At 41.3% G+C, this 72089-nt stretch overlaps 2 protein-coding genes across 2 annotated transcripts in view; both read left to right on the top strand.

Moving 5' to 3' along the window:
- Positions 1 to 34308: 34308 nt before the first annotated feature.
- Positions 34309 to 55427, top strand: LOC133077218 (short-chain dehydrogenase/reductase family 16C member 6-like). Its single transcript, XM_061171939.1, has 6 exons — positions 34309 to 34629; positions 39135 to 39266; positions 46267 to 46366; positions 46928 to 47074; positions 53316 to 53439; positions 55358 to 55427. Exons 1-6 carry the CDS (start codon positions 34309 to 34311, stop codon positions 55425 to 55427), a joined length of 894 nt encoding a protein of 297 aa, XP_061027922.1.
- A 15169-nt stretch (positions 55428 to 70596) lies between these two features.
- The window catches only part of LOC133076774 (epidermal retinol dehydrogenase 2-like), a 13429-nt gene continuing 11936 nt past the window's right edge, over positions 70597 to 72089 (top strand). Inside the window, exon 1 of the mRNA XM_061171335.1 lies at positions 70597 to 70708. The gene's annotated coding sequence lies outside the window, so the exon portion shown is untranslated. The remainder of the gene's footprint in view (positions 70709 to 72089) is intronic.

Raw genomic sequence — 72089 nt, 5'->3', positions numbered from 1 at the left:
GTCTCTTGAAAAAGCTTTGGAATTTAACTTTCTCAAAACTCTAGAAATCACATAATTGTGTTCTACATGATGTTACTCCAAGTAGGAAACAAGTCTAAATGTCTCCTGATGGAGGTATCCTTTGTACAGTGAAGCACAAAAAAAAGTGGAAGCATTTGAGGGTTGGAAAATATCACATGGAAACTCCCTTGTGCACAAATAATCTCACAAAATAATCTGCCAACAACTAATCCATGCATTCAATTATTGACCCAATCATCTTTCCAAACTGTAACACGGTCTAGTGATGGCTGCCATAGCAAACAGAATGCACAAAACCTTTGAACAGAATAAAAATAGGACCATAAAAATAGTAGCCGTAAAAACAGGACTAGGCAGAAATGGTTTGATATGGTCAAGGATCTTGAAGTTGAAAGCTGTAATCCTCCTTGAAGCAGCACAGGAAGATTTGTGTAGTCGAGCATCTTCTACACCTGAAAGTCTTCAAAGAAACAAAAACTAAATTTTATATGACTGACTCCTTGCTGTATAGGGTCTTAGAAGATATTCCACCAAGGGAAAAAATCTTCGTAGTATTTGATCAAAATTGAAAAGCCACTAAAACAAACAAACAAACAAACAAATATATACATATCAGTATATATATATACTGATGAGTCCATGCTGTCATCTAAACTCATAATGAAGATATGTAAAATGTTTTCATTTAAATACATAATTATGCTCAGAAAATGATGAGCCTATGTGCAGCCTAGCACCAGATGAGAGAGATGCTGCACTAAGCAGGAGTTGAAATGGGGGCTCCTGGGCTCTGAGTCTGGAGTCTGTGGGAGGCAGCCTCCTCTTTATTTCATGACAACTGGGACCAGATGGCAAGAATGAGAGCCAGGTCCATAGCCAAGGACCTGAGATATGGGCAGGTCTTGCCCATCAATTGAAGAAGGCTGAAAAAAAGTCAAGATCGTCAACTAGGACTGCCGGTTACTTAGGGTGGGAGGAGTAAGTAGATACAGCTGAAGGAGCAGAATGTGGGCAAAGCCACCCCCTGGCTTAGCCACTTAGATTTGCAATATGACTGACTTCATTCTGGGGAAGTGGCCCCAAACCTCCAATGTGAATTCCATTTCTGAGACAAAACTGTGAAAACAAGTAAGAATGAGGAAAGAGAGAGAGAAACAAATACTTTGGTTTGACATGAGCAGCACTAGAAAATTCTATAATATATAAGGAAGATGATGTTAAGAAAGCCAACAAATGCAACAATAATGACTTCATTTGTGATGAAATGCAAATATTAAGCCCAACTGAAAAGGAAGTTTAAAATAAGCATTCCAAGATTTTCAAATAGATAAAGGCAGGAAGGCCATTCATAAAAAAGGGAGCAAGAAATGATGAAATTAAAATAAACAAGGTATATAGTTATTAGGAAAAAACACTAATTAAACAGGATAGATTCTAGACCAGACACAGTTAAAGACTGCTTTATATAATAGGAAGTTAATAATGAGGAATTCATCCACAACAAACAAAGAAATTTTTTTTAAAAAAATTGAAATCGAAGTTAACTGACAAGAATAGATTGAATGGCTTCTGTAAATACCTTTTAGAAGTTCCAAAAGATGAGACTGCAAAGAATGACAGAGAAGAAAATAGTAGCCCTTCACACCCACTGGAATGGCTATAACAAAAAAAAATATGGCCAATAACAAGTATTCTCCAGGATATGGAAAAGTTGGAACCCTCAAATATTTATGGAAAATAATTTGGCAACTCCTCAAAAAGTTAAATATATAGTTACCACATGACCCAGCATTTCCATTCCTAGGTACATGCACAAGAGAATGGAAAACATGTGACTGCACAAAAACTTGTACACAAATGTTTATACCAACATTATTCATAATAGCCAAAAAGTGGAAACAATCCAAACATCCATCAGCTAATGAATGGATTAATAAAATGTGATCTAACCTAGAGGGGTGGGATAGGGAGGGTGGGAGGGAGGGAGACACAAGAGGGAAGAGATACGGGGATATATGTATATGTATTACTGATTCACTTTGTTATAAAGCAGAAACTAACACACCATTGTAAAGCAATTATACTCCAATAAAGATGTTAAATAAAAAATAAAATAAAATGTGGTCTATCTATGCAATGGAATATTATTCAGCCATAAAAGTGAATGAAACACAGATGCATGCTGCAACATGGATGAACCTTGGAAACATTAGGTTAAGTGACAGAAGCAAGACACCAAAAGGTCACATATTGTATAATTCCATTTATATTGAATATCCAGAATAGATTAGTCCATAGAAACAGGAAGCAGATTAGTGTTTGCCAAGGGCTGGGGTGAGAGGGGAGTGAATGGGGAGTGACTGCTAATAGTTCTGAGGTTTCTTTTCCATGTGATAAAAGTGTCCCAGAATTAAATAGTGGTGATGGCTGCATAACTTGGTGACATACGAAAAATGACTGAATTATATCTCAATAAAGATGTTATTTAAAATTGTCCAGCTCTGGTGAAAACTATAAACCCATAGGTTCACTGAATGCAGCAAATTCCAATCACAAAAAAAGAAGACAAATACATCAAAGTCAAATTAAAAGCATTGTACTTAAAAATACAGTGGCTGCAAATTTCACGGGATTGAAGAAAGATTTTAATCCAAAGATAGAAAACATGAAGGGGGTGCCAATGAGGTTACATAAAAGTAAATCCATATCTAGCTACACCATTAGTGAAATTTGAAACATCATCAGTAAAAAGAAATCGTAAAAAACTACCAGAGATAAAATAAAATTATCTACAAAGGAATAACAGACAGATTGAAGGTTCTATATCAGGCATAGTATATGCTAGAAGACATTGGAAAATATCTTTTAAAAACTAGCCAGAGAGTGTCGGAGGAGGATTGAAGAAAGTCAAGTCAAAATCTTACATTTAATTAAACTAGTATTAAGAGTGTAAAACTGAGACATTTTGAATAATACAAGTATTAATAAATATTATAACAGCTTTATTGGTGTGTAATTGATAACAATAAACTGCATGTATTTGAGGCATTTTAAAGATATTGCTTTACAGTGTTCAGGACTACATGCTTCTCACAGCAAGTATGCTGTCACCCTCATCTTTCTTTTTCTTAATTTTTATTTTATATTGGAGTATACTTGATTAACAATGTTGTGTTAGTTTCAGGTGTACAGCAAAGTGATTCAGTTATACATATACATGTATCTATTCTTTTTCAATTTCTTTTCCCATTTAGGTTATTACAGAATATTTAGAAGAGTTCCCTGTGCTATACAGTAGGTCCTTGTTGGTTCTCTATTTTATATATAGTAGTGTGTGTATGTCAATCTCAAACTCCCAATTTATCCCTCCCCGCTCCCCCCCTTCCCCTTTGGTAACCATAAGTTTGTTTTCAAAGACTGTGAGTCTGTTTCTGTTTTGTAAGTAAGTTTGTTTTTATTTTTTCATCTTTCTTCTTCTGTATATAAGATGTCTTTTTTTTCCTTTGGCTGCTTTTAATTTGACTTTGATGTATTTTGTTGTATTTTTCTCCTTTTATGTGATTGGAATTTGTTGCATTCAATGAACCTATGGGTTTATAGTTTTCACCAGAGCTGGACAATTTGGGGTCAATATATCTTCTAATATTTTATTATGACTCCCCTGTTCTTTTGGAAACTCCAAATATACATACATTTGTCTCCTTGACGATGTCCCACAGTTCATTGATGCTCTGTTCATTTTTTTTCAGGATTTTGTCTCTATTAAGCACTTTACCTATATTATCTCACTTTCTCTCACAACAAACATACAAGTTAGGCAATTTTATCACCTCATTTACAGCACTAAATGGTAGGTAACTTGCCAAGATTACATAGAGTTAGTCATTGGAAGGCCAGCATTCTAACCTAAGCAGTCTGCTTCCAAGGCTTGTAATTACTTTTATCCACAGCAAAAGAGAATGCAGATCACGTCTAGGATAACTGTGGAAACCAACTATCCCCTCCTTCTCTTGTTTGCCTTGGGAACTTGTCACTTGACATACCCCAGAAGTGAAATCTGACCATAATGCAGAAGCATATTTTCTAAGGCTCTGTACTGTTCTTTCTGAAACATTCAAGGTGTCTAATGCTAAATGGCATCAACCACGAGCTCCAAGCCTTCCCTGGTACCATCTTCAGGCATCATCCCAGGCCCTGGGAAGAGCTGAAAGGACAGCAGGAGCTCAGCTCAGCCCATGAACCAATCCACCAAGTCAACCCTAGACCTTTCATCGAGTTCATGACAACTAATGAACTAAATCCAGTATCAGAAGATGTGAGGATTATATGTTACAATCCATATCCACCTCTTCATTTCTTAAGACATGTTTTGACATTTGTCCCACTTTCAAAGTTCAGAGAGGAGCTTCTGTCCAGAACAAGAAAGTAATAAGTATAAAAATGGTCTCAAAATGTATAGAAAAGAGTTCAATATAAGCCACAGCATCTTCCATATAAAGACATTAACGTAATAACTACGCTGAAACTATGCTTCCAATAGTGGGAATCTGGGGGAGGAGGGAAAAAATTCTTAAAAGAATAGGAAAAATGAGCTGTACCCAGCACCAGTCCCCCCCATCAGGAAACTTGCACAAGCCTCTTAGATAGCCTCATCCACCAGAGGGCAGACAGCAGAAGCAAGAAGAACTACAATCCTGCAGCCTGTGGAATAAAAACCACATTCACAGAAAGATTGACAAGGTAAAAAATGCAGAGGCCTATGTACCAGATGAAGGAACAAGATGAAACTCCAGAAAAATAACTAAATGAAGTGGAAATAGGCAACTTTCCAGAAAAATCATTCAGAAAAATGATAGTGAAGATGATCCAGGACCTCGAAAAAAGAATGGCGGCAAAGATCGAGAAGATGCAAGAAATGTTTAACAAAGACCTAGAAGAATTAAAGAACAAACACCTATGAGAACTAAAGAATGAACAAACAGAGATGAACAATACAATAACTGAAATGAAAAATACACTAGAAGAAATCAGTAGCAGAATAACGGAGGCAGAAGAACGGATAAGTGACTTGAAAGACAGAATGGTGGAATTCACTGCCACAGAACAGAATAAAGAAAAAAGAATGAAAAGAAATGAAGACAGCCTAAGAGACCTCTGAGACAACATTAAACACAACAACATTCACATTATAGGGGTCCCAGCAGGAGAAGAGAGAGAGAAAGGACCCGAGAAAATATTTGAACAGATTATAGTCGAAAACTTCCCTAGCATGGGAAAGGAAATAGCCACCCAAGTCCAGGAAGTGCAGAGAGTCCCAGGCAGGATAGACCCAAGGAGAAACATGCCAAGACACATAGTAATCAAATTGACAAAAATTAAAGACAAAGAAAAATTATTGAAAGCAACCAGGGAAAAATGACAAATAACATACAAGGGAACTCCCATAAGGTTAAGAGCTGATTTCTCAGCAGAAACTCTACAAGCCAGAAGGGAGTGGCATGATATACTTAAAGTGATGAAAGGGAAGAACCTACAACCAAGATTACTCTACCCGGCAGGGATCTCATTCAGATTCGATGGAGAACAAAAGCTTTACAGACAAGCAAAAGCTGAGAGAATTCAGCGCCACCAAACCAGCTCTACGACAAATGCTAAAGGAACTTCTCTAACTGGGAAACACAAGAGAAGAAAAGAACCTACAAAAACAAACCCAAAACAATTAAGAAAATGGTCATAGGAACCTACATATTGATAATTACCTTAAACGTGAATGGATTAAATGCTCCAACCAAAAGACACAGGCTCGCTGAATGGATACAAAAACAGGACCCATATATATGCTGTCTACAAGAGATCCACTTCAGACCTAGGGACACATACAGACTGAAAGTGAGGGGATGGAAAAAGATATTCCTTGCAAATGGAAATCAAAAGAAAGCTGGAGTAGCAATACTCATATCAGATAAAATAGACTTTAAAGTAAAGAATGTTACAAGAGACAAGGAAGAACACTACATAATGACCAAGGGATCAATCCAAGAAGAAGATATAACAATTATAAATATATATGCACCCAACATAGGAACACCTTAATACATAAGGCAGCTGCTAACAGCTATAAAAGAGGAAATCGACAGTAACACAATAATCGTGGGGGACTTTAACACCTCACTTACACCAATGGACAGATCATCCAAACAGAAAGTTAATAAGGAAACACAAGCTTTAAATGACACAATAGACCAGATAGATTTAATTGATATTTATAGGACATTCCATCCAAAAACAGCAGATTACACTTTCTTCTCAAGTGCACACGGAACATTCTCCAGGATAGATCACATCTTGGGTCACAAATCAAGCCTCAGTAAATTTAAGAAAATTGAAATCATATCAAGCATCTTTTCTGACCACAACGCTATGAGACTACAAATCAATTACAGGGAAAAAAACGTAAAAAACACAAACACGTGGAAGGTAAACAATACGTTACTAAATAACCAAGAGATCACTGAAGAAATCAAAGAGGAAATCAAAAAATACCTAGAGACAAATTACAATGAAAACACGATGATCCCAAACATATGGGATGCAGCAAATGCAGTTCTAAGAGGGAAGTTTATAGCAATACAACCCTACCTCAAGAAACAAGAAAAATCTCAAATAAACAATCTAACCTTACACCTAAAGGAACTAGAGAAAGAAGAGCAAACAAAACCCAAAGTTAGTAGAAGGAAAGAAATCATAAAGATCAGAGCAGAAATACATGAAATAGAAACAAAGAAAACAATAGCAAAGATCAATAAAACTAAAAGCTGGTTCTTTGAGAAGATAAACAAAATTGATAAACCATTAGCCAGACTCATCAAGAAAAAGAGGGAGAGGACTCAAATCAATAAAATTAGAAATGAAAAAGAAGAAGTTACAACAGACACCGCAGAAATACAAAGCATCCTAAGAGACTACTACAAGCAACTCTATGCCAATAAAATGGACAACCTGGAAGAAATGGACAAATTCTTAGAAAGGTATAACCTTCCAAGACTGAACCAGGAAGAAATAGAAAATATGAACAGAACAATCACAAGTAATGAAATTGAAACTGTGACTAAAAATCTTCCAACAAACAAAAGTCACAGACCAGATGGCTTCACAGGTGAATTCTATCAAACATTTAGAGAAGGGCTAACACCCATCCTTCTCAAACTCTTCCAAAAAATTGCAGAGGAAGGAACACTCTCAAGCTCATTCTATGAGGCCACCATCGCCCTGATACCAAAACCAGACAAAGATACTACAAAAAAAGAAAATTACAGACCAATATCACTGATGAATATACATGCAAAAATCTTCAACAAAATACTAGCAAACAGAATCCAACAACACATTAAAAGGATCATACACCATGATCAATTGGGATTTATCCCAGGGATGCAAGGATTCTTCAATATACGCAAATCAATCAATGTGATACACCATATTAACAAATTGAAGGATAAAAACCATATGATCATCTCAATAGGTGCAGAAAAAGCTTTTGACAAAATTCAACACCCATTTATGATAAAAACTCTCCAGAAAGTGGGCATAGAGGGAACCTACCTTAACATAATAAAGGCCATATATGACAAACCCACAGAAAACATCATTCTCAATGGTGAAAAACTGACAGCATTTCCTCTAAGATCAGGAAGAAGACAAGGATGTCCACTCTCACCACTATTGTTCAACATAGTTTTGGAAGTCCTAGCCACGGCAATCAGGGAAGAAAAAGAAATAAAAGGAATACACATTGGAAAAGAAGAAGTAAAACTGTCACTGTTTGCAGATGACATGATACTATACATAGAGAATCCTAAAGATGCCACCAGAAAACTACTAGAGCTAATCAATGAATTTGGTAAAGTTTCAGGATACAAAATTAATGCACGGAAATCTCTTGCATTCCTATACACTAATGATGAAAATATCTGAAAGAGAAATCAAGGAAACGCTCCCATTTACCATTGCAACAAAAAAAATAAAATACCTAGGAAAAAACATAGCTAGGGAGACAAAAGACCTGTATGCAGAAAACTATAAGACACTGATGAAAGAAATTAAAGATGATACAAACAGATGGAGAGATATACCATGTTCTTGGACAGGAAGAATCAATATTGTGAAAATGACTATACTACCCAAAGCAATCTACAGAGCGAGTGCAATCCCTATCAAATTACCAATGGCATTTTTTACAGAACTAGAACAAAAAATATTAAAATTTGTATGGAGACACAAAAGACCCCAAATAGCCTAAGCAGTCTTGAGGGAAAATAACGGAGCTGGAGGAATCAGACTCCCTGACTTCAGACTATACTACAAAGCTACAGTCATCAAGACAATATGGTACTGGCACAAAAACAGAAATGTAGATCAATGGAACAGGATAGAAAGCCCAGAGATAAACCCATGCACCTATGGTCAACTAATCTATGACAAAGGAGGCAAGGACATACAATGGAGAAAAGACAGCCTCTTCAATATGTGGTGCTGGGAAAACTGGACAGCTACATGTAAAAGAATGAAATTAGAACACTTCCTAACACCATACACAAAAATAAACTCAGAATGGATTAGAGATCTAAATGTAGGACTGGACACTATAAAACTCTTAGAGGAAAACAGGAAGAACACTCTTTGACATAAATCACAGCAAGATCTTTTTTGACCCACCTCCTAGAGTAATGGAAATAAAAACAAAAATAAACAAATGGGACCTAATGAAACTTAAAAGCTTTTGCACAGCAAAGAAAACTACAAGCAAAACAAAAAGACAACCCTCAGAATGGGAGAAAATATTTGCAAACGAATCAATGGACAAAGGATTAATCTCCAAAATATATAAACAGCTCCTGCAGCTCAATATCAAAAAAAAACAACCCAATCAAAAAATGGGCAGAAGACCTAAATAGACATTTCTCCAAAGAAGACATACAGATGGCCAAGAAGCACATGAAAAGCTGCTCAACATCACTAATTATTAGAGAAATGCAAATCAAAACTACAAGGAGGTATCACCTCACACCAGTTAGAATGGGCATCATCAGAAAATCTACAAACAACAAATGCTGGAGAGGGTGTGGAGAAAAGGGAACCCTCTTGCACTGTTGGTGGGAATGTAAATTGATACAGCCACTATGGCGAACAGTATGGAGGTTCCTTAAAAACTAAAAATAGAACTACCATATGACCCAGCAATCCCACTACTGGGCATATACCCAGAGAAAACCATAATTCAAAAAGATACATGCACCCCAATGTTCATTGCAGCACAATTTACAATAGCCAGGTCATGGAAGCAACCTAAATGCCCATCGACAGATGAATGGATAAAGAAGATGTGGTACATATATACAGTGGACTATCACTCAGCCATAAAAAGGAACGAAATTGAGTCATTTGTAGCGTTTGTGCTATTTCCCACTTTCCCCTCCACATTCTCCACTTTGTTCTGTGACCCCAGGAGGCTACCTGAATGGATTCCTTCACTGGGAGACATTGCTCCCTGGCTTCCTGCTGGGGTTCACCTGGCAGAAGCACCTGGAGATCAGAGTAAGAGGTGGATGATTTACACATCTGGCTTCCTCCCTGCAGGGTTGCCTCGGGCTCAATAGGTCCCTGGACTAAAGGTCTCAGAGCACAGCCCTCTCCATGCCTTCTGTCCTGGTGATGCTTGCTCCTTTGCTCCTTTAGACCTAGAGGTGGCAAAGTGCCTGCTGTTTCCAGCCACTGTACTCTGCACTCTCCCATATGGTTTTCTCAAGCCCTGCCCACACCTCTGTAAAAAGTCTCTTTATTCAACTCCCCTTGAATTATCCTAATTTTGAGCGTTTCTTGCTGGGGCCTTAACTGTACAGATGCTGGTACCCAGGACGCCATGATGTGAAAATAGAAAGCCCTGAAACGCAAAAATAAATAAATGAAATAAAAGAAAAGTGAGGTAATATGTTTTAAAAAAAGGAAGGAAGGAAGGAAGGAAGGGAGAAGGGAGGGAGGGAGGGAAGGAGGGGAGGGGAAGAAGGAAGAAATCCTGAGACTGGGGAAGAAAAGACAGCAGAGAAGCAGTACCCATGATGGGGCTGGCACCTGCTGTCAGAACAAATTACTCTGTACGGTTCTGTATGGTTCGCCATTTCCATAGCCATGCTAATCAGGAACCTAGGAAAACGTGACATTGAGATCACTGTGAGGTCAGAGGAGATTTGAAATTCCTCAGATGCCCAGAATTATGACCATTTCAAAATAGTCTGTGATTAGAGTGAACAAGGCCACTCAGGAACCCACTCTGGGTCAATTCTCCGGTTCTTAGAGGGCATCTCAATATAACAACGGGGAGGAATGCTCAACTCCAGGAAAGAGATCATATTTTCTGAATAAAAACACACATGCAGTAATTGTAGTGGATAATTGTAACGGAACATAACTCTCGGATGCCCTTAAGCCCTTGGAATTTACCGGATCTGAATTGCTATAGAATGCTATATTCCACAACCCTGCTTCTCTTAAATGGATTTTGTTCTATAAGAGTTGTTTTCACCTATAGGTATGTTTTCGATTTTATAGATATTTAACCGTGTACATTTTTCAGATGTGCTTTAGTGGAAAGAGTACTAGGCTGTGAATGAGTGGACTGGTCCAGCTTTGGGTCACCTGTCTGACCCATACATCATCTCCCCAAGCTCCAGGCTCCTTATTAGTCAATTAGGGACGGATGGTAGCAATCAACCTCATTTTGAGCATTCTTACAATGATGTCTTCATTCTAGTTCCACAATCTCCTCGTGTTCTGCATAAAATAGGATACTGTGTAAATGCAAAACCTAGTATTCTCATAAGGGAGAATTCCTTAGTAAATTTTATTAAAGTGGGTCAGATCTACATTTCTATTGTCAGCTAAAAATGCTTCTTGAAAATGAATTTTATTTAATTGTCTGCTACACTGTCAGTTTAGTTTAACTAATTCGAGCAAAATACATTTGTTACAATTAACCTTGTACTTATTACGTTGTAAGAATTTCAAAAAAAGACTTGGGCAATTATGAAAATTTCACAGCAGCCCCAAATATTGAGTGTTCTGTCAAGATTTCTATGCCACCATATTAGCAAATGCTGTTTCATCGTGTTTGGCTTTATCTATCAAACTTTAACCTGATCTGTCAAACTTATGGCAAAAGATCAAATAACTTCAAAAGATCAATCACTGTCCTATAATTCCATTTCAGAATCATGGGACATATTTCAGTAAATTCCAGAAGGCAAAAGGAAACCACACGTCTACACATACTAAACTTTTAAGTATAAGAAACTCTCAAAGTGTTTATCTTTAAATCTACTGTCATTTTTTTCTCTATTTGTCAATAAGAATTAGGCTTTACATGCTTTATGGATGACATAAATCCTGATCTGCTCATTAATCAATTAATAAATAGCTGTTATATACTATCATGTGAGAGGTGCTGCAGGGTAACAGAGTACATAAATATTACTAGGGAAGGTCTATTTTACATTCTCTGAATACCCTGCTTCTTTCCTCTGTCACATATAATTAAATATTTTTGATCAATTCGTATTGTTTTCTATTTGACTTCCACTCAACTTCTGAGAAAAAATAATCCTTGGTGCTTTGTCATAGCTGTATCCTGGGAGCCTAGCACACAGGTCTCAACAAAACAGGTGTCTGAAAAATATTTGTTGAATAAATGAATGGCTTACAAATTAGCTGGGAGGACAATGCACAGAGTTAATTATCAAAACAAGGGGGGAAATGATGGGCTCAGGCAACAATTCAGAAAAAGAGGTGTCACTGTGTGCTGTATGGAAGAGATGAACTTGAGCTGTGATTGGAGAGAGGACCTGCCCTTCCCGGAACGTGCTGTGGGGAGCATGGAGTGGGTGCTAGGGAAGGAATCTGGCCTGGGTCTCACATAAGTAAGTCTTACATATATTCAGTCATAGCGGTCCACCCAAGAAGATTATGCTTATGACGGATTAGACACATCACCTCAACAGCACCAAGGATTAGCATTTTTTAATAAGTTTGGTAGTTGTGTCCTTATCAAAATTATACTTCAGTGTGTCTTTTGGGTTAAAAATATGACCCATTAAGTGAAACTTTGAAGCCACAGCTTGGGTATGGGATGGCACAGAGACTTCACCCCAGGTGTCAAGTGTGATTCATATCTATAAGAGTTGAAAAGATTGAGGACATATCAGCGTTCAGCAAATACTGGGTAGCAACACCTCACAAGTGTGGGATGGCAGAACGGCTTTGAGGGATCACTAATTTAGATCAGAGGCAAGTTTCACAGGTGAGGACTGTTGGCAAAGCATCCAACCGAATGGGAAAGTACAGAGGGCAGGAACAAGGCAAGAATGCCCACTGTTACCACCACTATTTAACATTGTCCTGGAGGCATCAGTCAATGCATTTGACAAGAGAAGTCACAAGTGTAAGGATTGAAAAGGAAGAGATAAAACTATGCCCATCTGCAAATGCAAGAATATCAACTGAAAAGCGACAGTCAAAAAAGTCACCACGAAAATAGTCTATGAAGTTAACATAGAGAAATTAATACCATAATATACAACTTGTCAGAAGATATAACTAAGAGAATACAGGCCTCACACAGGAAAACTGGACATCTAGCCCTCCCACAGGTAGGCAAGGCCATGGGACTAATTCCAGTGCGAGGTCAACTGTGAGGTGACCTTACTGATGGTGGCACCACAGCAAGGAATCGGCCTGGACCGCTGAGTCGACTGACCCACCTAGGTCTTTGCATGAGTGACAGACAAGTCTTGACTGTATTTTGTGACTAAGCTGTAGGGCTTTATTTTTTTCATAGCACAGCCTTTTTTACGCTAGTGGTAAAGAGAGGTTAAAATGTGAGCCGTCTGAGTTAGGAAACTTTCAAATATTGTTGAGAGACGCAAACTTAGACCTGAACATCAAGAAAGAGATTCCAGGTTTCTGGATAAGAAGGTCTGAAGATGTCAGTCCTTCCTTAGTGAATGTATCCATTTCATCCCAAGAAAAATACCAACAGTTTTTCTTTCTGGAACTAAACACGTTGACTCTAAATTTCATAAGGAACAAATAAATAAGGAAACAGTGGAGGAGAGGCACGCCCAGCCTGGCGTGGGGCAGGGTAGGCGTTGAGAGGTGGATTCTGCTGCTGTGTGTTCCGGGCACATCCGGAGGCTTCAGCACAGGCTGCGGGGGCCAAGCCAGCGCCAAGGCTGCATGGCTGGGAGATGCCAGAGCAGATACTGCCACAGCACTGACTGTGGCACCAGCAGGAGGGCAGGGGCTGTGAGTGCCTCAGGGAACCCCACCTGGTCTGTGCCCTGCTCCCCAGCCTCTGAGGGCTCCCTCCCCACAGCCTGCAGCCTGACAGCTCTGTTTCCTGGCTCAGCGCGTTATCCTCCCCGTAAAAAAGAGAGAGAAGGAGAACCAAGTACAGCATGGAAGCTTTTCGCCAATTTCGCAACCATGGCAAGGTTTTAGTCTGCTGCCTTGAAGAATATGTACATATAGAGCTGATTCACTTTGTTATAAAACAGAAACTAACACACCATTGTAAAGCAATTATACTCCTATAAAGATGTTTAGAAAAAAAAAAAAAAGAATCCCTGAAAACCACCCTTGTGAGGCTCAAGAAAGGAATGAAATACTGGTTTATACAACCCACTGTTGCATGTAGCCTGAAAATAACACGTTTCATTAAAAAAAGAAAAATCAAGAAGAGCTTTAAAACTCTCTCTGCTCCAGGGAGCTCAGATTTACCTGCCAAAAATAAAAAGTAAACTCAGGAGAAAAAAAAAAAAAAACAGTGGAAAAGAAGAGCAAATACTGGGGAGTGGCCCTACCAGATAGTAAAACAAAGATAGAAAGCATCAATATTGCAAACAGTATGGCCCATGAGCAAATGAACAAACCAAGAAACATAGCAGAGAGTTAGAAACACACAAATATATGAGAATTTAGAATATGGTAGGCATAATTTCAACTGGGTGCATTAAAACGGACTCTGGAAAGAAATGCTGTGGGTATGACCGGTAATCATTTAAAAAGGTAAAACTGAACCCACACTTCACATCACGAACATAAATTGGAGATTGTTGAGCCAAAGGGGAAGTGCATACCTAGCGCGGTTAGATACTGCTGAGTTCTGTGCCAGAGGGGTCCTATCACTTGATCTGAATAATCAAAGACCTAAAAGTAAACAAAACTATACACCATCAGAAGAAAACATGTGTGAATTCCTTTACATTTAAAGTTGGACTGTGGTAGTAGACCTTTCTAGCTGTGACTCAATATTCAGAAACCATAAAAGAAAACATTGATAAATTCAACTACTTTTTAAAAATTATGCATGGACAAAAATCATACACAAAGGACAGAAGGCAAACTGAGAAAAAAATATTTCGTACCCTCGTCACAGTTAAAGGGTGAATCTGACTAGTATATATATAAGTGCTAGTAAAAACCAGGAAGAAAAACCAATATCCTACAGAAAAATAGGCGAAGAGCATAAATAACAAGTCACAAACAAAGAATTATAAGTGGCGCTTGAACAAATGAAATAATACCCAACTGATAATTAGAGAAAGGAAAATTAAAACTACTCCTGGACCCTGGTTTTCATTCATCAGATTTTTTAAAATCCCAAAAGTTAACAACGCAGACTCTTGCCCACCCCGGGTAGCAGCACTTTCACACATGGGAACAGAAGAAAAACAAACCTAGAGGCAGGAGTTTGGCAATATCGGACATTATCCAGTGCATTTACCCTTTGACCCATTAAGCCCACATCTAGTAATCTATCCTTCAGGTATGCCTGCAAAAGTATAAGCTGAAATTTAGTCAAAGCTATTAGTTTCAGCATTGTTTGAAATAGCAAAAGATTGGAAACGATCCACACCATGGAATACTATGCAGAGTAAAAAACAAACAAACAAAAAGAGCAAGGTCTCTGTGCTAATATGAAAGTATCACTGGGATACGCTTCTAAGGGAAAAAAATCAAAGCACCAAACGTTATATACAGTGCTATTTCTGTGTGCAGAGCAAGTGAGAGCTAAGAATATGAATATATAAATACACACGTGCAAACACTAGTATTAGTATTTGTAAAAGTAAGCACAAAAAGAGAAACAAGCAAATACTACAAAATTCTATGTATAGGGACTTCCCTGGTGGCGCAGTGGTTAGGAGTCCGCCTGCCAATGCAGGGGACACAGGTTCAATCCCTGGTCTGGGAAGATCCCACATGCCGCGGAAGAGCTAAGCCCATGAGCCACAACTACTGAGCCCACAAGCTACGACTACTGAAGCCCACGTGCCTAGAGCCCGTGCTCCGCAACAAGAGAAGCCACCGCAGGGAGAAGCTCGCGCACCACAACGAAGAGTAGCCCCCGCTCGCGGCAACTAGAGAAAGCCTGCGTGCAACAACGAAGACCCAGTGCAGCCAAAAATAAATTAATTAAATTAATAAATATTTTAAAATTCTATGTATAGGTACATATATGTGTGTGTGTGTGTGTGTGTAAAAAGAGAGAAAGCAGAAAAAACAGGGTAGGAGTAGGCATAGCTTCATTGGAGGCAGGACTTTTCTGTGTAATTTTGTCTTTTGAATAATGAAGACAAACCACCTATTCCAAAAAAATAGATAAAACCATATTTTTTCAAAATGATTTTACTTTTAAGCAAGCTGAAACAAATGAACCTATCTGTATATCAAACTGATAACCCAAACCACACGGGAAAAGACTGATCCCAGTTGACTTTAGCACATAGTGCCTTATACAGACATAGCAGAATATTTGCTGCAGATGCGAAGAAACTCAAATTTTAAATTTCCTGGCTCTCCTGCCTCCCCTTCCACATTGAAAGACCCTTGTGATAAAACTGGGCCCACCCAACTAATGCAGAATATCTCTCTGTTTTAAGGACAGCTGATTAGCACCATTAATTCCCCTTTACCATATAACACAGAGGTTCTAGGGAAGCCTGTGGGCACCTTCTGGGGCCATTATTCCGCCTACCAGAGTCGCCTTCTGTATTCGTTTCCTAGGGATGTCATAACCAATTATCACAAACTGGGTGGCTTAACACAGAGAAATACATTCTCTCTGTTGGAGGACAGAAGGAATGAAAAATGCCCACTGAGCTGAGAAGACATCTTGAGACCAAAATCCAAGGCAGGCAGCTCCATAAAATCAATGAATCAGTTTCTTGTAGGGTAACTTACTCGCAGGGTGGGATCTGGCGGACAACTACCCAGGAGCTTTCGCAGCTGCCCTCCACGCCGCTAAGGGGCCACTGGGACAACTTGATAGTTAACCTAGGGTATGAGGGTAGGTGCCTAGCAACAAGACGTGCATCCCTAATCAAGCATTGTGAATGGGTAGCTAGTCCCGTGGGCACTGGGAATATGTCAGGGAAGGTCTTCATCACTGTTTGGGGACTAACAGAGCATAGAGGCCATCTGGTCCTAATGATAATTAAACAATATCTATTCATTACAAAGCCCTAGACGCAGAGAAGTGATTCACTGCACAGGACAGTCCTGGGTCGGGTCAGCGGAAGGACAGCAGAAACTAAGGGCCCAAGTTGGTGTCAGGAACGCTAACAGCCGTACACTCCGGCTCGACATTCTGAGAGGCCGTACAGTCGGTCCCCTACGTACAAACGAGTTCCGTTCCAAGAGCACATTCGTGAGTCCAATTTGTTCATAAGTCCAACAAAGTCAGCCTAGGTACCCAACTAACACAAGCAGCTATAGAGTACTATCCTGTAGGAGGTTTATAATACTTATCACACAAATCATACAGGAAAAAACAAACACCAAAAATAAAGAAAACATTTTTAATCTTACAGTACAGTACCTTGGAAAGTACCGTGGTACAGTACAACAGCTGGCATCCAGGGGCTGGCATCGAGTGAGCAGGCAGGAAGAGTTACTGACTGGAGGAGGGAGAGGAGGTGGGAGGTGGTAGAGCTGAAGGGTCGTCAGCAATAGCAGACGGAGGGCAAGCTGCAATTTCACTCACGCCTGACGCTGATGCACAGGTTCTGGGTCCTTGCTGGATTCAGTTCTATCTACCCTCTTGAAAAAACGGTCCAGTGATGTCTGGGTAGTAGCTCTTTTTTTCTCGTCAGAGATGACCCAGTAGCACTGGATTGCATTCTGAACGGCTGCTGCAACCTTCATGTACCGTTCTACTTTCAGGTCCTGTGCCTCAAAAACTAACAGTGCCTCCTCAAATAAAGAAAATCCCCTTGCCATTTCCTGCGTCATGAATCTCTTTGGTTCTTCAGTTACTTCTTATTCCTCTTGTTTCTCTTCATCCTTTCTCCGGGCCTCCAACTCCTGGCACTTCTTAGCAGTACCAGCTACATCACTGCTGCTTTTACACTTGCTTCCAGACATCCTGGGGTTGAAATAAAGATACTGTACTACTGTACTCTATACAGTACTGTACAGTAAAGTACACAAAAGCACAACCACTTGTCGAGGATGCACACATGTGACAATGTACACCAGACATGTGAACTAACTTACGTTATTGGACATGCGAACACACGTTAGCATCTTTGAAAGTTCACAACTTGAAGGTTTGTACGTAGGGGACTTCCCGTATAAGCTTATCCGTCAGTGCAATCTTATCTGTCATTCTTCTAGGTAGACCGGAGGGCCAGATATCGGGAGGTGGCTTGCGTCTCGAGCCCACAGCAATAATGTAAGCAGCAGTAAGATCAAAGGATTCCTCCCAAACATGAAAGAATACTAAGAAATACGGTTCCCCTTTTACCCAGGAGGAAGTAAGCCAAGGAGTAAAAGCTTCAGCAAAGGAAATCGTATCTATTTGATTAATGACTGTTTTCATCTGGGAGAGCAAACCAGTCATGTTGGATTCATATGACGGTGTATATACAACGTTCCTGCCTGATTAAGGCACACGTCCCTCCCTACGGGGCTGTCCACATGTCCAAAGCCACACAGTTTTGCAGCACCGACTTTCTCATTGGAGCAGCTTCCTGTTCTGAGGCCAGAAGTCCGTGCTCCATCCATGAGGCTCTAGGGGAGAGTGCCTTCTTTGCCTTTTCCAGCTTCTCTTGGCTCCAAGCAATCCTTGGCTTGTGGCCACGTCACTCCAGTCTCTGCCATTGAGGTCACATCGCCTCCTATCTCAGCCTCTTCTCTGCATGTCTGTCTGTCCTCCTCTGGGTGTCTGCCCCGAAACTCGCTCTGCCTTTCTCTTATAAGCATATATGTGATTGCATTTTGGGCCCAGCCAGGTTTACATAGGCTAAATCTCCTCCTCTCAACATCTCTATGTAATCACAACTTCCGCCATATTAAGATTCAAAGGCTGCAGGGATTAGGGTATGGACATATCTTTGGGACCACCTTTCGACCCATTACACCTTCTAAAAAAAGACTTGTCTGATCAACAATAAATATCTGATGACCATCACTACCACCCGCCTTAACTAACTCTTAGAATATGGGTACAAATTTCACAGCAGCATCCTAGCCTGCATTAGCAGGGTCACCAGATCACTTCACATCTGTTAATTCATGCCAGCTGCTGAAACGATGAAACCAGCCCATACTAGCATAAGGGGTCTCCTTCAGTCTCCTTGTAATTACTGTTTTCTTTCAATGCGGCAATTCAACACTTTAGCTTGTCTGCCAGCCAAAATGCTTGAGTTTTTCTTTTTTACAGTCTTCATTCCAGAGTAGAAGTAAACACGCCCTTTCAACCATAAGCAGCTCTCTATTCATTGTGCAATTTAAATTAAAAGATACTGAAGCCTCTCTACCTTGGTTTTCTATTCACAGAGTGTTTCAATATGGTTTGTACCCAGCTCCACTCAGGCCTAGGTCTTGTCCTACCTTCACTTTACTGTTATCCTTTTCAAATCTTCTAATCACATCTAATTTACTTTTGATGTTACCAGTTTTCATTTCTTTGCTGTACTTTAATCTTTTTTGGTCAATTCTCTCTTTTGATTATCTATCTATATAAAATATCATGTGAGTTAATCACTGGGAGACAAGGAGGTAACACAACTACATACTTTGCTGTCTATGTGGGAAATGAGTAATAGATACACAGTGACTCATCACCAACAGACTATGAAAAGACTATGATTGGTCACAGACCACGATGCTCATCTGTTATTTACGTAATGATTTTCAGACTCAAGAGCTAGCAACCGAGTCTGTGTTTTATGCAGTTACTCACAGTTGATATCCATGATAACTGAAATTTGAACTATGTTTTGGGGGGACTAGTGTGGTTTAACTCAACTGTGGTAACTAAAATCCACGTGTATCAGAAGACTGCCTGCATTTACCAGAATGGCTAAAATTTAAAAGACAGACAATACCAAGTGCTAGTCAGGATACAGGGCAACTGGAACTCTCATACCTGGCAGAAATATAAGTTGGTACAATTTCTTTGTAAAACTCTTTGGCAATATTTCCTAAACCACAATATACACATGCTCTTTGATTGAGCAATTCTATTCTTCAGTTCTTATCCAACAGAAATTCATATTTATGTGCACCCAGAGACATGTATAAGAATGTTCACAGCATTGTTTGTAATATCCAAACCTGGTAATAACTCAAATGTCCATCAGTAGAAGAATGGTACGTTGACACAACTGAGTATTATACTGCAATGAAAATGAACAAGCTACCACTATAGGCAACAACATGAGTTTCATGAACTTAATGTTGAGCAAAAGAAGACAGAAGGAACAACAGCAAAAATACATGTTGTAAAATTCCATTTACATAAAGTCCCAAAACAGGACTGTGGTGTCAGGCCAGTGGGGTTTGGGGAATAATGACTAGGAGTGGGCGCACAAAGGATTTAGAGGGCTGGTAATTATCTTTTTCCTGATCTTAACTTTGTGTTCTTTTGAAGATCCACGGAACCATACATTCACGATGTGCACTTTTTGGTAATAACAGCATACTTTAATAAATAAATGTATTGTTTTAAAATGATGGGACCAGATAAAAAGTATTTAGGCACCAGTTGGGAGGTGACCCCACACATCAAAGTTGTGACAATTTCAGCATCAAAAATATTAATGAGTTTAGTAGATTCAAGTGCATTTAACCAATGAAAATGTATGAGTTTATAATAATCCCCCAAAATAAGACAATTTGAACTACTGATGCATGTGACAAATTGGATAAATTGCTAGGGAATTACGCTAAGTGAAAAAAAGTCCCAAAATGTTACATACTGTACGACTTCCTTGATATGACATTTTCAAAATGCCAGCATTCTAGAAATGGAGAACAGATCAGGGATTGTCAGGGGTAAGGATCAGGAGGAGGTGATGGGGTGTGGGATCGTGATGGGTGTCGTCACAAAAGGGCAATTTCAGGGGATCCTTGTAGCGAGTGTCTGGACTGTGGTGTAAATATATGTGAGAAAACTGTATAAAACTAAATGCACATATACACAGAAACACACACTCACACTCACAAATGAGTACAAGCAAAATTTGGGGAATCTGAGTAAGATCAGGTAGATTGTATAAATGTCATCATCTCAGCTATGATATTGTACAGTGGTTTCCATGGTAAGAAACTCGGTAAAGGGTACCTAGGAATCTCTCTGTGTTATTTATTACAACTGCATATGAATCTACTTAATCAAATTTCAATTTAAAAACAGAGAGAACTGGAAAACAGCCTCTATTTGAGGCATCTAATAAACCAACTCCTTACTTAGAAAATCGGTAACTAAAGAGAAATAACTAAGCATTTCCAGTAGGCACTGTATTTCAGGGAAACCAAATGAAGACAAATCTTTGCAGGAAAAGCTAGCTAACAAAGCATAAGGAATGATCGAATTAGAAAATCATCATTCTGCAACACCTAACAAGATTACTGACTCATACAAAAATTATGTCAAGATTAAATGTATTAGGTGTATTTTTACTATTCATAAATGGGAAAATGTAACTGTCTAATAAAGTAACCAAAGGCGCATTTCACTCATCAGCAGACCATCTCAGATATTTAAATTTCCTGATGTGATATAATACAAATTGCACATTACCTATCATTTGTCTAGATAAAAATGTTTAACGTATATCCTGCGAGATAATAGAAAATATATATTGGTCTCTGCCCGCAGTTCCTGGCACAGAGCTCCTAAAACTCCTATAATTTCCGAAGCGATAAGAGCACTAGGCGCGGGCTTCCCTGGTGGTGCAGTGGTTGAGAGTCTGCCTGCCGATGCAGGGGACACGGGTTCGAGCCCTGGTCTAGGAAGATCCCACATGCCGCGGAGCAACTGGGCCCGTGAGCCACAACTACTGAGCCTGCGCATCTGGAGCCTGTGCTCCTCAACAAGAGAGGTCGCGATAGTGAGAGGCCCGCGCACCGCGATGAAGAGTGGCCCCCGCTCGCTGCAACTAGAGAAAGCCCTCGCACAGAAACGAAGACCCAACACAGCCATAAATAAATAAATAAATAAATAAAATTAAAAAACAAAAAAAGAGCCCTAGGCGCATCTTTGTTCCGCTGTGGCAGCTCTGGGTGGGCTCCTGGAAAAGGGCTGGTCACCAGAAAGACCAAAAGCCAAGATTAGAAGTTTAGGATTTTCAGCCTCCCTCCCATGCTCCAGAGAGAGGAGAGGGGCTAGGAACTGAGTTAATACTTGATCATGCCTATTTGAGGAAGCCTCCCTAAAACCCCAACAATATGGCGTTCAGGGAACTTCCAGGTGGATGAACACATCCCCGGTAGGTACTGGGAGGCCGGTGTGCCCCAAGTCCTGAACCTGGGACCCTTCCAGACCTCAGCCTATCTCTTCCTCTGGCTATTCTTCTGTATCCTTTATCATATCCTTCAGTAAACCGGTAAATGTAAGTAAGCATCTCCCCGCGTTCTGTGAGCTGCTCTAGCAAATCAATGGAACCCAAGGAGGTGGTCATGGGGACCTCTGACCTACAGCCGGCTGGTCAGAAGTACGGGTCACCTGGGCTTGCAGCTTGCATCTGAAGTGTGGTGGCAGTGGAGTGGGCAGTCCTGTGGAACTGAGCTCTTAACGTGGGAATCTGACGCCATCTCAGGGTAGTGTCAGAATTGAATTAAATTATAAGACGCCCAGCTGGTATCTTGGAGAATCGATTGATGGGGGAAAGACCTCCACATGCCTGGTGATCAGAAATGAACTGTTTTGTGTGAGTAATAAAAGAGACTCACAGGGAAGAAACTTAGACTAGGGAAGAACTGGGCTTTTCCCTACCCGGGAGGTAGAAGATTTTTTTTCCTTTACAACCTTTAAGCTTCTGCATCTAACTTGTAGTTTGTAGGAAATACAGGAGATAGAAGAACCACTTAAACTGCACCAGAAAAACTGAAAGATGTGACACCCACAGGATAGCACCTGGGCCTCTTCAACATGACAGGTCGGGGGCTTAAAAAGGAGAAGCTTAGGGCAGAGACGTGATCGCTTACAGTTCCAGATGATCCCCTACATTTTCCAACTTCCTTCGCCATTAGGTTGGGACCATGCGGCCTGTGAGGGTGTCAATTCTGGTCCAAGACATTTAGGAGCCAGTGGCCCTTCTCGGTTCCTCTCTTGGAGGCCACCACCCAGATCCAGACGGCCAACACAGGGGAGGGGAGGGCCACGTAACCTTTGTTGACTTTGTTGACTTCAGCTTTGTCAGCTGCAATAGCTAGCATTAATTATTCTTCACCAATGCAGGCAGGGCTTGTGCTAAATTCAAAGGGACACATGGGCAAAGCAACAGATGCACTGCATGTTTCTGTACCGGAGGGCTAAAAACCCGGATAAACTGCTGGAAAAGACATTTAGGAGTCCACTGGAGAAATTCAAATACAGACTCAGCAGGGTGTAAAAAAATTGGAGGTCATTAACTTAAAAGAAGTTACAAAGCGAATTTTCTGGAATGATACTATTTGCATATTGTGTGTGTGAACATACACACATCTACATTTACAACACAGGGCGCTAACAGTGACAAATTTGGGATATAGTTGTCTTATTTTCTTACTTTTGCTAATCTTCAATAACTGCTTTCATAAAGGCAGTTTACATAAAAAGGCTATTTTTTTTAAGTAAAAAAAAATTTACTGGTAAGACTGCGGCATTATGCTTGGTCATGTTAAAAAAACAAAATTCAACTGAGTAAATTTTAAAGATCGTATTGGCTTTATTTAGTGATTCATGAATCGGGCAGCATCCCAGCCAGCAGATAGAAAGGCGCTCCAAGGAGCCGCACAAGGCGAAAGACTCGTATAGGCAGAAGGGAGCAGGGACAAGGAAGTTATACTGGAAAAAAGCGGACTGACTGTGGCACTTTCCTTTAGGGGATGCCAGGGGTCTGGCAGACAAATGACCCCACTAGTGCTAATCAGGTGATTCCCGATTGACTGGGCTCACATTCCGTTTCTGGGGGAACCCAAACTGTAGTTAAGTCTCAGTTTGGTCATGGGGGACTTAGCATGAGTGACTCTATTGGGGGCCTGTTGTCTTCTTTTTTAACAGTCACAAATAGGGGGGGCGTCCAGGTACACCAGGTTTTGGTCAAAAAACTAATGTGAGAACAGAGCAGAGTTAAAGCCTAAACAGAACTCCAGGAAAAGAATCCCAGGAGTCTTTCTGTTGTTAAAATTGCTTCATTTCAGAAACAGCTGTTTATGGAAGGCAATAAACGTCTCCCCCAGCGGCCTGCCCTCTTCCTGTCAGGCAGGTCTTCCTCAACTTTAAAAGACCCTAGAATGGTGAGTGGTGAACATCTCTGTTATCCAACAAGGTAGCCACCAGCCGTATGGAGCCATTAAGCTTTTTTTTTTTTTGAATTTTTGAATTTTGTTTTATTTTATTTTTTATACAGCAGGTTCTTATTAGTCATCCATTTTATACATATTAGTGTATATATGTCAATCCCAATTAAGCATTTTAAATGTGGCTGGTGCAACTGAGAACTGAATTTTTGATTTTTTAATTTAATTTGAGGTAATTACACTTTAAATTTAAAGAGCCCTACGTGCACATCCCAAACCCTGCTCAAGCTACTGGAAGCCCAGTGGGTGGAAAGGGGGAGCAAGCAGGGTCCCCTGGGAGGGTGGCTCGTCTTGGATGGGAGACAGGCTTGGCTGGGTTTAGACCTGTTGACTTAAAAAAAATATGCGCAACCTAGAAGTTGAGAGTTATGTTTTATTCGGCGGGAATTTTTAGGACTTCAAGCCCAGAGGCAGCATCTCAAGTTGAGGAGGCGAGGGGAGGAGCCAAGTTATAGAGAAGTTTTGCAACAAAGGGCAGGTAGTCTGAATGTCAAAAGATTACTGTTAATTCAAGAAAACCAGATATGTCAAGTTAAGGAATTTAACACTTTTCTCTGTACGGGAAGGTGCAAGAGTCAGGGCTCACTGAAATCATTCCTTTGACATGCACCTCAGCTCTCTGGGGCCAGCATCCTGTGTTTTCTCATCCTGAGTTTCCGCAGGGCTCACCTAGGGAGTGGCTGCAGTCTGATGGCTGCTAGATGGCAGGTATTCTTTCCTTCCGGAGTTTCCTCAGGGCTCACCAGCTGACCATAATGGCTGATGGACGTGACATCCTTTGTTTACGGATATGGCAGGCGACATTCCATTTCTCAGACCCCTCCTCTCGCTGAACTTTTCTGCCTCTGAAGTTTTGCCTGCTGCATCCCTACCCCAGGCCTAGGGCAAGGGTCTTCCTGAAGAGGCTCTGATAAGGTTGCTTCTAGGTTTTTCCTCAAGTGCAATCTCTCCTCCCAAGGCACGGCTTCTGTAACCTTAGAGGCCGTCCCCAGATGCCCTCTGGAACTGAAACATTGCCCGAGGCAGCATTCCTCGTGGGACGTTCTGAGCCTCCCAGGTTTATTGTCCAATCCAAGTGAAAGAAGGAGGAAAAATTACTTAACCAGAACAAAGCCTCAAATTCAGGGCTTTGCATTGCTAAATAGGCCTTTGAAGGCAGTGATGGAGACCTGAACCTGGGAAAGAAAAAACTTTTTTTTAATTGAGGTATAGTTGATTTACAATATTATATTAGTTTCCGTGTAAAACATAGTGATTCGATATTTTTATAGATTATACTCCATTTACAGTTACTATAAAATATTGTCTATATTCCCTGTGCTGCACAATATGTCCTTGTGGCTTATTTATTTATTTATTTATTTTTAAAATTTTTATTTATTTTTATTTACTTATTTTTGGCTGTGTTGGGTCTTCGTTTCTGTGCGAGGGCTTTCTCTAGTTGCGGTGAGCGGGGGCCACTCTTCATTGCGGTGCGCGGGCCTCTCACTGTCGCGGCCTCTCTTGTTGCGGAGCACAGGCTCCAGACGCGCAGGCTCAGTAATTGTGGCTCACGGGCCCAGCTGCTCCGCGACATGTGGGATCTTCCCAGACCAGGGCTTGAACCCGTGTCCCCTGCAATGGCAGGCAGATTCTCAACCACTGTGCCACCAGGGAAGCCCGCTTATTTATTTTATACACAGTAGTTTGTACCTCTTAATCCCCACCCCTATCTTGCCCCTCCCCCTTCCCTCTCCCCACTGGTAGCCACTAGTTTCTTCTCTGTATCTGTGAGTCTGTTTCTGTTTTGTTATATCCATTCACTTGTTCCACTCCTGGGTATATAGCCGAAGAAAACGAAAACACTAGTTCAAAAAGATACATGCACCCCTACATTCACAGCAGCATTATTTACAGTAGCCAAGATACGGAAGCAACTTAAGTGTCAACAGGTGAATGGATGAAGAAGATGTGGTATATATATACACACATGCACGATGGAATATTACTCAGCCATTAAAAAGAATGAAGTTTTGCCATTTGCAGCAACAAGGATGGACTGCAGGGTATTATGCTGAGTGAAATAAGTCGAAAGATAGACAATGTTGTTATCACTTAGATGTGGAATCTAAAAAAACCAAACAAATGAGTGAGAAAACATGCTTTGAGCTTCTGGAGGCCTCTCTCCTCTACTCAGCAGTGTCCAGAGGCACGGAGGAGACCCCTTCATTGAGCTCAGGCCTCCTCTGGAGCTGAGCGGTGGTCTCCCCAGGGCTCCTTGGTCCATGGCCGGAGTAGGGGCAGTGGCTTGCACAACCCCAGGGATGGACACACAGCGCTTTGATGATGCTAATTAGGGCAGAAAGCAAAATGATGATTTGGAATACCGGCTCACAGCAAGAAATCAGTAAATACTGAAGCCAGGGCTGAAAAGACAGACTCAAAGGACAGAAGGAGCCTGAAATCCCAATGACTTTGGGGAGTTACCAGTCTAGTCCAGGAACACTTAGCCATTGTACATGTATCTACATTTATAGAGCAGCACCTGTGCTATGCAGTAGGTCCTTATTAGTTCTCTATTTTATATATAGTAGTGTGTATGTGTCAATCCCAATCTCCCAATTTATCCCTCCCCCCTCTTTCCCTCCTTGTAACCATAGGTTTTTTTTCTACGTCTGTGATTCTATTTCTGTTTTGTAAATAAGTTCATTTATACCATTTTTTTAGATTCCACATATAAGTGATATCATACGATATTTGTCTTTCTCTGTCTGACTTAAGAATCTAAAAAAGAGTGGATATATGTATATGTATAACTGATTCACTTTGCTGTACAGTGGAAACTAACACAGCATTGTAAATCAACTATACTCCAATAAAAATTTGTTATTATACTTCAAAATATATCTCTTCTGCTATCATATATTTCTTTCATGTCATTTTCTATTTTCCAAGACCTTGAAAGTAGGTTGAGAGTTTATTGACCACAGCCATAATAACATTTGAAGCTCATTATTCAATTCAATTCAATTCAACAAATAATTACTGAGTACTTGTTATATGCAAGGCATTGGGCTAGGTTTTATGGGGAATACAAAAAATGATGGAGTAACAGTCAGTCTTCATGTAGCTTTCTGTGAGTCCAAGGGGGGCACAAAGCATGCTAAAGCTACATGGGCAAGAGAGTCATTCTTTTCTTTAGAATTCCCCACTGTGAAAGAGAGATTAAAAAAAGAAAGAAACATGGCAAAATGTTTCCTGTTACAGAAGAAGCCTATTTAATAAACGTAGTAAGGGATGCTAAATTAGAAATTCACCATTTTGCAAGCCCCAGTATAAACATTGACTCAGGCAAGGGTCATGAGTGGAGGTTAAAATCGCTGGGTGCACCCACACCTATTCGAATGGCTAAGATGAAGACACTGACAGAACTCATTGCTGGCGAAGACGTGGAGCAACAGGTACTCTCATTCATTGCCGATGGGGATGCAAAATGGTGCAGTCTCGCAGTTTCTCATAAAACTGACCATACTTTGGGCTTCCCTGGTGGCGCAGTGGTTGAGAATCTGCCTGCCAATGCAGGGGACACGGGTTCGAGCCCTGGTCTGGGAAGACCCCACATGCCGCGGAGCAACTAGGCCCGTGAGCCACAACTACTGAGCCTGCGCGTCTGGAGCCTGTGCTCCGCAACGAGAGGCCGCGATAGTGAGAGGCCCGCGCATCGCGATGAAGAGTGGCCCCCGCTTGCCGCAACTGGAGAAAGCCCTCGCACAGAAACGAAGACCCAACACAGCCGTAAATAAAAATAAATAAGAATTTAAAAAAACAAAAACAAACAAAAAAAACCTGACCATACTTTTACCATACAATCCAGCAATCACACTCCTTGGTATTTATCCAAAGGAGCTGAAAATTTATGTTCACAGAAAAAGTCGCACACAGATGTTTTTAGCAGCCTCACTCATATTTGTCAACTAAGATGCAACTAAGGTGTCCTTCAATGGGTAAATGGATAAATAAACTGCGGTGTATCCACACAATGGAATATTATTCCACAATAAAAAAGAAATGCGGGGCTTCCCTGGTGGCACATGGTTAAGAATCCACCTGCCAATGCAGGGGACACGGGTTCGAGGTCTGGTCCGGGAAGATCCTACATGCCGCGGAGCAACTAAGCCCGCGTGTCACAACTGCTGAGCCCACGAGCCACAACTACTGAAGCCCACACGCCTAGAGCCCATGCTCTGCAGCAAGAGAAGCTACCGCAATGAGAAGCCCGAACACTGCCACAAAGAGTAGCCCAAGCTCGCCACAACTAGAGAAAGCCTGTGCACAGCAACAAAGACCCAACACAGTCAAAAATCAATCAATCAATAAATTTTTTAAAAAAGAAACTAAAAATCTATACATTAAAAAAAAAAGAAATGGGAAAAGAATTTGAAAAAGAATAGATACATGTATATGTATAACTGAATCACTTTGCTGTACACCTGAAATGAACACAACATCATGAATCAACTATGCGCCAATGTAAAATTAAAATTTAAAAATAAAATAAAACAATAAAAACAGAAATGCGCTCTCAAACCATAAAAAACAAAGAGGAAACTTAAATGTATACTATAGTACTAAGTAAAAAAAGTCCATCTGAAAAGACTACAGTCTATATGATTCCAACTCTATGACATTCTGGAAAAGGCAAAACTATGCATACAATAAAAAGATCAGGGGTTGGAGGAGGGAGGGATGAATACAGAGGATTTTCAGGAGAGTGAAACTACTTTGGATGATACTGTAATTGTGGATACATGTCACTATACATCTGTCAAAACCCAAGAATAGAATGAACCTTAATGTAAACTATGGACTTGGGGTGAGAATGACATGTCAATGTAGGCTGATCGATTATAACCAGGGTACCATTTGGTGCAGATGTTGGTAGTGGGGGAAGTGTTTGTGTGGCAGGGGAGGGAGTATACGGAAACTTTCTGTGTTTTCCACTCAATTTTGCTATTAACCTAAAACTGCTCTAAAAACTAAAATCTATATATTTTTAAAAGTCAGTAAGTAAAAGATTGTGGGAAGCAATAAGGTCCCAGGGTGCCCAGGTGCCATCCCCCAGACCACTAGGAATTGTAAAGGAGAAATATGCCTTTTCGATGGAGAAAGCTTGTGGTGCCACCTTCTCCTGGGGACCAAATTTAACATCTCTGATGGTGGAACAGCCTGACACTAGACATTACGCCAGGTTGCAGTAGGAAGTGTTCAACAGAATGTATGATGTTTTCTTGCCAAAAATGTTTAAACTGAATATCATCAAGGCTCTAAATCTAACTTAAAGTTTGCAAAAAATACAGGGGATGGAGGTCAAGTTAAATGACACCATGAGAAAAGACAGACAAATAGAGAATTGTAGGACTTTCTATAAGACACCTGGCCTACACTTTTCAAAAAGTCAGTGACTATATATTTTTCAAAAATTTTTGAGATGGACAAAGCTATCCTAGGTGAAAATTACTAAAGGGGCATGACAGGCATAAGCAGCGCATAAAATTTAATTGGATCTTTGGGACAAGTGGGCAAATTTAAATACAGATCCATGTTAGATGATGTTATAGCATTAATGTTAATTTCATGAGGTGTGATCATTTTACTGTGGTTATGTATGGTAACTTCCTTCTCAGGAGATGAGTGCACGGTACTTGTAGTGAAGGCTCATGCCTGCAGCGTACGTTGAAATAGTTCACTCAGAGTGAAGGAGATAAAAAGCAAATATGGTAAAATGTTAAAATTGTCTTTGTGTAGGTTCTTGGAACACTTATGTACTATTCAAGTTTTATGTGTGTTGGAAAATTTTTCATAATAAAAATTGGGGGAAAACGATGCATTCTGATCATCGAGATGCTGAGATGCGTCAAACGCTGTTTCCCACTTTCCTAACTGAGTAGAAGTAAAATTTCAGGACACCTTCAGGAGGGCTTAAGCCTGCAAATCACGTTAAACATGTCCCTTCACAGGGCACACCTTCACTCCAGGTCACTGTGGGATTCGAAAGTTTAGGATGTATATCACCCGCTGCGGTAAGGTCCAAGTGGGTGAAACTCAGGCAGATTCTCACAGTTTGACACTCCTTTATCTGAGAGCCATAGAGACAGCAGAAGGTGTGGGAAGACACGTAAAACCAAAATCATTTTAAAAGACAGCGTCTAGCTGCCCACCTGAGCTCTGTTGCTTCATCCCCTGTAAGGAGGACTCTTGTGCCACTGGAGTTCAATGTTTCTGCAGATAAGATTTGGGCTTCTTGGCCACTTAGGAGCAAATATTAGGCTCCCGCTGCTGAGAGCCAGTTTCTCTGGGCATAATTTAGTGTTGTTTCCCCAATAGGGGCATGAGGTAATTCTGTTCTCATCTCCAGGGTCTCTTTTTTCTTTTCTGGTTTTGCTCACTCTGGGCGAGGTGAGGGAAAAGGTGGTGAAAGGACAGCGGAGAAAGCCAAGAAGGAGCCCAGGGGCTGGTACTTGTGGGCGCCACTGTGCACTCAGGTGACTGCAACAGGGCCTTCATTCACCAACAGCTAACGTGAGGGTTACGACTCAGATGAAATTCTGTGCAAACCCGGCTCCCAAGCCCCACTCAGCAAGGTCACAGCACAGGCACACCCTCCGCAGTAAAGAAAAGCTTTCCATACCTCCCTGACGGGTATCCTCACGGATGACTGGCTGCAGATTCAGCGTCGTCACTCAAAATTTGCTGATGCAAATGATGAAAATCAATATTTGCGCGGCACTTTACAGTTTACAAAATGCTTCTGTTATATGGGTTATTTCAATATTTTTAACATCCCTGAGAGTCGGAGATTTCTACAAATACATATTCCATGCTCACAGACAACCTTTTAACCCAAAGGGCTCAGGAGGGCCTGAAAAATAAAAGAAGGTCCTTGTGATTCAAAGTCCAGTTTACTGAATGGGAAGTTAAATGTGTGGTGGTCAAAGGGGCAGAAGTTCCGGAATCACAGTCTGCGTTCAAGTCCCACTTCTACTCACAAACTGTGTGCCGCTGAGTTTTGTCTCTACCTGAGTCTCGTACTCACCCCACAGGGCCTTTTTGAGGCTTGCAAAAAAAACGAGGTAATGGAAAGGTGTGATGCGGTTTAGAACTTGATAAATGTTTGCTCATCATAATGTTTCATGATTTTTTTCCTAACAGCCTGGTTGCCATGACTGCGCAAGGACCACCTGGGAGTAATCATCTTTTCTCACCAGCACTTCCTACATCGAGGGCTTACATGTACTTTTTCCCTTTGTTCCAAAACTGAATGCTTTCGGAGGCCCGACAGTGCGGCCTCTTAGTTCAGGGAACATTTAAACAATGAATGATTGGAGAAATGTCAAAATTATTGTCCTCAGAATGGTCCCAAAGCATAACAATCTGTTGCTGAAATTTAATAATTTTTAGAGAAAGCTACTTGAACTTCTTTCAAGATAAATCATCTACTTCGAGAATGAACTTCCTCCTACAGAAAAAGTAGGAGGAGAGGAAAGCTGAAATCTTCTCTTGTTCTCCACATAAGAACCCTGTGATCCAGAACGCCTTCTCTGTTGCGTTTGTATTTGTTTTTACTAGATGATAAGATATGGTTTCCTTTCATGATTGCAACACACTACATGTTGCCAGGATTGCGCTTAAGCCAGAAAAGTCTATATAAGCTTGGAGAAGAGAGAATTTTCCATAGCTTGATCTCTTTCCCGACTGAATACTTGACATCTGCATTAACTCCTGATGAACATTAAGGTAAGTGGAAGTCTCTAAATTTTTCCTAGGATAATACCATTAGGGATATAGTTAATATTCTTCATAAATGCAAATAGGTTAATGGGAGAGATCTGAAATGCCCTTCCTCTCGCTCTGTCTTAAAGGTAGGCTTCTAGCGAGAACTCAAATGCAATACTCCTGCCCACTTTCTTCACTCCTCTACTGAGAAACACATCCGCTGTCCCCAACCCTGGGACCAAGCTTTGTCCAGATTTTTATCTGCAGCACTTTTCACTCTGCAACCCTGTGTTTACTTGTCATTTTCCAGAACTGGACTCCAGGCTCCTCAAGGCCAGGGACCGTAACATAGCATTTTTAAAACTCAATGCCTAATGTTTTGAAAGTGACTCAGGTTCAGTACATACTCATTTAATCCAATGAAGGCCCAGATGCATTCCTGGGGACTTTTTGTGTCCCTTTGGAAATTCACATAAATATTTATAACACTGTTCTTGCAGTAATGCTCTTTTATATCTTCTCTCAGTGGAAAGTTCTGGCTGGTCAGGACTGACAGCAAGATGAAAGTAGCCTGGGTCTTCTGGCATCCTCACTTGGGTCCCAGGGACATCTCAGCGTTAATTCCTCACTGACTTAAAATGAAGTAGATGTAATGCAAAAATAATTGTTTTTACCAGACTCAACTTCTGCATTTTTGTTTTTGTTGTTATATCTCTTGTCATCTGGAGCTTGGCTGGGAAGTCACTGTGTGGTTTCAAATTCCATCCTCATTATTTTTAACTGTGTGACCGTGGGCTAGTTGGCTTAGCCTCTTAGTAACTCTGGCCTCTCAACTGTAAAACAGGGCAGCCCCTGGAAGAGTTAAATGAATCGACGCATGCAGAACACTTAGAACTTGCCTGGTGTGTAGGAAGAGTCCAAATGTATTGCTGTTGTTATTATTATTATTATTATTATGGTGGTAGTGTTTGTTATTTCCTCAAGAAGCTGTGGTCTGTTTTTTTGTTTTTTTTTTTTATTTAAGTATAGTTGATTTACAATATTGCAGCAATCTCTCCTGTACAGCAAAGTGACTCAGTTATACATATATATACATTCTTTTTCATATTCTTCTCCATTATGGTTCATCACGGGATATTGGATATAGTTCCCTGTGCTCTACAGTAGGACCTTGTTGTTTATCCATTCTAAATGTAATAGTTTGCATCTACCAATCCCAAACTCCCAATCCATCCCTCTCCCTCCCCTTCTCCCCCTTGGCAACCACAAGTCTGATCTCTGTGTGTGTGAATCTGTTTCTGTTTTGTAGATAGGTTCATTTGTGCCATATTTTAGATTCCATATATAAGCGATATCATATGGTATTTGTCTTTCTGTGTCTGACTTACTTCATTTAGTATGATAATCTCCAGTTACATCCATGTTGCTGCAGATGGCATTATTTTGTTTTTTTTATGGCTGAGTAGTATTCCATTGCACATATTACCACATCTTTAGCCATTCATCTGTTGATGGACATTTAGGTTGTTTCCATGCTTTGGCAATTGTGAAGAGTGCCGCTGTGAATATAAGGTTGCATGTATCTTTATGAATTATAGTTTTTTCCAGGTATATGCCCAGGAATGGGATTGCTGGATCATATGGTAGTTCTATGTTTAGTTTTCGGAGGAACCTCCATACTGTTTTCCATAGTGGCTGCACCAAATTACTTTCCCACCAACAGTGTAGGAGCTGTGATCTGCTTTAATGTGGGTTTATATAAATGTCCACATCTAACTTCTACAGAAATGATCGTGTAAGAATGTTCAAGTGTAACAATGTGATTATCAAAAATCAAGGAAGTGTCACCAAAAACAAAAAATGCTCCATTATTTTATTTTTTAAAAGATGGGTCTCGGCAAAGGGCACATTAGCTCCAGAAAAAGCCTGTTCTAATGGTAAAGGCCTGGACTGCATGCAGGAGACCTCTGTCCCCGATCCTGATGTTCCCTATTTTATCAGCTGGCTATGTGACCTTGAATAAATCCACTCAATCATTTTAGTCTCAGGTCTTCACTATAAACAAGTAATAACTGTACCTGGTTTGACTCTCTCAGAGGGATATTACAAATATCATGTGAAAACATAAAAAGACTTTATTTGTATTACAATAAATATTATTTCTACGTTACTGAACAACTTCTTATTGAAAAGCAAATTTCTATTAGATATGAGATCATGAATCGAGTTCATGTAATAGAAAACTGACCAGACTAAGAATCCAAAGTCTTGGTGTGCAAGTCACATAATGTTGGGCAAGTCAATACTCAGAGATCTTATGTCCTTCACTATGAAGCTCTCCTAGTAACATGCGATCTACCTGTAGGTCAAATTAGATTACCTGTAAGAAAGCGCCCTGTAAGTTGGAAAGATTCTTGTTAACATAAAATATTTTCATACTCATTATTTATATAATTTAAGCATTCAAAGATGGTAGCAGTTGTTGCTGAAATTTGTATTTTGAAGAACTGATGTCTCAAAGGTAAGTTCCGTTGGACTAAGTGCTTTACGTGTTTTGCAGTTGTTGTGATAATGTCATGAATTTATCAGTTACCTCTTTCCTAATGAAGACATTCTTTTCTTCAGTGAATCAACATGAATACGATTTTGGACACCTCCATATTTTGGGGAAATTTTCTATATTATTTTTTAGAATCTTTAGTTTACAGGATAATTCCCAAGAAGAAAAAGAATGTTGCTGGAGAGATTGTCCTTATAGCAGGAGCTGGAAGTGGACTTGGGAGGTTATTGGCCATAACATTTGCCAGCCTTGGAGCCATTTTAGTTCTATGGGACATTAACGAAGAAGGCAACATGGAAACATGTCGAATGATCAAAGAAAAGGGTGATGTGAAAGTATTTGCCTACGCATGTTACTGTGGCAACAGGCAAGACGTCTACAGAGTTGCTGATCAGGTAAGCTGATTGGTGTTCTTCTTAGTTTCTATGCCCAAGAAAAGCATTGCATCTAGTATGCTTTTACAAAGAGAAGAGGAGAAAATCTGTCATCCACTTCCTCTGAGAGTTCTGTGTGCCTCTCGCTTGGTTCTGCATGTCAGAAATCTGACTTTGTGGCCTCCAGAAAGGGAAACAGAAGAAAACAATGCAAGTGGACATTTGCTGAGCCTTTTGAGTTGTTGCCCAGCTGCTTTTTTCTGGTGACTCATTTGCCATCAGAGGTCAGTAGAAACTAGAACTAGCACTGGCTCTGCTGTTCATTTACCTAGTTACCTGTCCTCTCTACGTCTCTGTTTCTTTATCAGTAAAATGAAAAGATTGGACCAGATGATCTTCAATATGACACTCAGCTTTAACTTAAGTCTCCGCATTGTATGATTCCAATGTACATCCACTGTCAACCTGTACTGAGGGTAGAAAGTATGGAGGATAGGGAAGAAGCATTAAGCATGTTTCTAGACTAAATTTCCTCTTAGATTTAGCCTGTGGATATTCGTTCTAACTTCACGCTAAATATTGATAAATACTTTAATAATAACAGCTATTTACTGTGGAGTTTCCACACACTCTAACAACGGTCTAGCTGCTGAGTGGTGTTTTGACCATATGCCTTGGGTGAGGTGCAGTGAAGCTAAATACACAGATCAAGACAGAGAAACCAGAAATAGTGTCACAGTTCTGTTAGACTAACAGTTCCCTGGGGAGAACACAGCATGTCACGCAGGGCCACCAGGGGAAACACCAGGCTGGTCAGGAGGCAGGTGAGACAGAGGACGTGGACCAGAGACTTTACTGTGGTTTCCACAAGTAGGAACAGGTGAGGCAGGATCAACAGGCTTACGATGGATTGATTTGAACCATGTCGGCAGGATCTGGGCCATAGAGGGCATCCCTGGCCATCTGATACCTGATCCTGGGGCGATTGGGACAGGTGTACGGTAGTCTACAGCGTGAGGGCCCGGTAAGGGAGGTGCTTGGGGTGCAGACTTAATCAGCTGATCAAGAGGGGGAATGGACTAGCCTCTAGCCAGGGCCTCAAAACTGGGTGAAGACAGGACAAGATAAAACACTATATTACAAGTAGCTATTATTCTAAGCACTATAGGCACCTAAAAACTCATTTAATAAAACACACACAGCCCTCTTGGGAGTATATTGTCATCACCCTCCCCAGTTACAAATGAGGAAACTGAGGAGTGAGGAGAATGTGTAAGTTGCCCAAGGTCCTGAAACTGGTCATAGGCGGAGCCAAACCCACCAGGACGTGGAGTCAAAGTCGCTCTCATCCTCTGCACCGTGATCTGAAAAGGTGCACGCATCTCGGTTTGATAGCAGAATCTCCAAGAGACTGTCCTTCCCTCTGGCAATCCATGCTCCAAATGTAGAATGCACTTACTTATTCACTCAGAAAACATTGATCGACTTCCTGCTCTGGGACACTTACCTTCTGAAACCTCCTCTTCACTTTTCTCCTTCAATTTCTATCGCCTCCTTTTTTCTTTGGGGCCCCATAGGATTTGTTCTTTATAATGCACCACCAACTAATGAGAATATAGGGATTATATATAGATCCCTAGGTGTATTTTATTTATTTTTTAAAATAAATTTATTTATTTATTTAATTTTATTTTTGGTTGCGTTGGGTCCTTGTTGCTGCGCGTGGGCTTTCTCTAGTTGTGGTGAGCGGGGGGGGGCTACTCTTCGTTGCGGTGCGCGGGCTTCTCATTGCGGTGGCTTCTCTTGTTGTGGAGCATGGGCTCTAGGTGCGCGGGCTTCAGTAGTTGTGGCCCGTGGGCTCAGTAGTTGTGGCTCGCGGGCTCTAGAGCGCAGGCTCAGTAGTTGTGGTGCACGGGCTTAGTTGCTCCGCGGCATGTGGGATCTTCCTGGACCAGGGCTCGAACCTGTGTCCCCTGCATTGGCAGGCAGATTCTTAACCACTGCACCACCAGGGAAGCCCCCACTAGGTGTATTTTAGAACAGAACAAGTGGAATCAATATCAGTTCTTATTCTGCAAAAGCAAAAACAATATGACAGGAAAGGTTCACAGATGAAGGTCTTTGGGGTGAGCTCAAGGAAGGAGCTTGCGGAGAAGGGGCCCCAGTCCCAGTGCCACCACTAAGTCACAGATCAGGTCTCTGAAGTCTGCAGCATTATCATATATAATCTTTATAATAAAGTAGGTACTATAACACTGTCCACTCTACTGATGAAGAGAAACCAAGTCATGAAGAAAATTAGTGATAGAGCAGAGCTGTGATTCCATCTGCCTGGCCTCAGGGGCCCTGGTGCATCCCCAGTAGTGACCCACAAACGTGTCAGCAATGAAACGACGCCCTCACAATCCTCTTCCTTTTATCAAAAGTATTGTAATCTCCAGCACCCCCAACGGATCTTTCCTTTTTGTTTAAAATTTTCTTGCTGTCTAGTAGAAAACCAGGCTAAAAACATTAATCAAAAACTGTCTTTCCACCATTTTAATGTATCTTAGACTTTTCTTGTTTTCTCACAGTCCTAGCAATAGAATTCTTCTAAGGCAACCATTTTATCTGCTCTTCTGTTTAATTTCGATTACTTATCAACTCCCAAGAAACCCAAATACTAATGTTAGACTTCATCTACCAGAATTTCAACAAGCCATGGGCATTACCCAAACCCCTGAAATTTGTAGGAGAGCTGAATAGCAATAACAGCATTCTAAAGGGGCTCAGTAATTAACTTCCCAAAATTTGATTGACGTAATCTTCTCATCTCCACCACAGAAACGCAGTATACAAATGAATTCTTTTTGTTAGAATAACCAGGCTCACGCTTTATTCCCAAATATCCAGGTGCAATCAATTAATATTTACTCGTATGTCTGTGTGCATGTTCACACACGTGAGATTTGTTTGTTACAGCAACAATCATTTCGACTTCAGAGTAGTAAATCTAGGTGAAAAGAGCTTTCGCTCTTTTGTGTTTGAATCCAAATTGGGTGTGAATCTCTGTGATTCTTCTCAAAAACTGTCAGTCTTTTGGCAAAATCTTAACTTCTCAGAACCTCTGTTTCCTCATCTGTAAAGTGGGATAAGAATGCCTTCTTAAACTCCCAGAGTTGCAGTGAAAATTAAATCCCGTTACCTAGATAAAGTTTCTCTTAGCTCTGGGGCCCCTCAGACTCAGGGACCTTCTCGGACAGGATAACAGTGACCTTTAGGTTTTTCTTAAATATTCAAGAATGTCTTACGCCAAAGATTCCCCGTCCTCCTCAGGCCCATGTTCCTCCCCCGAGTTCGTCTAAAATCAAGCGCTTGTTCACACAGCCTCTCTCATCAAGCCAATAGGATGTTGTTTAAAAGCTCGCATCTTCTGGGTGTTTGCCTCTGTCTTGCCTCTCTCCAAAGTAGAGGAGTCTAATCACTCATCCCCGCATCAGTTCAGCAGCAGTGACCCTTCCTTTCATAGCTTGTTCAACTTTACATCAGGAGCAATATTTACCTAATATCTCCCCATCACGTGCTCTGGAAGGCCCAACACAGAGCAGTGCATGGACCAGGATTAAGAAAATCAAGTCAAGGCAGGTGGTGCTTCCTGTTTGGAAGCAAAGAACAGATTGTTGTAACAGCACAAAAGATACAGTTCGGGGTAAAAACGTCTTCAAACATGCATCATGCTTTGCCCCTGGGTCAGCTTTATCAATGTCGCTGCAGCATTTCCCGGAGCCCCCTTGCCTCTGAGTAGGGCTGGTGGTATACAGTGGATTCTGCAAGCAGGTGAGGTGGGCAATTCAGAAGGGAAGGGTGAAGGAAAACCGTCTGGACGCAGTAGCGGTAGCATAGCTGTGGAACTCAGGGAAACAACAGCCACAGACAGTAGTTAGACTTGGGGAGGTCTTTTGGACAGAGGTCACAGGCTCCTGGAGGCCTTTGATCCCACAGGTGGGATCCAACACACCTGTGTTTGGGATGCCTTTGTGCTCAGCACCGGCCATGCCCTAGGGGGAATGGGATGTCCTCCTGCACCTGGTCACAGACGAGTCAGGAAGACGACACCTGCAGAAGTAACTGTCACACACACCAGGTTGAAGGGAGACTAAACCGCCACCTGAAGGAAGATGCTGAGAGGCACGCGGGGAGACAGAACGTCACTGTGACATCACTGTGCAGCGCCCCTGGCATTAGCCACCGGCAGGAAAGGGTAGGAACATGACAGAAACAGGAGGCAGAGAAAACACATGGCAATATTAGGTCATCTCTGCACCAAAAAAAAAAAAAGATTCATTAAGCAAAGTTGGCAAATCAATGTGTTTTTTTAAATATAATCAATCACAAAGTTACTTGAAAACTGCTGAATTTCTATGCGCAAGATAAAATAGCTAGGTTTAAAGAAACTACGTGAGTAAAGTGAGAAAAAATGATGGCCTGGAAAAATAAGTATCAAAATGTAACACCTCAAATGAATTGTTGGCCTTGCTTCTGTCCAGGTTAAAAGGGAAGTGGGCGATGTGAACATCCTCGTTAACAATGCAGGGTTCCTGACAGGAAAGCTGTTTCTCAATACGCCAGATCACATGGTGGAAAGATCGTTTCTTGTAAATGCCCTGTCTCACTTCTGGGTAAGTCTTTCTTTTTCGTTTTCTTTTGTTGGTAAATATGAAAATTTCATGTATTTCTATAAACAACTAGTCAAACATTTATCTGTCAATATGCTGTTTGTGAGTTTCCACTGAGAGATGAAATAGAACTCTCAACCTATCCAGGTTTTACCTTGTCATGCACTTACCTTTGTTTCTCCTGTTCTTGCCCTACTCCAGATTCTCAGGGCGGGGCCCTTCCCTCTACCCTCTCTAGTTTGGTCCCAAGACTCACTAGGTTGCTAGAAATCGTCCTACCAAAATACAAACAGCCTTTACACCAGAAAGTTGTTCATGAGTGAAAGAGGTGTTTCTGCAGAGAGAGGGCGTTATTTTCAGAGTGGTGGTTTACATGCATGCACCACTGGGTATCATAACAGAGGAAACAATGGCAGGAGGAATAATTCTCAACATCTATTAAGCTCTTACTGGATACCAGGCACTGCTTTAAGTTTTTTCCTGTACATGGTAGTCATGATGCCATATTCATTATCATTTTACAAATAAAGAAACTGCAGTTCAATGGGTTGAAATGTTTTATCCAAGCTCCCTCAACTGCTGAGAGATGGCCCAAGGTTGCAGAAGGAAGAAACAAGAGGGAAGGGAAAGACTCTTTACAGCAGGAGGATTAGTAAATTTATAACTCAGGAGTGTCTTTCTTGAGGGCTGGAGTGTCTAGACCAGGGTTGTCCACTACGACTATCTGTGGTGAAAGTGTTCTTTTTCCATGCCTCCCAGTATGGTAGCCACTGGTCACTTGTGGCTGTTGAGTACTTGAAATGTTGTTAGTGGAACTGAGGAGCTAAACTTGTAATTTTCTGTGATTTAATTCCTTTAAACGTATATTTAAATAGCCACGTATGCCTAAAAGCTACCATCCTGAACAACACAACTCTAGAAAATGGATGGGAGTTCAAAGGAGGTTGAGTTACCAGGGGAGTCTCCGCTGAGAGGGCTTATACTTGGAGCTGTAATGGAATGAGCAGGTACCGGCGGTGATGGGGATGCAGGAAGCACAGGTGGCTGGAACCAGGGCCTTGGGAACCACGAGGAAGGGCGCCTCAGGCCTCTGAGTCTCTGAGGGTGGGCCCTTGGGATGGGTTTGCTTTAGGTACCCAGGGTCCTCCTTCTTTCTACTCAATGCTTCTACACTCACTCTCTGAGGTCCTTGGAACAATTTTCTTGATCTCCTTCTGCGGACCCCCACTGGAGCCCAACACTATTTATTGAGCACGTAGCACAGTGCTTGACATACAACCGGTATTCCATAAACATATGCAAAAATCATTGATTTCTTTCGCTCGCCCACCCCACCCCAAAACTTCTTTTAGGAAGGGGAAATGCCATCTTGGCAAACAGACTAGGTCACACTCATTTCTAACCACGCCACAAATCTAGAAGCCATCCTGGGTTCCTCCCTTTCCCTTAACTCCAACATCCCTGGCTCTTCCCATAAAACATGCTCAAGTACACTCATTCCTCCCCTTCTACCAGCCCCTGGCCCAAGCCAACATCACCTCTCACCAGCAGCCCAGCATGGCCTTCCCCCATCAGCACTGGCGCCTTTGAGCCTGTCTTCATGCAGGAACAGAGTGATCTTTGAAACACATAAACTAAATCGTCTCACTCCCACTCAGAAATGTTCAGAGGATTCAAATGCACTTAGAATAACACACACTCACCTATCATGGCCTGTAAGCCCTACACGAGGTCGTAACATCCTCCTTCATCTGTCTCCCGTCTCCCATTTTCTCTACTTTCTGCCCGCTTCCTACACTCCAAGGATCCTGATGAGACCCCAGAGCACATCAAGCTCTTTCCCGTATGGGGGTCTTTGCATGAGCTGTTGTTCTCTGTAGTCTCTGAACTTGTACCTTTGTATTATGCTTGCTATTCTATTTGGTCTGGTTCATGTACATAGTCACAGTAAAGGATATTAATAGGCACACATAGCCTTCTTGTTGAATGCCCCCAAATCTTGAGAGAGATGGTGCTAAGCAACCACTAAAACCAGAGAATCAACTTCTATTAATGATTGTGGAAGGAATCGTCATTCACCGCTCTAAAACTCCGAGGACTTTTTATTTTCTACTGCTCTTATTAGCTCATGCATTCCAAGGCTAGGGAACCAAAATCAAGAAATGTCTCCATCAAGTTTCACCTGCAGTATTTCCAATTATGACAGATTTCCTTCTTCTTGAGGTCCCCCCAAACCTGCCAAGATCCCTGGCCTGCCAGGAAATGACCTTCCTTAATACCAAAAAAGCAGGACTTCCCTGGCAGACCAGTGGTTAAGACTCCGTGCTTCCACTGCAGGGGGCACGAGTTCGATCCCTGGTTGGGGAACTAAAATCCCTCATGTCTCATGGTGCGGACAGGAAAAAAAAAAAAAAAAGGCTGGAAGGGCTCTGAAAGTCACAGAACAGGTATTAGTCCAGCTTCCCGGGAAGGCAGATCAGCAGGCATTCATTCTGCATATGAACTACAATCAGTGTCCCTAAAAAGTGTCCTTGTCATACATGATTAAATGAAACAGTCTTAAATATGACACAACTGTGCTCTGGTTGCACTCTCAATCTCTTCAAGTCACAGGGAACTACACTCAATATCTTAGTATATAAGATATACTAAGAAGAATATAATAGAAGAGAGTGTTAAAAAAAAGAATATATATATTTATATATAACTGAATCACTTTGCTGTACACCTGAAACTAACACATTATAAATCAACTATATTTCAATAAAAAATTTTTATTAAAAATCAATAAATTTTTAAATTAAAAAAATAAAATAAAATGTGCCATTGAATTTCCAAAAAAAATCTCTTCAATTGTACCCTGGTTTGGAAAAAAAAGACCTGGTTCTTACTGAACCCATGAAAATAAGTGGCCATGAAAGAGGAAGGACTCAGTACTGGTCAGAATAATAGAATCTGCCTCCTGCCCTAAGTAAGTTTGTGAACAAGGGCAATTAGGATCTCTCATGCTATCTATAAAATGACTTGATTGTTTGGATATGTATTACTTAGAATAAGTAAATTTCATTCCATATATTTGTCTAAGCCTAACCCATTACGAAGACATTCATCTGAAATCCAGATCCAGAGCTAAAATTATTATCCCCATCCTCAGGTTCCTCTGAGGACTGATTCGTTTATAACCTACGCTAGGATTCCCCATAAGATATTTTTCTAGAATTCTGAGAATATTGGTTGAAATGAGAAACCTTTCAAAGAGAGTTAAATTGCAGCTTGCATAAGTTAGCGTCCTTAATTGAGGATTAGAAATAGACCAAGAAGAAAAGAAAAGGACTTCTTCATGTGCCCCTCAGAAAATAGAACGTTGACCACATTTAGATTTCCCTCATTGACTGTATAATCCAGCCCCACATAATTATTTCTGTTCTGCTGGAGCCTGGTAAGAGACTGCTTTCAGACTGTCAACCGTCCCTGCACTAAAGAGGCTGAAGGGACCTGATTCAGCCCCTGGTGTGGCCTTCTGAGGGTCACCTCACAGTGGCTATGTCAGCTGTACCAATGAGTCGGCTCCTTGAGGCAGCCCTTTCCAGTGTGACTTATTTATTTATTTTTATTTTTTTATTTTTTTTTTAATATTTGAATTGTAGGACTGATTTTTTCTAATAAATTTATTTATTTTTTATTTATTTATTTTTGGCTGCGTTGGGTCTTCGTTGCTGTGCGTGGGCTTTCTCTAGTTGCGGCAAGCGGGGGCTACTCTTCATTGCGGTGCGCGGGCTTCTCATTGCGGTGGCTTCTCTTGTTGCGGAGCATGGGCTCTAGGCGCGTGGGCTTCAGTAGTTGCAGCATGCGGGCTCAGTAGTTGTGGTTTACGCGCTTTAGAGCACAGGCTCAATAGTCGTGGCTCATGGGCATAGTTGCTCCACGGCATGTGGGATCTTCCGGGACCAGGCCTCGAACCCGTGTCCCCTGCATTGGCAGGCAGATTCTTAACGACTGTGCCAGCAGGGAAGTCCCTTCACTATGACTTTTAGAGTGTCCTGTGATGCTGTGTCTTCCACAAGACATAGTGTCTGGCTTGTGGCACCAGAGCCTTCAGGCAAGATGACGGGAGTCTGGAGCCTTCCTATTGAGGATAAAACTGAGTGGATCTGATTATTTCAGTAACCAAAATATCAACTGAAGAAAGTAGAAACCTCTACTGGGGTGTAATACATAACTATCTCAGCAAACAAATCCCCAGAGCATATCTCTGCATAAAATATATATATAGCAATATCATTTTTAGCTTTCAACCATAACTTTAAAATATACTTAAACTTATGTCATGTTAGAAGATAAGGTATGTGCCACACTGAACTGACTTTCTCGATTCAAGCTTTAAAAAACAAGCCACTGTTGACTGAAAAAAAAAAATGCACACCCTAAAAGTTGAGAATTATGTCTTATTCAGTGAATATACTGAGGACTTAAGCCGGGAGACAGCCTCTCAGAGAGCTCTGAGGGACTATTCCAAAGAGATAAAGGAGGAGCCAGGATAAATAGGAGCTTTTTCAAAAAAAAAAAGCACAAAAAAGAAAACGTAGTTAGAACATCAAAAGATTATAGTTAAAGGAAACCAGACATCTCAAGTTAATGAATTTAGTGCTTTTCTCTACATGGGAAGATGCAAGAGTCTGGGCTCATGGAGATCATTCCTTTGGTATGCACCTTAACTATCTAGGGCCAGCATCCTGCTTTTCTCCATCCTGAATCCCCTCAGGGTGCAGAGTTGGGGGGTGGCTGCAGTGACGGATGGTTTGATAGCCGCAGCATCCTTTATTTACTGAAATGGCAAGCGATACTCCTCATCCACACCACACTGTGCTGGGTTACTCCATACCTTTGCTCTATGAATTTTAACTTCTTTTAAAATTTTATGGGAAGCCAAATATTTCTCATAAATGTACCCAACTTAATATTCTTCTAAAGCCTTGAAGTCATTTAAGGTGACACTACGAAGTAACACAATCACTGGTGATATTAAAAGGTTGTCAAAAAGATAATTTTTAAAAATTGTAAAAGACAGTGCAGGTGGAGAGACTAAGTTCAAACAATTGGGAAACCTGTCTGAAGTTCAAAAATACCAATTCTTTTTTTTTTTAACAGTAAAGTCATCATTTGTTGTAATTCAGTTTAACTGAGCACATATTTGCCTTCTTCATTACCTGAGATACTTTATGAAAGCAGTGATAACTTATCTGACACATAACCAGGGTGAAAAAATTTAGGAAGTTCAGTAATTAGACTTTTGCATAAGAAAAACTGAATCTTACAACAAATGAGACACCCAAGAGACAGACATATAAAATGCCACCACACTTGGACGTGAACTGTCAAAAGAGACCAATTGTCTGCATCTAAGCAGAAACTCACCCATCAGTTCAGCAGTCCTGAGAAAGGTTAGTGAGACTCAAAAGATCTCAAAAGCAAAGGTGATATTCTTTGATCCAGTAGCTGCTTTTGTGTTCTACCTGTTCCTTGTATATAAGCACACCTTGGCAGACTCTCCAAAACTCTTAATGCAAAACTCTGACATTGCTAAAAATCATAAATCTCAGGTTTCCCTGGTGGTGCAGTGATGAAGAATCCACCTGCCAATGCAGGGGACACGGGTTCGAGCACTGGTCTGGGAAGATCCCACATGCCGCGGAGCAACTAAGCCTGTGCGCCACAACTACTGAGCCTGTGCTCTAGAGTCCACGAGCCACAACTACTGAAGCCCACGTGCCTAGAGCCTGTGCTCCACAACAAGAGAAGCCACCGCAATAAGCCTGCACACCACAACGGAGACCCAACGCGGCCAAAAATAAAATAAATAAATTTATTTTAAAAAAAATCATAAACCTCATAGAACTAGATGGTGCGAGCATTATCTGTCAAGGTTTTGTTTAACTCATTTATGAGAAAACCAGAAGAATAATACTGCTGATAAATTGATGATGTGAGGAATTTGGATTTATATAGATAATGAAAAAGAATGCTGAAATAAGATCACTAAACACTTAACTCTGGGATTATCTTTTCTATTAGATCAAAAAAAAAATCACACCTATTCATTTTCTACATGTTAACCTCCAATTTTACAGGATTGTGAGACCTCTGGGTTCTAATAACTATTAGTCAAAGTTACATTGCTACGGGAGTTATATAAATCTCAGGCAAGATGATTAGAAATTGCCCTCGCATGTTGAAAGTCATTCAGTCATCTCTTTGCCTTATTTCAAGTTTTGGATAATGTTTCCCAACAGAAGTTAGATTAAAGAGCCCAGTATTAGGGGAAGCAAGAGTGAACAAGTTCCCTGAGAGAACCACAGGGATTAGGGAACTCGGACTTTTCCACGGCATGGGGACTTAGAACACTGAATTAATACCTTACTTGAGGATAAATGATTCAATTTTACCAAAATAGCTAAGAATGTATCTAATCATTGTAGACAATTCCAAAGCACTTTTATTTTCTAGAGCACATTTTCCTTGCATTGAAATTCACATTTCCTTGAGCAGTTTTTCCCATTCTGCCAATAAATCCATTGGCGTGAGAGGGAAATCTTACTTAGGGTAAAGCCAGGAAGGTGACCGTGATCAAATTTTAATACAAATTGCTGAAGACTACATGGAAGAGCTCTACAGACTAGAAAACAATAGGTTTTAAGTTTGGGGGTTCTTTTTTAGCAAACTCTAGATGTAAAATGTTGATTTAATTCAATTGGTATAGTTTACTTAAAAGCAAAAACAAGTCAAATAGTATCTCTTTTAGATTAACACATAATAAATGTTAAGATCCTTGAGAACAGTGACTCCATGGTACCAGTGACTATTTTGTACTGCCACAGAATTTAACACATCATAAGTGTTCAATAAATATTTATTAAGTGAACCTGTAAATTGATCACATGCTAATTGAGCAAATAAAATAATAAATGAATAAAGAATATTGACACAGTGTATTTATATCTTCCAGACTTGTAAGGCCTTCCTTCCTGCCATGCTTAAAGCTAACCATGGTCACTTAGTCTGTATTTCAAGTATAGCAGGAGTAGTTGGTATCAATGGACTATCGGGTGAGTACTTCACCATGTGCCTTTGAATTCCCCAGTTTATAGCACCCAGAAATTAGGACTCTTCCAAGGTACAGAGAACTCTTCCTGCACCAAGGAGAAATCTCCAGTACATTTGGCTCTATTTTTAACGCCAGGATTGCTTCCCATTTCCCAAATTTGGATTCCGCATATAAGTGGTATCGTATGATACTTGTCTTTCTCTGTCTGGCTCACATCACTTCGTATGATCCTCTCTAGGTCCATTCATATTGCTGTTCCACTCCTCTATTTAAAATGGCTGTGGTAAGGGAAGATATTCTCGTCTGTTTAAAAAACAAAGAGAAGAATGTACCAATTGGCTCAGTAGTCTTCTTGGGTTAAGAGAAATTGAAATAGTTTTCATTTTGTTGTTGGGTATGTAGTGTGGAGATACAGGAGTAGAGTGGCCACAAAAATGACTTTAACAGAGTTGTTTTGCCCCCAAAATAAGCCAGAGAAAAGGGAGGGAGTTTCAGTTTTTAAAATAATTCCATAAATTAACTTGTCAAATTCTATTACTAACAGCTCTTCACTTTGTTTCAGATTATTGTGCAAGGAAAGTTGCAGCTTTTGGCTTTGCAGAATCTCTCTACCTTGAATTAAGACTACTACAAAAAAGTAACGTTAAAGCCACCACTGTTTGCCCATATTTTGTCAACACTGGAATGTTTGATGGCTGTACAACCAAGTAAGTGAACTCTTACAGTAATCTTTGCTCTTCCAATATATGTCAAAGATCATCTTTTCATTTTAAAGTTTTGAAATATGAAAAGGAAAACAAAAGAAATGATTTGAATGCTTAATTTAGTAAAAGAAAACATTCAATATGTATTAAATTAATGAGTATATTCAATTTAAGGATAATAATATGCTTATGAGCATATGTTATTGTGAAAACATAAACCTAAATTGTTAATCAGAATATCACAATGCAACAGAAAAGTTGGTAGTGAGAAGTTATTAAAATATTTACCATTGTAGTGTTGAGAAGATAATTTCTTTTCTAAAAAAAATATTGAAGTAAAAAATCATCCAAAAGATAAAATATTTTGAAAGATTGATTAATATATGTGGGGAAGTTTAGGGAAATGATATTTTGATATAAAGTTTACATTTGGTAGAACAGCCAAATGAGGATGCAAATGAAATACGAAGGCTTTTACACAAAGGAGCCAATCAGTAGAGTATATTAAAAAGTATAAACATGACCTAGGGCAAGTGTAGTCATTACAATTATTAAAAAGGGGATTGACATGAACCAAATGCTATCAATCAACTATATTTGTAGGAAACAGAGACAGCCAACAAAAAGCCCATCTAAAAAGCAATGAGGTTATTTAGAGTCTAGTGAAACCATAAAATTAAATAGAAAGTGCCAAAACAGGTGGTGGAGTTGACAGAGTATAGCAGGGGAAAATCTCTCCCAAAGAAACATCTACTATGCAAGTCAAAATTAGCAAAGACAATCATTTAAAATCTTTGGAGATTGACCAAAGGGCATGCAACGCATTGGGAAGTATTTATTTAACAAAATCTATGGAAATTCAGTAAGAACACTGAGAGGCCATGGCACTGGGGCTAGGGACTACACCCACCCACCCACAGCTCTGCCTCTTAGAATAACTGCTTCAGGGGCTTGGCAACCAGTGGCAACTCCCATATCCTCAGTCCCTGGAGTGGAAGAACTCCTCTGGGCAGTTTGGTAGCAGGTGACTACTGGAAGATCCCATTTTCTGCAGAAGGCCTGTATTGAAAGGATACACTCATCCAGACAGTGTTTGTTCCTCCACCCCCAACTCCCACTGGGTAAGAAAGATCTGGGGAGAGGCTCTCGGTGAAGAGAGCAATTCCTCTTTCTACAACAGCTCTTTGTTGTTGGAGAGCTGCACCAGTAATTTCAGCAGTCATGTGGCAGAAGACCTATTTTGGGTAGACTTACCAGACAGTAAAAATTGGCAGATCCAAACCTCCCAGGTTCTGAGTTGTGGAAGATCCATACAGGCTAGTAACAGCAGCTGGGTGACAGCGCTACTTCCTGCCATCCCCCCAGGTCCTGTTTGATAGGGACAATTCACGTGGGAAAGCCAGGGAAGAGTCAGTTTCTCATTACACCCAACTCCTGCTTCATAACACGGAGATTCTGACAGGCAAGGGTCATAGTCAGCAGCAAAAACTGGCATCTCTCTGCCTCTGCTGTGGAACCCAACTTCAATTGGATAAGACCATAGATCAGAGCATCATCCAAAAAAAAGTAGCACAACCAGCTAGCAAATTAGAGCATGAGAGCTGGATGTGATACAAATAGAGGCAGGCCAGCTAAAGGCTTAAGAGAAAGAGACAGTAAAAGATTGCCTGGCTAAAACCACAGTTATCCCTGACAGTCAGGAAGGCTGTATGCATGCCCAGGTTGGAGCTCTTCAAGAATGACATCAGAAGCTACACAGTGCAGGAGAGATAGACCTCACAGAACTAGTTCAGCCAAGTGACTGAGTAAACAAACAAGCAAACAACCATGGAGGACTGTTATCCAGATTTGCTACAATATATCACCTAAAATATTTACTTTTTAATCAAAAAGTATAAGATACACAAAGACACAGGAAAGTGTGACCCATACATAAGGAAAAAATGTAGGCAGTGGAAATTACCTTGAAAAGGATGCAGATGTTGGACTTAGCAGACTAACTTCTAAGCAGCTATTATAAATACATTCAAAGATCTAAAGGAATCCATATTTTTAAAATGGAAAGAAAGTATGATGACAATGTTACATCAAATATTAATCAATAAATATAGATTTTTTTTAAAAGAAGCAAGTGTAAATTTATGAATGGAAAAGAACTAATGTAAATTTGGGAGTGGAAAAGAAAAGTAACTGAAAAGAAAGATCCACTAGAGCTGCTCAACAGTAGATTTGAGCTGGCAGACAAAAATGAGTGAACTTGAAGACAGATGAACAGAGAGTATGCAACCAGAAGAAAAAAGAGAAAATAAAATGAAGAAAGATGAACAGAGCCTCAGAGAAATCTGGGCCACCTTTAATCACATCAGTGTACACACAAGGAGAGTAACAGAAAGAAATGAGAGAAAAGACCAGAAAAAATATTCAAAGAAATGATGGCTGAAAACGTCCCAAATCTAATGAAAAATATTAATTTCCATAGTTAAGAAGCTAAATGAACTACAAGTAGGATAAACACAAGGAGTTACACACCGGACACATCATATATTCAAAATGTTGAAAGACAAAAACAAAAAGAAAAGAAAGCAAAAACAAAAAGAAAGAAGCAAGAGGAAAAATGACTCATGTACAAGGGAACTCAAGTACAATTAACATCTTAAAGGAAAAAACTGTCAACAAAGAATCTTATACTCAGCAAAACAATGTTTCAAAAAATGAAGGCATAACAAGGCAAAAATTAAGTAAACATTCAAGGCAAAACAAAAACTGAAAGCATTTGTTGCTAGCTCCCCACCTTACAAGAAATACTAAAGAAAGTTCTTTACACTGAAAGTGACACTAGAGAATAATTTTAATACACACACACACACAGAAAAAGTGCCAGTAAAGGTAATAAAGTAGGCAATTTCAAAGAGGCAACATAAATGCAACATAAATTCATTCCTAGGTATTTTATTCTTTTTGATGCAATTGTAAATAAGATTATTTTCTTAATTTCTCCCTCTGATAGTTCATTGTTAGAGTATAGAAACACAACTAATTTTTGTATATTGATTTTGTATCCTGCAACTTTACTGAATTCATTTATTAGTACTAACAGTTTTTTGAAGGATTCTTTACAGTTTTCTATATATAATATCATGTCATCCACCAAATAGTGACAGTTTTACTTCTTCTATACATAATATCATGTCATCCACCAAATAGTGACAGTTTTACTTCTTCCTTTCCAATTTGGATGTTTTTTATTTCTTTTTCTTGACTAATTGCTCTGGCTAGGACTTCCAGTGCTATGTTGAATAAATGTGCTGAGAGTGGGCATCCTTGTCTTCTTCCCGATCTTAGAGGGAAAGCTTTCAGCTTTTCACCGTTGAATATGATATTAGCTCTGGGCTTTATATATGACCTTTGTTATATTACAGTAAGTTTCCTCTTTAAGAATTATTTTCTCTACTTCTTTGTTCTAACATTATTATTTAAATAACAATATTAGTAAGAATTGATAATAATATGTGATTAAGTGATATAAAAGAAAAAAGGTATTATGAGAGAGAATAAAGGGCATATACTTTAGAATGGGGAGGGGTAGTCAGTGATAGTTTCTCAGCGGAAGTGACATAGAAAACTGAGACCTGGGGACTTCCCTGGCAGTCCACGCTTCCACTGCAGGGGGCATGGGTTCGATCCCTGGTTGGGGAACTAAGATCCCACATGCCACACAGAGCAGCCAAAAAAAAAAAAAAAAAATAGAAAAGAAAACTGAGACCCAAAAGTCAGATAAGTAGGAATTAACTAGGTAAAGAGCAAGTGGGAAGAGCATCTAGGTACCCTGCACAAAGCCCTTGAGATCAGACAGAAATGGGGATTCTTAAGAGCCTGAAAGAAGGCCTGCTGTGTCTTAGCAGAATGAACAAAGTAGATAGTAAAGTCAGGTGACGTTAGAAACCATAAATACATCTTTCCCCCCAGAGGAACCATTGTTCACCATTTACCATCACATCACTGTTCATTATACTCTTCTCCTTTTGTTTCCTTGAAATTCTTTATAATAAATATTTTAAATAAAATAATGAATTAAAAATTCATATTAGTTGAAGGAATGGCCATAAAGGGAAAATGTAGTATTATTGGAAATAGACTTCTAGAAAATTTGAAGGAAGTGTGTCTACAAAAGAACTCTACACAGAAGAGTTTAAAAGCTCTGGAATTAAGCAGTCAACAAAGCAGATAAAGTATATCTGGTCGGAAAGGACAGTCGTGAATGGCAGGAAGAGTTTCAAATGATAAAATCAGAAATGAGACCTTTGCATTTGCTAAGAAACTTTTTCTGACAACTTAACAGAACATTAGTCTCTAAAGCTAGAGGGTCAAGATCACAGAATAAATGTGACCAGCCAAGAGGAGGTGGCATGGTAGCCAACGAAAACAGTGATATTAAATGATGGCCCTTATAAACTTGGAGTTCCTAAGTTCACAAAAGGTAAAAACAAAGTCTCTTGAAAAAGAAAGATGAATAATCCTAAATGGTAGAGTATGAAATGAACAATGATGTGTAGATTATATTTTTTCCAGCTTCATTGAGACATAATTGTCATATAAAATTGTGTGAGTTTAAGACGTACAAATGTGTTGATTTGATACACTTATATGTTGCAAAATGATTACCACCATAGCATTAGCTAACACCTCCATCTCATCACATAATTACCATTTCTTTTTTGTGGTGAGACTATTTAAGATCTACTCTCTTAGCTACATTCAAGCATGTAACAAAATATTGTTAGCTATAATCACGGCTGTACTTTAGATCCCCAGAACTTGTTAATACTATAACTCGAAGTTTGTACCCTTTGATCAATATCTCCCCATTTCCCCAACCTCTACTCTGCTCTCTGTTTCTATGAATTTAGCTCTTTTAGATTCTCCGTACAAGTTATATCATACAGTATTTGTCCTTGATTATTTCACTTTTCATAATGCCCTCAAGTTTCATCCAAGTTGTCACAAATGGCAGGATTTCCTTCTTTCTCATGGCTGAATAATATTCCACTGTGTATGTGGATTAACCACACCAGATTTTCTTTATCCATTCATCCACCCATGGACACTTAGGATGTTTCCATATCTTGGCTATTGTGAATAATGCTGCAATGAACATGAGAGTGCAGATATATCTACAAGATCCTGATGTCAAATCCTTTGGATTTATACCCAGAAGTGGAATTGCTGGATCATATGGTAGCTCTATTTTCAATTTTTTGAGGAACCGCCGTATGGTTTTCCATAGCGGCTGCACCAATTTACATTCCCACCAACAGTGCACAAGGATTCCCTTTTCTCCACATCCTCACCAGCATTTGTTATCACTTGTCTTTTTGATGATAGCCATTCTGACAGGTATGAGGTGATATCTCACTGCAGTTTTGCTTTGCATTTCCCTCATGATTGAGCACCTTTTCATGTGCTCAATTTCATGTACATGTTGGCCATTTGTATTTCTTCTTTGGAAAACTCTTTTTTAATAAATGTTGGAGCCCTTTAGGCTATGGTTCTAAGGAACTTTTAGGAGAAAAAACCAACATTTAATTACAAAAAATCGATCAGCTTTCAATAATGAGCTGAGATAAATAGAATTTTTGAGGCAGTGTGGTTCAAATAATAGAGAAGCATAATATAAAAGTATAAAATGTCGAAGTAATGCCTAATGGGAGCTTTATTACATGCTTATCCCATCTCAACTCCAACTGATTTCACAAACATCTAAGTCTGCTTAACGTGGTAACAATAGTCTGCCTAAAATAAAGACACATTACACATGCTCAGGAGCTCTTTCCTTTTGGTAATAAAATTTTGCAATTTTGCTTCTTAATAGTGTACAATTGCTTGATGTTTGGACTGAAAGAGAAAAAAGAAAAATACAAAAAAATAAAAAAATCTCAAAGTAGTTCCTTCCATAGGTGTAGACCATCACATAGCAGAAAATCAATAAAGGCCAGGCGTTCACTCTAAAAAATTAAATGTATTAGCACTGGTCCCAATGTTGGTCATGAGAGAAAACACAAGGCAGTTCCTGATATTTACATTTGGTTTGCATATTTAGAGACATCTAATTAATTACATCTAATTAATTACTGTAATCTAATTATCAAGTTAATAACTTGATATCTAAAATTTAATAATTAGTGCTCACGATGGCAGCAGAAAAATACCACTCTGACAATATAACTTTTTGTTGTTTTCATTCCGGGGATCCACTTCTGCTGCCTATACTGGAGCACGAGAATGTTGCCCCAAAAGTTTTAAATGCTATTTCAGAGGAACAGGTTTACTTGATAATGCCCACATTTTTGCATATTGTGTTGTTCCTTAAACAGTAAGTTAATAATGACTTCTTTATCATTTTGGTTATGCGTGAACAAATTGTCTCATCATTGCTTCCTCTTTTGCCAGAAAGCAACCTCATACCTTTTTGATGATAAAGGAAAAGTAATATTTAAATAGTTCAAAGGTAATTTATTGGACTGTTTCTAGCTGTGCTTGGTTACTCCAGACACTGAGAAAATTTAGAAACTATTGGGTCTTACAGAGTACAAATTATTAACTTCAAGAGAAACATATGGAACACCAATTTTTTTGGTGAATTCTTTTAGTTCAGCTAATGTAAAATTCTATTTTGAAAACAAAGGACAAATAAACCTGAGTGTGTTGACGGAAAATTATTAAGGATATTTGGCAAGTTCCTCACTGCTTTTAGTAAAAGAGCACCTGCAACTTCATGCTAAGAGTTCTGGAGTCTTTGCGGGTGGATTCAGGCCAGGCCCACTGTCTTCTCTGGAACAACATCTAACATTCATCAGGAGCCTATATGTGCCCGACTCTGCATAACAGCCTTGCATGCATTTTATCACACTTAGGGAATCTGAAGATTAAAGAGAATAAGTCATTTTTATAGGATTAAACAGCTAATAAATTCTGGAACAAAGTTTTAATCTGATTATGGATCTTAAGCTCTTACCATCAGATATACTCCTCCCCCTGCTATAAGTTACTAGCAGAGTGGAAAACACAACCGGTGATTCACTATTATGAAATTATGTTATTAATAAATCTAGGACTTTCTTTACTATTTATACCCTCTTCAACATATCTTTGCGACCTGTGGGTTTATTCACGCATTCACTGAACAGGGAGGCACACAGGAAATTCTAAGACGCCACCTCCTGTTCATCCTGCCTTGGCTGCTGAACTAGGTCAAAGTCCCTGAGGTTGCAAACCCTCACATCTGTCCCTGACTTTTGTAGCACCCACCATACCTGTGGGTTGCTTGTAGGATATCTGTCCTCCTTGCTAGATTGCACACACTCCCTGAGGACAGGACACGGTTTCCCGCTCCATGCTCCAGGCTGAGTACCTAACACAGAATATGCACGCAATAAATAATTGCTAAGTTGAGTTGAATTGAGCAGAACTGAGCTGATCTAAGCAGAGCTCAGCTGAAGGCACAGTTCCTCTGTCTTCAAGAAACTAAAGCAATGATTCTCCACCTTGGATGTACACTGGAATCACTTAAAACAACTGATGCCTGGGCCCTACCTGCCTGCCCTCTCCCGAGGAATTCTGCTTTAATCGGTCTGGTTTTCTTTCTAGTTTTTGCCACCATGTGTTAGTTTAGTAAATCAGGATATACACAGTCTTACCACAGAAGGCAGTGAGTTAACATGTGGAGGGACTTCCCTGGCGGTCCAGTGGTTAAGACTTCGTCTTCCAATGCAGGGGAGGCAGGTTCAATCCCTGGTCAGGGAGCTAAGATCCCACATGCCTCGTGTCCAAAAAACCAAAACGTAAAACAGAAGCAATATTGTAACAAATTCAATAAAGACTTTAAAGATGGTCCACATCAAAAAAAAAAAAAAAAATGGCTAAGTTGTGGCCTGAGCATTGGGACTGTTCAAGGCTCCCTGGATGTCAGACTGCGCTCAGCGCACATGACGCGGTGTTTGTTCATCCTTCTCAACGGTGACACGTGCAGTGTGAATCACGACAACTCGCACGTTGTGTAATTCAAAGTAATCTTTACAAAGATGTCCCTTTTTTGTTTGTTTGTTTTTGGGGGGTTTTTTTGGCCGCGCTGTGTAGCCTGTAGGATCTTATTTCCCCCACCAGGGATGGAACCCATGCCCCCTGCAGTGGAAGCACAGAGTCCTAACCACTGGACCGCCAGGGAAGTCCCTAAAGATGTCGCTTTGACTCCTTTTAAAGGATTCTGATTTTTTTCCTCTGCTTTTCTCTAGAATAATATCTCTAGACATGATGATCACCCTTGCCGAAACATTGGAATGGACACTTCTGTGGCTTCGTTGACAGGTCAAGAGAAAGCAGGTGAAGTTCAGACTGAAAACGAGAGGAAACACCTATACCTCAAATGTGGTAATAAACCAAGTGTCGTGAGGACAGACCATTTGGAGCTCTTCCTCGCGCTTAGAGCAGTACAGTCTACCAAGGATTACTGAGGCTTTCAGAAGGGCTAGCCTAATTCCCAGGACATGGTTTGCGCACTGATAATTTCCCTAGGCATTCAAATTATATATTTGACAGTTTTTCCTGTCACTTTTTAGTCTGGTAAATAAGGACATTGCAGCCATTCCAATGAACTCAGAGAATATAATGTATTAATAAAAACATATTAATGCAAATTGACACTAATTTAATTTTTAAATAGACAGTATATGATACTTTTAGAAAAGGAGTAATTATAAATAATGACCTTGTAAATCAGGGTTTTAGGCTGATAATTTTTCAACATCAGATGTAAAGAAACATTTTAGTTTTGCAATTAAGAAAAATAACACTTTTCTGTTTGCCTATTAATTCCTAATGGAGTTGGATGACCATATCAAGGTCCTTAGGGAGATTGAATCTGCTTATTCAATAAAATAAGTCCACAACTAATCATGTTTGTTTGCATCTGAACATGCCAAAAATTCCTAACTTCTTTATTCCATAAGAAAAAACGTACACATTAGACTATGTACTGTTGGTTTGAGGAGGAGACTTATTTTCATAATTCAGTCAATAAAGTAGACTTAACTCTGATGGATTTGTATACACAATATGAGCCACTCCCCTTAAAAAAGTATATACTCATTCGAATGTGCACCTCACCTGCCAGCTCTCAGCAAACTTTCCTAAATGACTCTCCGAGTTTGGAAATGTTCTTGAGCTGAGTTACAGAACAGCTACCTAGCTTTGCCTCTAACAGGTCAAGAGCTAGTGAGTAATGGTAAAAGCAAAAAAAGAAGTATCAAGTAAAGTAAATGTTTGTTAACCAAAAAGTGAGCACTCAATACATAAGATCTACCCCATTATTTGGGCCATAATATTTCTACATTCTGGCAAAGAAAGTTTAACTTGCGATGAACAAACTAGAGAAAATTTTTGAACTAAAAGAGGGATAAAAATTCCAAAGTGCAATAACTTTCAGGAAATGAGTTCTCTTTTAACAGTTTTGTAGGTAAAACCTTTGTAAAATTTTGACATCTCTATGCCTTCTTAAACCAAGTATTCAAAGAACCATTTAAATTTTTCTTAAACTTCCATAAATTTCCATAAATTTTCCTTAATGCCTAAGGAGCATTAACATATTTTTGTCTACCTGGGTTGACCCCCAGTAGTGGCTTTTGAACGGCCATTTATCTCTAAGTAAACTGGTCCACACCCCCTCACTGGGCACCACCTTCCACTTCACTCAGCCAAGAGGGGTACTGCTACTTCTAATTCGGGCCCGTCTTATTTTCAATTGTCAGGCCTCAAGAGGCTCTCTTAGGCATTCACTTGTTCATTCATTCCACACGTATTTCCTGAGTACCTACTATGTGTGGCACTAGAAACACAGTGGCGAATAAGACAGTCACTAAGTGAGGTACAAGATCTTTGTGACAACTTTCAGCCACGTAGGGGCTTTGGCTTGGTTTTGCCTATTTTAATACTGTTGGAAGTCTGGTTTCTCATCTCCTAGGTTTACTGTATCTAGAAACTGCATAGTCTGTTTCTCTGTTATCTTTCATTTGTATTGTGGGTAAAGGGTTAACCAACCTTTTGTTTTTCTTCAAGAGAAGGTTCCCTTAGGTTGACATCCTAGCTCTGTTCCCCTGGTAACCTGGCAAGAGTCAAATGTCAAATACATTTCTAAGCAACGTTGCTCATGATGAAAAGGACCAATGATTGGTACCTTGCTTCAGACTGAGAGGAGCTGTGAATGAATTCTAAGGACCTGATGGGGAGGGACGTCGCAGTTATGGGCTGGCACCTGAGAAGTCTCCTGACGTCTGTGCCCAGTGCTACCTGGACTGAGGGAAGGACCCCCTCCCCAGCTCCTCCTCTCCACCTTGGAGCAGATACCTATCCCCTGAGTCTGAATGTGGAGTTAGTTGAACCTAAAAAAGATTTCCTGGTGGGCACTGCATTTTCTTTTCCTATTTCAGTATCTTTGAAATTTGAGAATATGTAACAGCTGTCCATGTAACTCTGTTCCCAGTTTTCATATATAACGATGAATTCTGTCCAACAGAAGCAGCAAAACTGAATTGATTATTGTGTCCGAAGTTTGGTCACCTCTATTATTTCCTTCCACCAAGTTCTCAAAACCCCCGTTACCCTAGTACTTTATACGTGAAGGCCCCCCTCACCCTTTCCCTGTACTTAAAACACTTCAGGGGCGTGTTTTGAGAAGTGAAGATTCATTTTTGCAACAGAATAATATTATACTTGATAGTTACTCTCATCCTACAAAAGTTTTCCTAATCCAATGCAATAAAAAATAGTAAAAATGTTAAAAATTAAAATATATGAAAACAGTATTTAATAATGAATTGGCCATTTTTTAATTAACTGCTTGAAAAAAATTTACAGGCTGAAGAGATAGGAGAAGTTTGTGATGGCTCTGAAATTGATGACTAGAATCTTCCAAGGGTTTGGAAAATGAGAGCACCTTCTTTTATGTAAGTTCATTTCTTAAAGTAGACTTTTCTTCTCCTTGATACTGGAAAGGAGGCAGATTTTTGGCTTAACATAAGAAAGAACTTTCTAATAATAACAGCTGCTTGAGATAAAAATGACTTTAGTTTGACTCTTGAAAAATGAAGTTTCCCATTTTTGAAAACCAAAGGAGGTTAATGATTAAATTATCTGGATCCCTTCCAATCTGGAAAATCTTTATTTAGGGCTCATTCTTATAATAAATCTTTATTGAGAACCTAAGTGCAAAGGATAAATATTTGTGAAATTATTGAACTTACTTTTGACTCACTAGTCAGACTCAGTAAGAGAAAAGGAAAATAGGAGAATCTGAGGGTAACTGCAGAATTTGGAAGAAAAACGATGAAAGGTAAGTGAAGCAAAAAAGAAAATGGAGAATATCTTTTCTTAGAAGAGAAGATCATCTTAGGATGAACCTTAGGAGTTAGCTGGAAAGAATTTCAGAAACGTCTTGGAATGATGAATAAGCCCTCCCTGAAGCAAGAGGCAAGACAGAACAGCAGGTTCTATTCTGGTGCTCAGGTGGGAGAGTTCAGATTCGTGTGGATGCCTCAGGGACAGGCTCTGGGGACAAAGGACAAGCCAGCCTTCCACCCTGGGTCTTGGCACTGCCCCCGTGTGGAGCCCTCTATCCCCTGCGGCCACCACCAGGCCAGGTCCAGGCCCAGCCACCTTCTTGGGCCCTGTGCACCCCAAACTGCCCCACAGCAAAAGCACATGCCTTCAGAGTCCTCTCTGTGTGCACCAGCCGCTGTGCATGTGGGCGGAGCTGGACCACAGCCCTGCGTGCACACAGCTACCTGCTTACCGTATGTGCCCATGCACACGCTCTGCTGTCCTGTCAAACTCAACTCACAGCACACAAGCTCAAGGATAAATGATGAGGAAGTTGAAGAGAGCAAAGGCAGAGCATTACGCTAAGTCCATACAAAGCCCTCCGAGCACAGGACCCTGCGCATCCTCACACTCGAGGGCCCTTGCAGCTGGTCCTGCCGCCCTGTGTCACACACTGTGCTGGATCTCCTGCAAGAGAGGCCACGTGATGGCTGGTTCAAGGTCAACTCCCAACTTACCAACTAGCTGACCTTCACCAAGGTCACTCACTAAGCTGCAGTCTTCTTGCCTGTAAGATGAGAGTAATAACACACCACAACTCCAAACACCGCTGGAGGAGGTGCGTCGCAGTCACCCATGGAAAGCTCTTAGCACAGTGCCTGGTACACAATCCAGGCTCAATACGTTACAGTTCTCCATAGTTTATGGCCCATGGCGAGAGGCAGGAGAGCACTGTCGTCAAGACGGTGGCCCTGTTTGGAATCCGGTCCTGGTGTCACCAATTGCAACTGTAACTCTGGGCAAGTCATCCCCTCTGCCCTGCAGGTGTCCTGTCTATAACAGAACTCATTGAGTGATACACGGAAAGAACTTAGGAAAACACCTGGCAAGTTGCAAGTATTCGTAAGTGTTAGCTTTGACTATTTTTCATTATCATCCTTTACGTCTTACAACAACCAGAATAGGTACGTGTCGTGACGCTCACTTTACAGAGAAGAAAACTGAAGCTCCAGTAGATCCAGCAGCAGGTCACCCAGCATCACAGAGCCACGGAGGGGTAGACTCGGGTCTCATCCAGGCTGCTGCTGCCTCCATCCTGCCCCCGCTGACTTCAGGGCCCAAACTCAGAACCACTTGCTGTCCCCGAATACAGAAGAGGCTCAAAACGTACCTGATCTAGTTGACTGGGTGGTGAGGGCCCCACAGCACCTAAGTCACGTCTGCAAAACCACAGGTAGAAAACTTCTGGATTTAACTGATTTCCAAAATCCTTCCCAACTCTAACATCCTGTAAACCCAAGTCAAAGCTGGACGACGTCGCCTGTGGACTTCTCTGCGTTCGAGTTTCACTGCAGTTTCCACTGTATATGCTGGCATTCCCAAACTGGCCCTGACGGATGGAACAGATCAACAGACACATGGGGATCTGTGCTGTCGTCACCTGATGGGACTGCCTGCTGTCAGCCTCCGTCCACAAGCCAGCCAGTCAGTTTCCTCCTCTGTTTCTGCTGAGCCAGGGTCCAGGGTCACTTGTGCCCCACTGCCCTCTCTCCCTCTCCCTCCCATGCACCCTGCAACCCCCCTCCCCAGGAACAGCCACATTTCAGCAGAGACCAGGCTGGGCTTCCAACTCACCAGGAGCGGCCAGTGGCTGGGGTCACAGAGAGGATGAAGGATGGCCCCATAAGGGTGGAGAGAAGTCAGGTATGCCAGCTGCCGGTGCTCCCAGAGGCCGGTGCAGCTCCGCACCTAGTCAACCTAAAGGGGTGCTTCTCCAGGTTTTACTACTGTCATTTTTCAAACTGTAGAGATAAGACTGTGGCAGCGGATATGCAAAACCCATGATTATGAATTTGATAATATGGAAGCTGTCTGTGAATGAATCTCTTGAAGAATACGTGAGTCTACTGCTAAACTTTCAAGGGATCAGTTAAGCCTAAAGGCAAAGAGTTGGCCTGTCTTGGCCCCCGAGGCTCTGGTTGCATGTGAGCTGGCCCCCTGGGAGGCAGTGGGAGTGGCTGGAAGGACGTGGGTAGGGGTGGTGGAAGCCTGGGCATGCGGTGGGCATGTGTCCCAGCTGTGGGCACAGGAAGAGGCACCACGTGCTCGGCCCGGGCTCCCCAGCACCACCGCCTCGGGGTGCTGTTCGCTGCACCCACCTGCACCCCTGGAAGCCAGCGGGCGGTCCCACAGCGTCCCCACCACCAAGCACCGGCTGTTGCAATTCAACGAGAAAATCTTCCTGGGCACTTGGCGTTTCAGACCCCACCTCAGTCTTGCTATAAATGAGAGGTGCTACAGGAAACCAAGCTCAAGTGAAAGCTTGTTAAATATGATCAGGCTCAAAATTATACCTGCTTCTCAGCGATTTCTTCAGCTGCAGAAGGCTGCAGAAGGATGCAAATCCTTAACAAGGTGGGACCTGGCCAAAAAATGTCACTAAGCCGTGTTTTCTCCACAGGCTAAGGCTAAAAGATACTCTAAGTGACAAAATATTCACCTGAAAATCATCATCATTATCAGCAACAATAAAAAGATAGGTAAAACAAAGAGTACTTAATGTAAAAGAGTTGCCATGGTTTTAATTGGGTAAAAGAAGCACGATGTCTTTTTTTAAAGTAAACTTTTTATTGAAATAGCACATACATTCTGCGAAGTACACCCAGTGTATATAGCTTGATAGATTTTTTTTATAGTGAACTCATCTCTGTGACCTCCACCCGGATCATGATGTAGACGATAAAGGACACCCCAGGACCCCCCCTTTGACCCCTCTGTCAGTCATTACTCCATCTAGGTCACCACTGTTCTGACTTTTAGCACTGGAGATAAATCTTGCTGGTTTTGAACTTTATATAAGTGGCATCACACAGTATCTACTTGTGTGTATCATTCTTTCACTCAACATTTTGTTTGTGAGATGCATCCACAGATTGTGTCCAGAGTAGTTCATTCCTTGTCATTACTGTATAGTATTCCCTTGTATGAATATGCCACAAGCTATCTGGATACCTGGTCCAGTTTGGGGCCATTAAGATGATGCTAAAATGAGCACTCTGCCTGTATCATTAAAGTGAGGTTGACCTAAATCAGTAGGAGCTCTTTCCACTCAAAACTAATTTCTAACCATGGCTTTACTGTATTTGATAATTGAATAGTTCCTCTGTTCATTTTCTTCCATTGTTTCTTGCTAGATGAAGCAGATTTTTAAAGTTTTACAAATTAATCAATATTAATTACAAAATCTATTACTAAAGTGACTAAAATGATAAAACTCTAAAATGGTAATTGCAAAAGCAATAAAAAAAAGACAATATAAAAACGTTAAAGAAAAATTGGTATATGTCAATAGTCTTCAAACTTGTTAAAACTTTTAAAATTGTATATCCTGAGGAGTGGCCAAGATTGCAGAGTAGTAAGACCCTGGGCTCACCCCCTCCCACAGGCACACCAAAGTTACAACTATTTACAGAGCAACCATTATGAGAACAACCTGAAGACTAGCAGAAAAGATCTACAGCAGAGATATAAAGAAGGAACCTCAAGGAGATGGGTAGGAGGGGCAGAGACGCAGTATAGTCAAGACACACAAGCAGGAGGATAATTACAATTGCGGAGGTTCTCTCCAAGGAGCGAGGGGTCCGAGCCCTGCATCAAGCTCCCCAGTCCCGGGATCCTGCAGCAAGAAGATGAGCCCCCAGAACACTTGGCTTTTAAGGCCAGCAGGGTTACTTCTGGGAGAGCCAAAGGGCTTGGGGAATAGAGACTCCAGTCTTAAAGGGTGCACACAAAATCTCACATGCTCTGGGACCCAGAAAGAAGCAGTAATTTGAAAGGAGGCTGGGTCAGACCCACCTGCTGATCTTGGAGAACCTCCTGGAGAGACAGGAGGCAACTGGGACACACCCTGGGGACACGGACACTGGCAGCAGCCATTCTGGGAGCTCGTTCCGCCACGAGGACACTGGTGCTGGGAAGCACAATGTTGGAATCCTCCCTCTAGTTTATCAGTGCCAGGACCGGTCCCACGTGCCAGCAGGTTGACACCAGCTCAGAGACCCCAGGACCTGGCCTCACCCATCAGTGGGTGAGCATCAGGCCCGGGACCACAGTGGCCCTGCAGCCAGCCATGTTAGGACCCAGCCCACCCAGCAGGCCAATACTAGCTCCAGGACCCCCCGCCCCACAGCCAGTCACTCCAGGGCCTGGTTTCGCCCACCAATGGGCCAGCACTAGCCCCAGGACCCTCCCAGGGCTCCAAAGCCAGCCACCTTGTGACCCAGCCCCACGCACCAGTGGGCCAGCAGCCTCTGCACTAGTCAGGGCCTGGCAACTAACTAGTTGCCCACAGTAGTCAGCCTGCCACAACAGAAGGGCCCACGCAGCCCACATAAAGGGCACCCCTAGAGCACGTAACCCTGGTGACCAGAGGGAAATGCACTGCTGGGCCCACAGGACATCCCCTCCATAAAGCTACTTCTCCAAGATCAGGAAATGCAAATCAAAACTACAATGAGCTATCACCTCACACCAGTCAGAATGGCCGTCATCAAAAGAATCTATAAACAGTAAATGCTGGAGAGGGTGTGGAGAAAAGGGAACCCTCCTACACTGTTGGTGGGAATGTAAATTGGTACAGCCTCTATGGAAAACAGTATGGAGGTTCCTTAAAAAACGAAAACTAGAGCTACCGTATGATCCAGCAATCCCACTCCTGGGCAGATATCTGGAGAAAAACATGGTTCAAAAGGATACACGCACCCCAATGTTCATTGCAGCACTGTTTACAATAGCCAAGACACGGAAGCAACCTAAATGTCCATCGACAGAGGAATGGATACAGAATATGTGGTACATATATACAATGGAATATTACTCGGCCATTAAAAAGAATGAAATAATGCCATTTGCAGCAACATGGATGGACCTGGAGATTATCATCCTAAGTGAAGTAAGTCAGACAGAGAAAGATAAATATCATATGATATTGCTAATATGCAGAATCCAAAAAAAAAATGATACAAATGAACTTATTTAAAAAACAGAAATAGATTCACAGACTTAGAGAACTAACTTATGGTTACCAGGGGGGAATGGGGGCGGGGATAGATTGGGAGTTTGGGATTGACGTGTACCCACGGCTATATTTAAAATAGATAACCAACAAGGACCTACTGTAGAGTACAGGGAACTCTGCTCAATATTCTGTAATAACCTAAATAGGAAAAGAATTTGAAAAAGAATAGATACATGTATATGTATAACTGAATCACTTTGCTGTACACCTGAAACTAACACATTGTTAATCAACTACACTCCAATATAAAATTGAAATTAAAAAAAAACAAACAAAAAACCTCACTTCTAAATTCTAGCACTAAGATAGAGAAAGCAGGAAGCATTGTCATGAGTTGGCCACCTGGATGAAAAGGCACTGCCCCCTTCAGCTCTGTGCTAGCTTTCCTTTGCCCTCGTGCATCTCTTCCTCAGGAGCTATCCATTCTAGAATTACCTAATTGTCATCCAGGAGGGGTTTGCATCCAGGGCAAAACATGAGTAAAATTCAGAAAGGGTGAGAAGTACCCCCAGACTTTGTACAACAGGACCAGCTTGATTATGAGGGAAGGTGGAAAAGGAGAACCAGCAGAGCGCAGGCTAGTTTCGGGCAGATCACTTTAGGAAAGAGCACATGTGGGGTTTAAGACCTGGAAATTAATTCCCTTAAAATCAGCCCACTCTGCTTCGTACCTCCTTGAAGTTTTCACATACGCCCATTTTGAAGACTCCTGGAATATTCTAAATATTATTTCAAAACTCAAAAAAGAAAAGTTTTTAAGGATGAGTATGATGACTTCCATTTCTGGTTATATGAGGGACTAGATGTCCAGAGAAAGCCTTCCGATATGGATCTAAGCATTCTGGATAAAAAAATTTTTAATATTTTAAAACAATTGGTAGAACTGTTTTGAAAAGAATAGATAAGGATAAGAAAGTGAAAATCCTGAGAGTTAAGCCTCTCTTGTGCTGGCGTTTGTCAGGAGGTGGGGCAGGCGTGTGTACCTGGGTGTCCTAGGTGCTCATAGAGTGGGGAGAAAAGACAAAATCACGAGGCCTGTAAAAGTCAAGAGGATGGATTGGGAAACATCCACATGAACCCAGAATCCCAGAAAGGATACACTGTCAGAGGGTTGAGCTGGGGAGGGAGTTCTCTCTAGAGAACTGCCCTAGAGAGATACAGTGCAGTTGGGCCAGAATTTATATCATCCGTGTTATCCCCTACAATAAATCTCAGCCAGATGGTTGGTTTAAAACGCTTCCAACAACTTATTGGGGTGATGGAAAGCAGCCCAATAATGCACAACTATGTAAATATACTAAATTAACGAAACTTGCATATGTAAATTTGCTACGTAAATTACTAAAACCCAAAGTGTACACTTAAAATGGGTGAATTCTATAGCATGTAAATTATACTTCAATAACGCTTTGGGGTCAGAGGTAGGAGGCAGATCGCCTGTCTTGCTCCCGATCTGATCGTATATCAATAGCCAATACAGGCAGCTAATGCCCTTCACCAGCAGTGTTTCCTGACCAAAGACAGAATCAAAAGGGAAAAGAAATCCAAGAACAGAAAGGCAGAATGAAGAGGAGAAAACTTATCCGTGTCGTGAGACACTGGCTGTGTCTGAATTGTCTTCCAACATGACTCAAGCAACCTTGGCATAGCAAACCAGGTCAAATCTGCATTAATTCACCACCATGACACTCACGCTATGATTACGCAGGAAAAAAAAAAGTGATCTTGGGATAAATAGAGGCGCAAGAACAAACTCATAACAACCCCTCCTTTTGTCTTTTTCTGTGAGAGGCGGAATGAAGAGTGTTTGGCTGTGTGACCAGCCCTCCTGAGAAATGCAGCACACAGGGAATGCCCTGTCCTATCACTGTCTTCCCCGAGTCTTAGGGGAACTTGTGAGTTTCTGTGGTATATGGTTACTCTCCCCAGCCATGTGTCAGCACAACTGTCCCTCGCCTCCTTCAGCTCTTGGGTTACTTGTTCATATGTATTGTTCTTCCTACTCACTCACACGAGTCTCATGTACTTGTTTCCTACTTCTGTCCCAGCTAACACTGCTTTCCTCTTGTCATGGAACAAACAAATCTATTTTTAAGTTAATTTTGTTTTTCCCTGAGAATTTTATAATTTCCTTCTAACCAAATCCAGACAGTATCCCAAAATAATACATTTTGGTAAAACTAATATATTTTGAATGTGTCACCTGTTGACTAGACTTCTTCCACTATTTTACAAAGTAATCCCCAAAGGCAATCTGGTCTTCTTTTTTTTTTTTTTTCTTTTTCTGGAGATTTGGAATTAAAACTTTTATTTTTTTTTGTTAAAGTATAGTTGATTTACAATGTTGTGCTGACAATCTGTTCTTAAAATGAGTCTTTTCTAAACAGACAGTATGTCCATTTTAAACGGTATTTTGGTTTTTAAGATTACAAAATAATGCAGAACATTTGTAAAATGTCTAATAATAAGAAACATACAGATGTAGAAAACAAACTTACGGTTCCCAAGGGGGAAAGGGGGGCGGGATAAACTGGGAGATTGGTATTGACATACACACACTACTATATGTAAAATAGATAACTAATAAGAACCTACTGTATAGCACAGGGAACTCTACTCAATACTCTGTAATGACCTATATGGGAATAGAATCTAAAAACGAGTGGATGTATGTATATGTATAACTGAGTCACTTTGCTGTACAGCAGAAACTGACACAACATTGTAAATCAACTATACTCTAGTAAAAATTAATTAAAAAAAAAAAAGAAACCTATATCCTAAAGCGGGAAGCCTCCCTTAACGGCCCTCACTGAATTTGGTCCCCTCCTAGGGGTAACCACTTGAACAGTTTGGTGTGTGTCCTCAAACCCATTGCTCTAAGTGTTTCCATCTGTATTCACACACGCACGCATGCACACACACACAGTGCAATCTTAAATTTAACTTTCATGGAATAAGTCTGTACTTTTTTTTTTTTTCACTTAACATACCCTGGAGATCTTTCCCTGTCAGTATATAGAGTTCTAACGTCATTCTTTTTGTTGCTTCATAGAATTCTATTATAGGACTACACCATGATTAACAGTTTCTATTTTTTTGCTATTGCAAACAAGCTTCAGTGAGAATTCTTTATGCACAAGTGTCAATATTCCTATGTGATCGATCCCTAGATGTGAAAGAGCAGAGTCAAAGGCATGATAGCTACTGCCAAATCACACTTCCATAAAGGATACATCAGAATCTGCTCTCACACTCAGTGCATGAGAATACCTGTGTTCCCACACCCTCATCATTCCTGGATTTTTATCTAACTTCTTAATATCTCGATATCAATGGATTAAAAAGAGGATATTCTTTTTCAGTTTGCATTTTCCTGAATACTAGTGAAATCTAGCATCTTTTCAGATGTTTTCAGTCATTTGTATTTATTTGCCTATTAATTCCTGTGCATTTCTTTACCCATTTTTCCTACTGCCCTACTCAAGAGTGGTTTAGAGAAATGCTCTAAATTATGCCTAATTGTCAATTGTCGATTCTTTATGTGAAAATATTGCCTCCTTAGTCTGTTGCTTGTCATTTTGTTTTGCTTATGATATTTTTTTTACTGTATGGTAGTTTACACTTTTTATGGAGTCAGATCAATAATTGATGGTTTCGGGGTGGGCGCTTGCCTAGCCCCAAATTACAAAATAATTTTTCTATATTTTATTTCAGTACTTTCAGCGTTTTGTTTTTTATATCAAGACTCTTATTCCATCCGGATGCCCTGTGTCCTATTTCCACTCTTTTGTGTTTATTTACTGAATTGCAGTTACTCTGGGTTTTGTTGGGAAGAATGACTCATTTCTGCAGTTCCTGCCACGGGTGTGTTTTAGGTTAAAGTATCTATTGCTCTGGTTTCTGGAAATGGGATCCATCTGCTTACCGACCTCTAGTCAGTCCTCACTGATAGATCCTTTCCTTTTTTCTAGCACTACTTTGTTTGTATTCACATTTTTACATCTTCCCTTTCATTTCAATGGAATTTTGGAAGAAAATAGGATATAAATGCACATGCTTGTCTGCCATCTTGAATGGAAATGTCTGTGTATATATGTTCTGAGAAACACTTTTTATTACGAAATAAAAATATGCACATAATCAAAAATTTGGAAAATACAAAAAGACACAAAGAAAAAATGAAAATCAACCAAAATTCCACTATTCGATAATAAAAAATATCAAGATGTTGGCGAATTCACTACCAGCATTTCTAATGCATATAAATACAGTTTTCATAGAAATGTTGGATCGTATCATATATTTAGTCTTATACTATGCTTTTTAAACTCATATTATGTGAAGAGTATTTTTCTATATCCTTGAAAACATGATTTTATTAAAATCTACTCTACACTGTAGAGTACTCCATCTGCACATATTTCTTAGAAATTAATGATCAGTTTCTTTTTAATAATATATGTATTTCCAGAGAGAGTAATACATTTCCATGAATCAATACAATCAGAATTCTCCTTTCCAACCCCAACTCCCAGTAGCCGGTTTCCATTCCTGGAATCAATAAATGATATCTGATTATTTTGTAAAGATAAATCCCATATGTGGAACTGGGTGAGAGGTTACACACCTTTCTAGTTTCTGATACCTACTTGCTCTCCAGATTTGTATAACTTATACCACCTCCATATGAAGACGTTCTCTCTCTCTCTCTCTCTCTCTCTTTGTTTTAATATTTGTCAATTTGGCAGGCAAGGAATGATTTAATATGCATTTCTCTAAGAATAAAGTTAGAGCATTTTCTTTCATATGTTCATTAGCCCGTTCTACTGTACATCTGCCATCATAAACTATCTGTCCCTAGCCTTTGCCACAAAGGACCCTTTAAAAGTACTTCCTTAGTTTTCAGGATTATGGTCATCCACTGAGCGTTCCCACACCAAGTCAGACTGAGGCCTTTTCCAAAGGCGGGGCCTCTAGTTCCCTGAACTGCATCATCAGTGGAGCCCCACTGTTTTACATTCCTGCTTTGTTTCAGTGAGCTTTCTAATACTGCTGGAGACTTCTTTCTTGAGGTCTACTGTGAACTTCTGACCAGAAAGAAGAGGGACAGCCTAGGATTTTTCTCAGAGGAACCATGAAGATGACATAAGGCTGCCGTTTTCCGACGTCCCCCGATCTGAGCTCTTGCAGGTGGGCTGTGTGACCTGGAGTCCATCACCCAACTTCTCTGTGCCTTAGTCCACTCTCACTCCCTGCTGAGTGCCCCCCGCACCTCGACCCATTCTGTCCCCAAGTGGGGAAGGCTCTCCGCAGCTACCTCTCCTCATGCAGGCTGCAGGTGCCCCTCTTCCATGCACCCAGGGCACCTCCCTGCATGTCTATATCATCTGCAGGTGTGCACTTCCTGACTGTGTCTCACCCCCCCCCAAAAGACTCTGCGGTTCCCCCAGCCATGCAGAGGCCCCCTCATGGCACATGTCCTCGGGTGGTGTTCGCTGACTTGAAACCAGTGAACACACCTGCCCCATTCTCCAGGCTTATACAGCCTACCTGGCTCTTCTCACAGCCGAATAAAGAACAAATGTGCAGTTCCTCACATACCCAGGTCTGTCCCAGATATAGGTTGGCTAACCAGCTCTCCTCTGCGTGTTCAGCACTCCTGGGCGTCCAACTCAACCCTGGCTGAACTCCAAAGGCAATCTTGTCCCGACTCCCAGTTTTTCCTTCAGCACCCTGTAACTTGGTGTTTCTTCTCCTCACACCACCCATCAAACTCCACCCTCAGTCATTTCCGTGGTGACTCATATGAAATGATTAGCTAAGGTTCTTAACTGATTTTTTTAATCTTTTTTTCCCCTGACAGATGTAGCATTGATTGCTATGTCTTCTGGATCTTTGCACACAGAGAAGACGTTCAATAAACACCGGTTGGATCAGAAGCAGTGCTGACTTTCTTTTTGCCAACCCGATCTCGTTAGAACAAACTTCTTCCGCTTCTCCTCGGCCCCCAGCTAGCTCCGCCCCCACCCGCCTCCCCCGGGCTCTCCCAGGCCCACACGCCAAAGTCCGGGCCAGCGAAGCTGTAGACCTTGATCCGGGCCAGCGAAGCTGTAGACCTTGATCCGGGCCAGCGAAGCTGTAGACCTTGATCCGGGCCAGCGAAGCTGTAGACCTTGATCCCAAGCGGAGGAGTCACTCGCTGACCCAAACTGGTATCTGTGCCCAGCACTGCAGGCTGCAGAGGCTGGACCTGGCCCCCTCCCGCAGGGACCCCGTATCTGCCGCCCCCGGTTCTCTTCTACGGGGGTCCCAACCTCCGGCTGTGCTTTAAAAACACCTGGGGAGCTTTTTTTTTTTTTGTAACTTTTTATTTTACGTGGGAGTAGAGCCGTTTACCTGTTGTGATAGTTTCAGGTGCACAGCAAGCGACTCGGCCATACATATACATGTATGCACTCTCCCCCAAACTCCCCTCCCATCCAGGCTGCCACATAGCATTGAGCAGAGTTCCCTGTGCTCTGCAGCAGGTCCTTGTTGGGTATCCATTTTAAATATAGCCGTGTGTACATGCCAATCCCCAACTTGGGGAGCTTTTTAATCGCTCGTACCAGGGCCCCCTGCCAACCCGGCAATTCTGACTTAATAATCCCGGGTGCAGCTTGGGCATTGCAATTTTTAAACACCCCCTGGTGCTTCTCCTGCTAGGAATCCAGGTGCGCGAGGGGTCCCCGCGACAGAATCTCCAGCTCCTGCATCCGGCCGCCTGGGAAAAAAAAAAAAAGAGCACGCGCCCACACGGCGGGCGGGGCCCCCGGGCGCCCCACCCCCGCGCGGGCGCGGCCTCCCGCCCTTGGACGTGGTCTCAGGCGGCGCGGGGATAAATCCGGAGCCTCGCGAGGCTGAGAGCCAGTGACGCGGGACCCGCGGCGGAGCAGACGGACTTCTCGGCCGCAGCGAGGGCAGCGCGTACCGGGTGAGTAGCCGAGGCCCGCGGGCTGCGTTAAGGTCAAGGGGGGACGGCGGCTCGAGACGGCGCAGCCCGGGAGCCTGGGCGGCGGGGACGAGCGCGGGGGAGCGCCGCGAGCCCCCGAGGAGTGAGCTGGTGGCCTCCCGCCCCATCCCGGAGCAGCGCGGGGTTGATCCCTGGTCCCCTCGTCTTCTCCGGGGCATTCTGACCAGGTGCCCTGCTCCCCGCTGCTCTGTGCATCTGTCTGTCCCTCCCCAGCCATCCCCCCGCATTCACCCCATTCCGCCCCCCACCCCCCGGTACCAGGGCCGACTTGCGGCCGCGCCCTGGCCGGGGAAGCGGAAGTCACCTGTTCAGGCTGCACCACGTTAACTCAGCTTTTGGACCAAGGGGGTAAGCCATGGGATGGAGACACCGAAGAAGTCTTCAGCCTGATTAAATTTAATGCACATGCTCCCTGACTTCCTAAACTTTATACTAAAACAGAACCAGACGTTTACCTGGGTTCGTATGCATGCTCTAACCCTCTTTCTTTGGTATAGCTGAGGATCCGAAGTTCATATGCTAGCAGGAACACCAATCACAGCCCGAGCTATTATTTACTTTGCTGTCATGTGCCTGGCTGTCATGTGCCTGACAGCCTAACAAGCTGTCACTGTTTTGGCAAGGCTTCCACGTTATGGCGAGCGGGGGGTGGGGTGGTGGGTGGAGGGGTGTGTAACCTGGCGAGGGCTGAGATCCAGCCCAGCGCGACTCCTCTTGCCCCGACCCCACGCCACGCCCTCCTCTACCTCCTGGAGAGGGCTGCCCGCAGCAATGGGGACTTTTTTGTTTTTCCCCAATCTGCTCAGAAGTTTCCTACGGGGTAGTAGTGACCATACTACCCTCCTTTCCTTAATACCTGTATTAACCTCATTTAACTTGCTCACCTTCCCTCTTTCATAAATGTTGGCATGTACCCGTAGAATCCCCCTATTTAGATGAGGAAACTGAGGCAGAAGAGATGCAATAGTTTTTAGCAAGGATGCTGAGAAGTCAGTGGCAGATCCAGAATTCCAACCCAAACTTTAATCTCTAGACCTCGCTACCTGTGCAGGTACCCAGCAGACACCCTAAACCCCAAATGAGGGAGACCGCAGGATGCTAGGCTCTGGAGAACCTAGGAAGAATCTGCCAGGACAGGGATTAACAAGGGGCTTGTTTTAGGGCTTGCATCATGCCAGCACTGAGACAGCAGAACACCAAAGTCCAGAACCCAGTAACTTTCATGTCAGCCAGCACAGTGGTGAGGCTTCCGGCCACCCTTGTGGTGCTGGAGACACTGAGGAGAGAGGTGTCTCACCAGGGCAGAGATTATGGGAGGCTGCCCACCCCTTCAGCCCCAGGG

The sequence above is a fragment of the Eubalaena glacialis genome, chromosome 17 (genome assembly GCF_028564815.1).
Source record: "Eubalaena glacialis isolate mEubGla1 chromosome 17, mEubGla1.1.hap2.+ XY, whole genome shotgun sequence".
In the NCBI taxonomy this organism is placed as follows: domain Eukaryota; kingdom Metazoa; phylum Chordata; class Mammalia; order Artiodactyla; family Balaenidae; genus Eubalaena; species Eubalaena glacialis.
This window is presented reverse-complemented; position numbering and strand designations above follow the sequence as displayed.

What these genes read in the sequence shown, in the direction of transcription:
- LOC133077218 (XM_061171939.1), top strand. Translation starts at nt 34,309, where the DNA reads ATGAATACGATTTTGGACACCTCCATATTTTGGGGAAATTTTCTATAT. An exon ending in TGGTATCAATGGACTATCGG is followed by an intron (nt 46,367 to 46,927) that starts GTGAGTACTTCA and finishes ACTTTGTTTCAG; the next exon opens with ATTATTGTGCAAGGAAAGTT. An exon ending in ATTGTGTTGTTCCTTAAACA is followed by an intron (nt 53,440 to 55,357) that starts GTAAGTTAATAA and finishes GCTTTTCTCTAG; the next exon opens with AATAATATCTCTAGACATGA.